At 43.0% G+C, this 72,089-nt stretch overlaps 1 protein-coding gene across 1 annotated transcript; it reads right to left on the reverse strand.

Moving 5' to 3' along the window:
• Window positions 1-1,363: 1,363 nt before the first annotated feature.
• On the reverse strand, window positions 1,364-44,234 carry LOC115139189 (visinin-like protein 1). The gene is made up of 4 exons (XM_029676322.2): window positions 43,962-44,234; window positions 38,116-38,282; window positions 4,357-4,572; window positions 1,364-3,744 (listed from the first exon to the last, which is right to left on the reverse strand). Exons 2-4 carry the CDS (start codon window positions 38,275-38,277, stop codon window positions 3,547-3,549), a joined length of 576 nt encoding a protein of 191 aa, XP_029532182.1. The 5' UTR covers window positions 38,278-38,282; window positions 43,962-44,234; the 3' UTR covers window positions 1,364-3,546.
• Between the last annotated feature and the right edge of the window lie 27,855 nt (window positions 44,235-72,089).

Consider the following 72,089-nt stretch of genomic DNA (forward strand, 5'->3'; position numbering starts at 1 on the left):
ATGCTGGCAGGCTGGCTAACAGCCTGCTGCCTGGCCTGCACCCTATTTCATTGTGGAGCTAGAGGAGTTAGAGCCCTGTCTATGTTGGTAGATAAGATGAGAGCACCCCTCCAGCTAGGATGGAGTCCATCACTCCTCAGCAGGTCAGGCTTGATCCTGTTTGTGGGTGAGTCCCAGAAAGAGGGCCAATTATCTACAAATTATATCTTTTGGGAGGGGCAGAAAACAGTTTTCAACCAGCGATTGAGTTGTGAGACTCTGCTGTAGAGCTCATCACTCCCCCTAACTGGGAGGGGGCCAGAGACAATTACTCGATGCCGACACATCTTTCGAGCTGATATGCACGCAGAAGCTATGTTGCGCTTGGTGATCTCTGACTGTTTCATCCTAACATCGTTGGTGCCGACGTGGATAACAATATCTCTATACTCTCTACACTCGCCAGTTTTAGCTTTAGCCAGCACCATCTTCAGATTAGCCTTAACGTCGGTAGCCCTGCCCCCGGGTAAACAGTGTATGATCGCTGGATGATTCGCTTTAAGTCTAATACTGCGGGTAATGGAGTCGCCAATGACTAGAGTTTTCAATTTGTCAGAGCTAATGGTGGGAAGCTTCGGCGTCTCAGACCCCGTAACGGGAGGAGTAGAGACCAGAGAATGGCCTCTGACACCGACCCGCTGCTTAATGGGGAAAACCGGTTGAAAGTTTCTGTCGGCTGAATGAGCGACACCGGTTGAGTATTCCTACAGCATTTCCTTCCAGAAACCGTGAGAAAGTTGTCCGGCTGCGGGGACTGTGCCAGGGGATTTATACTAATATCTGTACTTACTGGTGGCACAGACGCTGTTTCATCCTTTCCTACACTGAAATTACCCTTGCCTAACGATTGCGTCTGAAGCTGGGCTAGTAGCACAGCTATCCTCGCCGTAAGGCGAGTACAGCGGCTGCAATTAGAAGGCATCATGTTAATGTTACTACTTAGCTTCGGCTGTTGGAGGTCCTGACGAATCGTGTCCAGATAAAGCGTCCGGAGTGAAAAAGTTGAGGAAAAAATAAATATATGAACGGTAATTAAAAAGTGAAAACCGTAAAGTTGTCAGGTAGCAAAATAGGTTGGCAACAAAACGCACAGCAACTCGAAAACAAGCCTGCAAGTTGTGAGTGGAGATGTTCTGGATTGTGGTAGATCTATACCCAAGACATCCTCATGAAGATCATCTCTACCGTTGGTTTGCCTGCTTATTCTAATATGAACACAACTATACAGATTGGTTTTATATGCAGTACTGCATACTATCACAACCCCCCCTCAACTCAATCTAGTATAGTTTCATTTTGTGCAATCTAATTCACACCTTCAGAAAACAGCCCATAGTTATTTTATTAGTTTAAATCACAACACAAGGACTAGCGCAGCCATGTCATCAGGGACACAATACATGCTACATGTACAACATAATCATTTAGTTTACATGGTTGCCATTGTTTACATTTGGTATCTGATAGTTTTTTTCAGTACAAACATTTCTGGGCAAATATGTTCATGGAAAGTTTTAGATGACAGTCAGCCTAATCTCTTGAGGAATTGTGATGGATTTGGTCTTGGCATTGCAGGTCAATTTGAATATGATTAGCATAACTCCTCCCAAATATGGAGATGACATGTGAAACAAAATGGGTAGTTAGTTAGTTACTAAATTGTAATAGTGATTTATACAAGCAGGGTCTACTTTAAACTAATATGTACAGGGGAATTATTAAATATTATCCAGTCAGGCTGGGGTCTTACAGCCTGGTCCCAGATCTGTTTGTGCCATCTTGCCAACTCCTATGTTGTGCCGTTACAATAACCAATAGGAGTTGTAAGCCCGCACAAACCAATCTGGGACCAGGCTAGGTATCCGAGGCTATTTCCAAGCTGGTGTCTTGCGTGGATGATAGGATACACTGCACCTGAAAAGGAAGAAGCTACTGTACAGTTTGTATGCTTCAGTATGTGAGAGAGGAATAAAAAAGTAGAAAAATTCGAACAATAAAGAGCAGCGTATTGTTAGGTACACTTTGGGCAAACTGTATAGCCTACCAAAACACATGGCTTAAGGGGTTTAGTCCTCTTGGCTTGGTTCATTAGGAATGGCATTCACTAGTTTCTTTAAGACATTGTTTTTAAACACTCATTTTTTTAACTGAGAGAGACAAAACAGTATGAGGTTATACTGATCGATGTTTAACACAATGTTATACTGGCCTTAGTTATTTTTTTCTTTACACCTATGAGTGGTATTAATAAACTCATGACAGGAACTTCGTCGAATTCAGCACGTTGATATGCAACCTGTATCTTCATTGAAGAAATGGTGTGATGACATAGGACTAAAACTAATTGGACCAATAGTAGGTAGGATAAAATACACTTAAAACCTCTTCATTGTTAAAGGGCTGAGATTCATTTTCAGATAGCTTTTTATATTACAACCTCTCATTGGTTATGACTCACAGGGTATAATTCCCCTGACAATACTGATGCTTTTATTTCAATTTATTTCATTTCTTTTAGACAAATATTTTTGTTGACTATTGGTTTTGTCATTGTTAAATATGCCACATTCAATATCTCCTCATTCCTAAATAGAGATGCAACAGGGATTTCTTAGCATCATAACTATTATTATTATCTACAAGTTTCATGCTCCCACAGGTACGGCAGTCAAAAAGAATGTCATGACCAAACACAAAAAATACATCCCATACATCAATACTTGTAGAAGGATCTATACGGTAGTATGATTTTTCCTATTAAATTATTATTATATGTTATGTTTAACTAACTGCATTTCATTAATAAGGCTTTGTCTTCATTATTCTAATAGAATGCAAAATTAAGGAGATTATTTTTAAGGCGAAACCTAAAGGCATGCAAATGAACTACATTTATTTTCACCGACAGTACAAGCACGTTTGGAAGGAAAAGTGTTTGATGAATAGGCTACTAATCCATCTCTTCATCTATCCAAATCTAATCTTTTATAAGAATGGATACATGGTTTATCAGAAACAGTTACTTTACCATAGGAATTTGGTTTGGTTGACATTACTCAATATATGAAACACATAGCTAGTGTCAGTAAACTCAGAACAATAAGTAGTAGCATAATTCAACATAGCACATCACTGATGCTAAAGCGCCAGTGGATTCAGACGGTATCTATGGAAAATACATTGCACACTTTACATTTTGGCAGTTGATTTTAAATAATTTAAATAATATTTATATATCTCTAAATATATTTGTGCGTGGTGTGAATATGTAGTGAGTGTGTGGTGATGCGTGTGTATCTTCGTGGGGTGTGTCTCAGTAGGTGTGTGTGTATATGTAAATATTTTATAGCAAATTAACATTCTCATGCACACAAGTGTTTCAAACACAAGAAGCAAATCCATTGAAAGGTAGTCCAAGCAATATTTTTTTTCAGTGGAAATAGCTGCAAACTGAATGGAACATGAATCTTCTGTGCAGTCCGTGGTGGTTCTCAATCCTCCCTCTCTCTATTTCTGCAGGTCACACTGCAGGAGTAATACAATGGAAGGGTCGCTCTTTGCTGCCTCTTTGAACTCGTCCAGTGATATCTGGTCGTCGTTATTCTTGTCCATCTTGCTGAAGATCTTGTCCACTCGCTGCTGGGGCGTCAGGCCGTCCTCGTTCATCTTCATCATGATCACAGTCCCCACCATCTTGTAGATGGCCTTAACAGAGGGGGAGAAATGATAGTTCAGTCATTGTTTACTTAAGTAGAGACATTTATAGGTCAAACACACTCTCTGAAAAACCCAACCTGATTAGTATTCAAGGCACACAAGAGGGCATTTGGGAATAGAGGAGGAAATGTCAAACATTCAGAAGGTAAAGAGTAGGGCCGGGACGATACTCCTTAGTATCTTGGCAAGGAAACAAAACAGCCCAAATGTTGGACACAAACATCTTTATGTTGTTGTCATCCAGTCACATATATTTATTTTCTAAGCCATAGAAACACAATGTTTTACATACAGCAGGTTTTTAAAGGACCAAAGAGTTTGGTCTACTTCGTGTTTTTATTTTTGCCATGGAAAACATATTGTGATATTGGTATTGTCCCGGCCCTAGTAAAGAGTAAACCCTGGCCATAAATTGGAGAACAAAAATATATATTTTTGATACTAATTTCCATGACTAATATCTCAACACTAATATGACATGAATGGCCTAAATGGCACACTATTCCCTATAAAGTGCACTACTTTTACAGAATAGGGTGCCATTTGGCACTGAGCATATGATTCATGATTAATCTCTATAGGCTGAACTCTGAACTTTACCTCGATGATCTCCAGCATCTCCACCCGTGTGATCTTGCCGTCTCCGTCCAGGTCGTACATGTTGAAGGCCCAGTTGAGTTTCTGTTCGAAGCTGCCTCGTGATGTGATGGACAGGGCACAGATGAACTCTCTGAAGTCGATGGTGCCGTCTCCGTTCTTATCAAAGGTCCTGAACGCATGCTGGGCAAACTTTGATGCATCTCCGTACGGGAAAAACTGAAAGAGAGAATGAAAACAGAAGAGATCCCATTTGAATTAGTTAGAAGGTGAACCCTGGCTTATAGACAGCTTAATCAATCATTCAAGACAATATCACATGTAGCTGGCTATACCTTTGATACACAGGAGGCTGGTGGGAGGAGCTATAGGAGGATGGGTTCATTGTAAAGACTGGAATAGAATAGGTGGAATGGTACCGTGTGTGTGCATGCAACTCTGATTGTGTGTCTGATGCTCAGTGTGTATGATACTAGCCCTGCAGCATATTGTTGAGATCCAGCAGAGGACTGCAATGCAGACCTAAGCTTTGTAGTCAGTCTGAGAGAGAAAGAGGAGGAGGAGAGCTGAGGAGAGGAGAAAAGTGGAGAGGAGACAGGGAGAGGGAGAGAGAGGTGAGAGGCAAGGCAAATAGAAAAAGGATAAGAGGAGTGCGAGGAGAGGAGGGAGCAGGGAGAATCCTCCATTCATCAGAGGGAACACTGTGGTGTTTTAACATGATTAAGCTCTCAAAAGGGCTCGGGGCTCCAAAGAGGCGCAGCGGTCTAAGGTACTGCATGTCAGTGCTTCAGGCGTCACTACAGCCCCTGGTTTGATTCCAGGCTGCGCACAATTGGCCCAGCGTCGTCCGGGTTCGGGTTTGGCCGGGGTAGGCCGTCATTGTAAATAAGAATTTGTTCTTAACTGACTTGCCTAGTTAAATAAAGGTAAAAAAATATAATAAATAAAAGGCAGCCATTTCCAGCCATTAACTTTAAACAGAGTCTTTCTACTTTAGAGCAGTGGTCTGACTTTTCTTCAGGATATATTTTTTGTTTTTATTCTACTTTTTTCTCCAGAAAAAATAACTGTTGTGTCACGTTCTGAGCTTTATTTCCTTTGTTTTGTCTTTATTAAGTATGGTCAGGGCGTGAGTTGGGATGGGCAGTCTATGTTTGTGTTTCTATGTTTTTTCTATTTCTGTGTTTGGCCTGATATGGTTTCAATCAGAGGCAGCTGTTTATCATTGTCCCTGATTGAGAACCATATTTAGGTAGCATGGGTTTCACTGTTGGTTTGTGGGTGTTTGTTTCCTGTGTCAGTGTTTGTGCCACACAGGACTGTTTTGTTTATATTCACTTTGTTATTTTGTATTCTGTCGTGTTCAGTTTATACTATTAAAACATGGACACTTACCACGCTGCGTTTTGGTCCGATCCTTACTCCTCTTCAGACGAAGAAGAGGAAATCTGTCGTTACAGAAACACCCACCACAAAAGGACCAAGCGGCGTGGTAACAGGCAGCAGCAGCAGCGAACCCAAGACTCCTGGACTTGGGAGGAAATTCTAGACAGGGGAGGACCCTGGGCACAGCCAGGGGAATATCGCCGCCCCAAAGCAGAGCTGGAGGCAGCGAAGGCAGAAAGGCGCTGGTATGAGGAGGCAGCATGGCGGCGCGGTTGGAGGCCCGAGAGTCAGCCCCAAAAAAATATTGGGGGAGGGGCACACAGGGAGTGTGGCAAAGCCAAGTAGGAGACCTGCGCCAACTTCCTGTGCTTACCAGAGAGAGGGACCGGGCAGGCACCGTGTTATGCGGTGGGGCGCACAGTTTCCCCAGTGCATGTGCATAGCCTGGTGCGGTACATTCCAGCTCCTCATATCGGCCGGGCTAGAGTGGGCATTGAGCCGGCTTTACGCATCTGGTCTCCAGTGCGTCTCCTCGGCATACATGGCACCAGCCTTACGCATGGTGTCCCCGGTTCGCCAGCACAGCCCAGTGCGGGCTATTCTACCTCGCCGCACTGGCCTGGCTACGGGGAGCATATAACCAGGTAAGGTTAGGCAGGCTCGGTGCTCAAGAGCTCCAGTGCGCCTACACGGTCCGGTCTATCCAGTGCCATCTCCACGAACCAGCCCTCCGGTGGCAGCCCCCCGCACCAGGCTGTCTCTCCGTTTTCTGCCTACAGGGTCTCCCGTCTGTCCGGAGCTGCTAGAGTCTCCCGTCTGTCCGGAGCCGCTAGAGTCTCCCGTCTGTCCGGAGCCGCTAGAGTCTCCCGTCTGTCCGGAGCCGCTAGAGTCTCCCGTCTGTCCGGAGCCGCTAGAGTCTCCCGTCTGTCCGGAGCCGCTAGAGTCTCCCGTCTGTCCGGAGCTGCTAGAGTCTCCCGTCTGTCCGGAGCTGCTAGAGTCTCCCGTCTGTCCGGAGCTGCTAGAGTCTCCCGTCTGTCCGGAGCTGCTAGAGTCTCCCGTCTGTCCGGAGCTGCTAGAGTCTCCCGTCTGTCCGGAGCCGCTAGAGTCTCCCGTCTGTCCGGAGCCGCTAGAGTCTCCCGTCTGTCCGGAGCTGCTAGAGTCTCCCGTCTGTCCGGAGCCGCTAGAGTCTCCCGTCTGTCCGGAGCTGCTAGAGTCTCCCGTCTGTCCGGAGCTGCTAGAGTCTCCCGTCTGTCCGGAGCTGCTAGAGTCTCCCGTCTGTCCGGAGCTGCTAGAGTCTCCCGTCTGTCCGGAGCTGCTAGAGTCTCCCGTCTGTCCGGAGCTGCTAGAGTCTCCCGTCTGTCCGGAGCTGCTAGAGTCTCCCGTCTGTCCGGAGCTGCCAGCGCCGTCAGTCAGCCAGAATCTGCCAGAGCCGTCAGTCAGCCAGGCTATGCCAGAATAGCCCTTCACTCCTTAGCTGCTGGAGTCTCCCGCCTGTCAGGCGCTGCCGGAGGCGTCCTTCACTCCAGTGCTGCCTGAGTCTCCCGCCTATTCGGGACCCATTTCTAGGGTCCCCAGTCCAAGGTCGGTGGCGAGGGTCTCCGCTTTAAAGAGGCCACGGAGGCGGGCGACGAGGCGCACTAAAACTATGGTGAAGTGGGGTCCACGTCCCGCGCCAGAACCGCCACCGTGGACAGACGCCCAACCAGACCCTCCCCTATAGGTTCAGGTTTTGCGGCCGGAGTCCGCACCTTTGGGGGGGGGGGGGTACTGCCACGTTCTGACCTTTATTTCCTTTGTTTTGTCTTTATTTAGTATGGTCAGGGTGTGAGTTGGGGTGGGCAGTCTGTGTTTATATGTTTATTCTATTTCTGTGTTTGGCCTGATATGGTTCTCCAATCAGAGGCAGCTGTTTATCGTTGTCCCTGATTGAGAACCATATTTAGGTAGCCTGGGTTTCACTGTTGGTTTGTGGGTGTTTGTTTCCTGTGTCAGTGTTTGTGCCACATGGGACTGTTTAGTTTATATTCACTTTGTTATTTTGTATTCTGTCGTGTTCAGTTTATACTATTAAAACATGGACACTTACCACGCTGCGTTTTGGTCTGATCCTTGCTACACCTCTTCAGACGAAGATGAGAATCTACCACTCCGCGAATGGTAGTTTGGTGGTCCCCGGAACAAAAAAGGTTGGTCTGAAATGGCTACCCACTAGGTCTTGTCAAAAGTAGTGCACTTCAAAGGGAATAGGGTGCCAATTGAGATGCACACCTTGAGTGTTCCTCCCGCTAAGCTCACAGTCAGTGGTGTAGTGGAGGGTAAACAGTTTACCCACCTTTTGCAGAAAAATGAATTAAAAGTATTGGGAGTGTTACTTTTTTCACCGCAACCGGTGAGTTTACACACGTTTTTACCACTACATCACTGCGCTACCGACTCAGTGGTCTTGTGGTTAGAGCGTCCGCCCTGAGATTAGAAGGTTGTAAATTCAATCCCTGGCCTAGTCATACCAAAAATGGGACCTGATGCATCTCCGTTTGGCACTCCAAGCTATTGATAGATTGGGGGTTAAGCCCTGTGATAGGCTAGTGTCCTGTCCAGGGTGTGTACATCAAGCTGCCTCATGCTACAGAAACAGGAGATAGGCTCCTGCCCTATGGGCCTCTAAGGCTTGTGCAAGGCTATTTAGATCACTGCACCCAGTGATAAACAAAATACTTTATCAGTAATATAATTGATAATTCTGCCTAAATCTTAGCGCATATTTCCAGAATTGTTATTATCACGTCACATTTCAAGGACATCATCGTCAATACATCATTCATTTGTTCATCTGTTTTAGGGAGGATGATGTCCCTAAATTTAAAAGTTCTTTACTACACTGGGATCAGCAACAACAACAAAAATCCCAGGACAAAGACATCTGATATGGGCAGAAAGCTTAAATTATTTTTAATCTTTTATTTTATTTGTATTTTTACCTTTATTTAACCAGGCAAGTCAGTTAAGAACAAATTCTTATTTTCAATGACAGGCTAGGAACAGTGGGTTAACTGCCTGTTCAGGGGCAGAACGACAGATTTGTACCTTGTCAGCTCGGGGGTTTGAACTTGCAACTTTCCGGTAACTAGTCCAATGCTCTAACCACTAGGCTACCCTAACTGCACTGTCAAATTTGCAGTAGCTATTACAGTGAAAGAATGTCATGCTATTGTTTGAGGAGAGTGCACAATTATGAACTTGAAAATGTATTGATAGACTAATTAGGCACATTTGGGCAGTCTTGATACAACATTTTCAACATATATGCAATGGTTCATTGGATCAGTCTACAACTTTTGCATACACTGCTGCCATCTAGTGGCCAAAATCGAAATTGCATCTGGAATAATACATTGTGCTTTCTCTTGCATTTCAAAGTTGATGGTACAACAATGAAAAATACATTATTTTTTATTATCTTTTACCAGATCTAATGTGTTATAGTCGCCTACATTCATTTCACATTTCCACAAACTTCCACACATTTCCACAAACTTCAAAGTGTTTCCTTTCAAATGGTATCAAGAATATGCAGGCAGTTAGATTTGGGTATGTCATTTTAGGTGACAATTTAAAAAAAGGGTTGGATCCATAAGAGGATTTATTAACTTCTACATAGTTAACTGAAACCCTTCTTGTTGAGTGCTGTGTCCCTGTTCAGTATATGTTCCTGTTCAGTACCTTACCCTGTCCAGTATGTCCCTGTTCAGTATCTGTTCCGTTCAGCACCTGTCCAGTACCTTACCCTGTCCAGTACCTTACCCTGTCCAGTACATGTCCCTGTTCAGTATCTGTTCCTGTTCAGCACATGTCCAGTACCTTACCCTGTCCAGTACATGTCCCTGTTCAGTACCTGTCCCTGTCCATCACCTGTCCAGTACCTTACCCTGTCCAGTACCTGTCCCTGTTCAGTACCTGTCCCTGATCAGTACCTGTTCCTATTCATCACTTGTCCCTGCTCAGTACCTGTTCCTGTTCAGTACCTGTCCCTGTTCAGTACCTGTCCCTGTTCAGTATCTGTTCCTGTTCAGCACCTGTCTAGTACCTTACCCTGTCCAGTAAATGTCCCTGTTCAGTACCTGTCCCTGTTCAGCACCTGTCTCTGATCACTACCTGTCCCTGTTCAGTAACTGTTCCTGTTCAGTCAGGAGGGTCAGGACAGTAGAGAGGAAAATAAATACCTGCAGAAGTGGAGAGAGAGGGGCAGGGAGAGAGAGATAGAGAGAGCCAGAGATAGCAACACATAAATAGAGAGATGGAGAGGGTAAGATAGAGAGTAGAGGGAGAGAGAAAGAGAGGGAGAGGGAGAAGAGAGACTGCATCTCCTGCTGATTATTCCTCCCTGAGAATATATCCAGTTATGAAACACCTATGATTTTTTTAATTTTTTTAATTTAATAAATGACTTCTAAATGACTAAAACCTAAACGTAAAATGTGAAAGCTCTAGCTAGACGTGGGCCAGGACAATTGGACTGACTGACTGTGAAACGTCTCCTTTTAAGCCCTCATTTACCTGGTCCTTTCCCTTCCTGTCCTTATCTGATATGGAGGCTATGCATTGGTTAAAAACCAAGACAGAAAAAAGAGCATTACATGGAGAATTAGTAGTGGCAGGTACTGGTCATAGTAGCCTGGTAGTGGCAAGTACTGGTCATAGTAGCCTAGTAGTGGCATGTACTGGTCATAGTAGCCTGGTAGTGGCAGGTACTGGTCATAGTAGCCTGGAATTGAAACTGATATGCTCAGTTTCATAATTGTTAACAGAGCACATAGCACTGTGAATATTATAACAGCCCATTTTCGCTTAACAACGTGATGATGACCCAACACACACAACGTCTCTATGAATTACCAGTTAATATCCCCTGATAACGGACAGCTCATTAGAAAATAGCCATAACTTATATTTTATCACCACCATATTTTACAGTAGGTGTGGGTTTCTTTTCTGCTTCTGCTTACCCCTCTAGCACTGAGATGCAGTGCCTTAGACCGCTGAACCAGGGTTTGTAGTGACCCCTCTAGCACTGAGATGCAGTGCCTTAGACCGCTGCGCCACATCCAACAAATGTAAACACCTGGAATTTCCTAAACGGCACTGGCACTTGGATCGGAACCGATGCTTTGGTCAGATGACATGAAAAAATATATTTTTGGCCACGCACACCAGTGGTGGGTTTGGCATCGAAATGAGAATGCATGAGCAGAAAAGAAACCCATACCTACTTTTGGGGGGATTTTTGATGTTATGGGGCTATTTTGTTTCCACTGGTCGTGTGGCCCTTGTTATTAAGGTCAACAGCATCATGAACTATCCAGTATCAAGATAATTTGGTTGAAAACTTGGTTGCCTCTGCCAGAAGGCTGAAAACGCAAGTGGATCTTCCAGCAAGACAATAACCCCAAGCACTAATCAAAATCCACAAAGAAATGGTTAATTGGCCACATAATCAACATTTTGCAATGGCCATCTCAGTCTCTGGACTTGAAACCCATTGAAAACCTGTGGTTTGAATTGAAGAGGGCAATCCATAAGCACAGATGAAGGATATCAAGGATCTGGAAGGATTCTGTATGGAGTAACGATCTAAGATCCCTCCCAATGTGTTCTCCAATCTCATAAAACATTTGAGGAAAGGCTCAGTGTCGTTATCCTTGCAAGGTGAGGTATTGAAAGGCATTGAAAACAGGTATAAATCTTGACCTCTACCTTTTTGATAAAATAAATGTATTACTTGTTAGACTAAATATATTTCTCTGAGCAATTGTATTAGTATAAAATAATATAATCTCCCCAAAAATTTGAACAACATAGCTCAGTATTTGAATGATTTATTTTATAAAGTCTGGAGAGTTTGGAATCTGATTGATTGATTGCTTCTGTGGACAGGTGTCTTGTATACAGGTAACAAACTGAGATTAGGAGCACTCCCTTTAAGAGTGTGCTCCTAATCTCAGCTCGTTACCTGTATAAAAGACACCAGGGAGCCAGAAATCTTTCTGATTGAGAGGGGTTCAAATACTTATTTCCCTCATTAAAATGCAAATCAATTTATAACATTTTTGACATGCGTTTTTCTGGATTTTTGTTGTTGTTATTCTGTCTCTCACTGTTCAAATAAACCTACCATTAAAATTATAGACTGATCATTTCTTTGTCAGTGGGCGAACGTACAAAATAAGCAGGGGATCAAATACTTTTTTCCCTCACTGTATAGACCCAGGTTCAGGCAGACACAGCTGGCCTAGTAAACGCGGATGTCAGTGGGGTAGAGAGGAATAGAGCACAGGTGAACAACGCCACAAGCACAGCCAAGGGATGGAGAGAGATTGGAACAGGAAAGAGGGTGAGAGAGAGATGATCTACTTCCTTTGGCAATGTAAACATATGTTCCCCATGCCAATAAAGCCCTTTAAATTGAATTAAATTGAGAAAGTGATAGACAGATAGAGAGAGGGATAAAGAAAGAGAGAACTGCAGAGAGAGAGAGAGAGAGATGCAGAGACCTCGCTCGCTGTGGCCACATTAACTATGCAGTCACACTCATAATGGAGGCCATTTCACACTCTCATAACAGCAGTGGCCATGATCAGGCTCTGGATGGAACAAGGCTTATACAAGCAGAATGACAACAACCCTGTCTGTGGTAAATCACTCTACTCTCTGAGACATTATTTCTCTTAACAATGATAACAGGAGAACAAGTCAGAATGAAAGCTTTCACTGTAGCCTACATAATCTGAAACAGTTAGGATATCTTTCAAACAGCTATATTGTTATTTTAGTGACATGCTAACTGGAAGTGGATGAAAGGTAGAGACTGGTTGGATACCATCATAAGACCATGGCCATTACTATGCAACAACATAAACATCCATGGAGACTTCCCATAGGGAATAGGGTGCTATAACACAACAACATAAACATCCATGGAGACTTCCCATAGGGAATAGGATGCTATAACACAACAACATAAACATCCATGGAGACTTCCCATAGGGAATAGGGTGCTATTTGCGACGGAACCCTGGGCTGGATGGCCTGCCATCTCGCTAGTCTCTGCTCTAAACATGGCATGCTGAGTGACAACGCACATAGGACAACCAATAATGCCTGGGCCGGACGGGTGCTATGGTGACTCTCTCTGTCTCTGTGACACAACATTTTCCACTGGCAGTATGTCACATGGAGATATGGAGAGGAAGAGCATGTTTGTGCTAGAGGCTAGCCTTGGATGGGCCAGTGATATACAGCTAAATTAATGGAGTTGTAACCTGCATCTTTCATCAAAGAAACAGTTTTCCACATCACTTATTGATTTAAAAAAATATTTAAAAAATAAAGAAATCAAATCAAATCAACTTTTATTAGTCACACTCACATGGTTAGCAGATGTTAATGCGAGTGTAGCGAAATGCTTGTGCTTCTAGTTCCGACAATGCAGTAATAACCAACAAGTAATCTAACTAACTATTCCACAACTACTACCCAAGTGTAAAGGGATAAAGAATATGTACATAAACATATATGAATGAGTGATGGTGCAGAACGGCATAGGCAAGATGCAGTAGATGGTATAGAGTACAGTATATACAGTGCCTTGCGAAAGTATTCGCCCCCATTGAACTTTGCGACCTTTTGCCACATTTCAGGCTTCAAACATAAAGATATAAAACTGTATTTTTTTGTGAAGAATCAACAACAAGTGGGACACAATCATGAAGTGGAACGACATTTATTGGATATTAGCAGTGCGCGCTAAATAGCGTTTCAATCGGTGATGTCACTTTCTCTGAGACCTTGAAGTAGTAGTTCCCCTTGCTCTGCAAGGGCTGCGGCTTTTGTGGTGACTGTTGTTGATGTGTGCAGAGGGTCCCTGGTTCGCGCCTGGGTATGGGCGAGGGGACGGTCTAAAGTTATACTGTTACACATAAGCCTGCCACACACTATACAATACATTAATTAAACATAAGAATGAGCTTGAGTTTTTGTCACAACCCTCGTGGGAAGTGACAAAGAGCTCTTTTAGGACCAGAGCACAAGTAATAATAGAATAATAATCAATAATTTTGCTCTTTATTGAACCATCTTACATGTAAAACATCGAAAATAGTGAATAACTCACCACAGGTTAATGAGAAGGGTGTGCTTGAATGGATGCACATAACTCTGCAATGTTGTATTGGAGAGAGTCTCAGTCTTAAATCATTTTCCACACGCAGTCTGTGCCTGTATTTAGTTTTCATGCTATTGAGGGGCGAGAATCCACTCTCACATAGGTATGTGGTTGCAAAGGGCATCAGTGTCTTAACAGCCTGATTTGCCAAGGCAGGATACTCTGAGCGCAGCCCAATTCAGAAATCTGTCAGTGGCTTCTGATTAAATGACATTTTCCCAGAACCTCTTGTTGCAATTTTGATGATGCTCTCTTGTTCAGATATCGGTAAGTGGACTGCAGGCAGGGCATGAAGGGGATAACGAATTCAGTTGTTTGTGTTATCCGTTTTGGGAAAGTACCTGCGTAATTGCACACCCAACTCATTCAGGTGCTTCGCTATATCACATTTGACATTGTCCATAAGCTTGACTTCATTTGCACACAAAAAATCATGCAATGATGGAAAGACCTGTGTGTTGTCCTTGTTAATGGAAACAGAGAAGAGCTCCAACTTCTTAATCATAGCCTCAATTTTGTTCCGCACCATGAATGTAGTTGCAGAGAGTCCCTGTAATCCTAGATTCATATCATTCAGGCGAGAAAAAACATCACCCAGATAGGCCAGTCGTGTGAGAAACTCGTCATCATGCAAGCGGTCAGACAAGTGAAAATTATGGTCAGTAAAGAAAACTTTTAAGCTCTTCTCTCAATTAAAGAGAACGTGTCAATACTTTGCCCCTTGATAACCAGTGCACTATAGCCCCGTTGGAAAATATAATTGGACTGTTTGAAAATGTGAAGAAAAAATTATATCTTAAAAAAAAATGTGAATCACATTTTTATTTGGCGTACCCCCGACAGCATTGCACGTACCCCAGTTTGGGAATACCTGCAGGTGATTCATTCTATTGTAGTATGCCAGTAGGCTTATTTGGAAGGGACAAGGCATCTATTGATGACTCTGTACTTTCAGTGAAGGATTTGTTTTATGACAATCTCGACTTGTGTACTCTTCCCTGTAGACTCAATGTCAGGATTTTGTGTGACAGTTACCGATCTGTTCAGGAAACAGCAGAGGGAGCACCCCCCTATCCACATCAACGGGACAGTAGTGGAGAGGGTAGTGGGTTTTAAGTTCCTCGGCATACACATCACGGACAAACTGAATTGGTCCACCCACACAGACAGCGTGGTGAAGAAGGCGCAGCAGCACTTCTTCAACCTCAGGAGGCTAAAGAAATTCCGCATGTCACGAAAAGCACTCACAAACTTCTACAGATGCACAATCGAGAGCATCCTGTCGGGCTGTATCACCGCCTGGTACGGCAACTGCTCCACCCACAACCATAAGGCTCTCCAGAGGGTGGTGAGGTCTGCACAACGCATCACCGGGGGCAAACTACCTGCCCTCCAGGACACCTACACCACCTGATGTCACAGGAAGGCCATAAAGATCATCAAGGACAACAACCACCCGAGCCACTGCCTGTATACCCCGCTATCATCCAGAAGGCGAGGTCAGTACAGGTGCATCAAAGCAGGGACCGAGAGACTGAAAAACAGCTTCTATCTCAAGGCCATCAGACTGTTAAACAGTCACCACTAACATTGAGTGGCTGCTGCCAACATACTGACTCAACTCCAGCCACTTTAATAATGGAAATGGATGGAAATTAATGTAAAAAATGTATCACTAGCCACTTTAAAAAATGCCACTTAATATAATGTTTACATACCCTACATTACTCATCTCATATGTATATGTATATACTGTACTCTATATACTGTACTCTATATCATCTACTGCATCTTGCCATCTTTATGTAATACATGTTTCACTAGCCACTTTAAACTATGCCACTTTATGTTTATATACCCTACATTACTCATCTCATATGTACAGTGCCTTGCGAAAGTATTCGGCCCCCTTGAACTTTGCGACCTTTTGCCACATTTCAGGCTTCAAACATAAAGATATAAAACTGTATTTTTTTGTGAAGAATCAACAACAAGTGGGACACAATCATGAAGTGGAACGACATTTATTGGATATTTCAAACTTTTTTAACAAATCAAAAACTGAAAAATTGGCCGTGCAAAATTATTCAGCCCCCTTAAGTTAATACTTTGTAGCGCCACCTTTTGCTGCGATTACAGCTGTAAGTAGCTTGGGGTATGTCTCTATCAGTTTTGCACATCGAGAGACTGACATTTTTTCCCATTCCTCCTTGCAAAACAGCTCGAGCTCAGTGAGGTTGGATGGAGAGCATTTGTGAACAGAAGTTTTCAGTTCTTTCCACAGATTCTCGATTGGATTCAGGTCTGGACTTTGACTTGGCCATTCTAACACCTGGATATGTTTATTTTTGAACCATTCCATTGTAGATTTTGCTTTATGTTTTGGATCATTGTCTTGTTTGAAGACAAATCTCCGTCCCAGTCTCAGGTCTTTTGCAGACTCCATCAGGTTTCTTCCAGAATGGTCCTGTATTTGGCTCCATCCATCTTCCCATCAATTTTAACCATCTTCCGTGTCCCTGCTGAAGAAAAGCAGGCCCAAACCATGATGCTCCCTGCCTGTGCCATTAAACCCCTACAACTCATCCAGAACGCCACAGCCCGTCTGGTGTTCAACCTTCCCAAGTTCTCTCACGTCACCCCGCTCCTCCGCTCTCTCCACTGGCTTCCAGTTGAAGCTCGCATCCGCTACAAGACCATGGTGCTTGCCTACGGAGCTGTGAGGGGAACGGCACCGCAGTACCTCCAGGCTCTGATCAGGCCCTACACCCAAACAAGGGCACTGCGTTCATCCACCTCTGGCCTGCTCGCCTCCCTACCACTGAGGAAGTACAGTTCCCGCTCAGCCCAGTCAAAACTGTTCGCTGCTCTGGCCCCCCAATGGTGGAACAAACTCCCTCACGACGCCAGGACAGCGGAGTCAATCACCACCTTCCGGAGACACCTGAAACCCCACCTCTTTAAGGAATACCTAGGATAGGATAAAGTAATCCTTCTCACCCCCCTTAAAAGATTTAGATGCACTATTGTAAAGTGGCTGTTCCACTGGATGTCATAAGGTGAATGCACCAATTTGTAAGTCGCTCTGGATAAGAGCGTCTGCTAAATGACTTAAATGAAATGAAATGAAATGCTGCCACCACCATGTTTGACAGTGGGGATGGTGTGTTCAGGGTGATGAGCTGTGTTGCTTTTACGCCAAACATAACGTTTTGCATTGTTGCCAAAAAGTTCAATTTTGGTTTCATCTGACCAGAGCACCTTCTTCCACATGTTTGGTGTGTCTCCCAGGTGGCTTGTGGCAAACTTTAAACGACACTTTTTATGGATAGCTTTAAGAAATGGCTTTCTTCTTGCCACTCTTCCATAAAGGCCAGATTTGTGCAATATACAACTGATTGTTGTCCTATGGACAGAGTGTCCCACCTCAGCTGTAGATCTCTGCAGTTCATCCAGAGTGATCATGGGCCTCTTGGCTGCATCTCTGATCAGTCTTCTCCTTGTATGAGCTGAAAGTTTAGAGGGACGGCCAGGTCTTGGTAGATTTGCAGTGGTCTGATACTCCTTCCATTTCAATATTATCGCTTGCACAGTGCTCCTTGGGATGTTTAAAGCTTGGGAATTCTTTTTGTATCCAAATCCGGCTTTAAACTTCTTCACAACAGTATCTCGGACCTGCCTGGTGTGTTCCTTGTTCTTCATGATGCTCTCTGCGCTTTTAACGGACCTCTGAGACTATCACAGTGCAGGTGCATTTTTACGGAGACTTGATTACACACAGGTGGATTGTATTTATCATCATTAGTCATTTAGGTCAACATTGGATCATTCAGAGATCCTCACTGAACATCTGGAGAGAGTTTGCTGCACTGAAAGTAAAGGGGCTGAATAATTTTGCACGGCCAATTTTTCAGTTTTTGATTTGTTAAAAAAGTTTGAAATATCCAATAAATGTCGTTCCACTTCATGATTGTGTCCCACTTGTTGTTGATTCTTCACAAAAAAATACAGTTTTATATCTTTATGTTTGAAGCCTGAAATGTGGCAAAAGGTCGCAAAGTTCAAGGGGGCCGAATACTTTCGCAAGGCACTGTACATATGAGATGAGTAATGTAGGGTATATAAACATAAAGTGGCATAGTTTAAAGTGGCTAGTGATACATGTATTACATAAAGATGGCAAGATGCAGTAGATGATATAGAGTACAGTATATAGAGTACAGTATATACATATACATATGAGATGAGTAATGTAGGGTATGTAAACATTATATTAAGTGGCATTTTTTAAAGTGGCTAGTGATACATTTTTTACATTAATTTCCATCCATTTCCATTATTAAAGTGGCTGGAGTTGAGTCAGTATGTTGGCAGCAGCCACTCAATGTTAGTGGTGACTGTTTAACAGTCTGATGGCCTTGAGATAGAAGCTGTTTTTCAGTCTCTCGGTCCCTGCTTTGATGCACCTGTACTGACCTCGCCTTCTGGATGATAGCGGGGTATACAGGCAGTGGCTCGGGTGGTTGTTGTCCTTGATGATCTTTATGGCCTTCCTGTGACATCAGGTGGTGTAGGTGTCCTGGAGGGCAGGTAGTTTGCCCCCGGTGATGCGTTGTGCAGACCTCACCACCCTCTGGAGAGCCTTATGGTTGTGGGCGGAGCAGTTGCCGTACCAGGCGGTGATACAGCCCGACAGGATGCTCTCGATTGTGCATCTGTAGAAGTTTGTGAGTGCTTTTCGTGACATGCAGAATTTCTTTAGCCTCCTGAGGTTGAAGAAGTGCTGCTGCGCCTTCTTCACCACGCTGTCTGTGTGGGTGGACCAATTCAGTTTGTCCGTGATGTGTATGCCGAGGAACTTAAAACCCACTACCCTCTCCACTACTGTCCCGTTGATGTGGATAGGGGGGTGCTCCCTCTGCTGTTTCCTGAACAGATCGGTAACTGTCACACAAAATCCTGACATTGAGTCTACAGGGAAGAGTACACAAGTCGAGATTGTCATAAAACAAATCCTTCACTGAAAGTACAGAGTCATCAATAGATGCCTTGTCCCTTCCAAATAAGCCTACTGGCATACTACAATAGAATGAATCACCTGCAGGTATTCCCAAACTGGGGTACGTGCAATGCTGTCGGGGGTACGCCAAATAAAAATGTGATTCACATTTTTTTTTAAGATATAATTTTTTCTTCACATTTTCAAACAGTCCAATTATATTTTCCAACGGGGCTATAGTGCACTGGTTATCAAGGGGCAAAGTATTGACACGTTCTCTTTAATTGAGAGAAGAGCTTAAAAGTTTTCTTTACTGACCATAATTTTCACTTGTCTGACCGCTTGCATGATGACGAGTTTCTCACACGACTGGCCTATCTGGTTGATGTTTTTTCTCGCCTGAATGATATGAATCTAGGATTACAGGGACTCTCTGCAACTACATTCATGGTGCGGAACAAAATTGAGGCTATGATTAAGAAGTTGGAGCTCTTCTCTGTTTCCATTAACAAGGACAACACACAGGTCTTTCCATCATTGCATGATTTTTTGTGTGCAAATGAAGTCAAGCTTATGGACAATGTCAAATGTGATATAGCGAAGCACCTGAATGAGTTGGGTGTGCAATTACGCAGGTACTTTCCCAAAACGGATAACACAAACAACTGAATTCGTTATCCCCTTCATGCCCTGCCTGGAGTCCACTTACCGATATCTGAACAAGAGAGCATCATCAAAATTGCAACAAGAGGTTCTGGGAAAATGTAATTTAATCAGAAGCCACTGACAGATTTCTGAATTGGGCTGCGCTCAGAGTATCCTGCCTTGGCAAATCAGGCTGTTAAGACACTGATGCCCTTTGCAACCACATACCTATGTGAGAGTGGATTCTCGCCCCTCAATAGCATGAAAACTAAATACAGGCACAGACTGCGTGTGGAAAATGATTTAAGACTGAGACTCTCTCCAATACAACATTGCAGAGTTATGTGCATCCATTCAAGCACACCCTTCTCATTAACCTGTGGTGAGTTATTCACTATTTTCGATGTTTTACATGTAAGATGGTTCAATAAAGAGCAAAATTATTGATTATTATTCTATTATTACTTGTGCCCTGGTCCTAAAAGAGCTCTTTGTCACTTCCCACGAGGGTTGTGACAAAAACTCAAGCTCATTCTTATGTTTAATTAATGTATTGTATAGTGTGTGGCAGGCTTATGTGTAACAGTATAACTTTAGACCGTCCCCTCGCCCATACCCAGGCGCGAACCAGGGACCCTCTGCACACATCAACAACAGTCACCACAAAAGCCGCAGCCCTTGCAGAGCAAGGGGAACTACTACTTCAAGGTCTCAGAGAAAGTGACATCACCGATTGAAACGCTATTTAGCGCGCACTGCTAATATCCAATAAATGTCGTTCCACTTCATGATTGTGTCCCACTTGTTGTTGATTCTTCACAAAAAAATACAGTTTTATATCTTTATGTTTGAAGCCTGAAATGTGGCAAAAGGTCGCAAAGTTCAAGGGGGCCGAATACGTTCGCAAGGCACTGTATATACTGTACTCTATACCATCTACTGCATCTTGATTGAAACACTATTTAGCGCGCACTGCTGACTAAGATAGCCATTTCACATCCGTTACACTCACCCCCCCTTTTGACCTCCTCCTTTTCCGCAGCAACCAGTGATCCGGGTCACGGCACCAATGTAACAGTATAACTTTAGACCGTCCCCTCGCCCATACCCGGGCGCGAACCAGGGACCCTCTGCACACATCAACAACAGTCACCCACGAAGCATCGTTACCCATCGCTCCACAAAAGCCGCGGCCCTTGCAGAGCAAGGGGAACTACTACTTCAAGGTCTCAGAGAAAGTGACGTCACCGATTGAAACGCTATTTAGCGCGCACCGCTAACTAAGCTAGCCGTTTCACATCTGTTACATATGTAACAGTATAACTTTAGACCGTCCCCTCGCCCATACCCGGGCGCGAACCAGGGACCCTCTGCACACATCAACAACAATCACCCACGAAGCATCGTTACCCATCGCTCCACAAAAGCCGCGGCCCTTGCAGAGCAAGGGGAACTACTACTTCAAGGTCTCAGAGCAAGTGACGTCACCGATTGAAACGCTATTTAGCGCGAACACCGCTAACTAGCTAGCCATTTCACATCCGTTACACTCACCCCCCTTTTGACCTCCTCCTTTTCCGCAGCAACCAGTGATCCGGGTCACGGCACCAATGTAACAGTATAACTTTAGACCGTCCCCTCGCCCATACCCGGGCGCAAACCAGGGACCCTCTGCACACATCAACAACAGTCACCCACGAAGCATCGTTACCCATCGCTCCACAAAAGTCATGGCCCTTGCAGAGCAAGGGGAACTACTACTTCAAGGTCTCAGAGCAAGTGACGTCACCGATTGAAACGCTATTTAGCGCGAACACCGCTAACTAGCTAGCCATTTCACATCCGTTACACTTACAATGATGGCAAAAAACAACATTTGAGAGTGCGCTGACCCTGGTGCTCGAGGGGGTACGGTTGAATGTTTGAAGGGGTACGGGACTAAACACATTTTGGGAACCACTGATCTAATACATTACAAGTCGTTGCTATAAACCCATTGGCAGACTACGACAGCATTACAAGGCATTGACATAAGCCCAAGTTTAACTCTTACCACTGTTGCATTATGAGAACCGTGACACTAAACAAGACAGTGAGAGAAGGACTTTGTTTTTAATAAAGACATGAATCATGCATGAATAAGGATTTGTGTTTTATGCAAGTTCTCCAACTACAAAAGATACAGTTGGCCTATTTTCAGACCCTGACAGCACACAAGAAGCAGACCTTCAGTAGAAAAGCAGACAGAGATGGCAGGGAGAGGGAGCTGTTAGCATGTTACTGCATATGGCTGTTGGCAGGGAGCTGTTAGCATGTTACTGCATATGGCTGTTGGCAGGGAGAGGGAGTTGTCAGCATGTTACTGCATATAGCTGTTGGCAGGGACAGGGAGTTGTCAGCATGTTACTGCATATAGCTGTTGGCAGGGAGAGGGAGTTGTCAGCATGTTACTGCACATCTTTTGTCCTCGTCTTGTCGTGTCCTGTATATATATATATTTACAACTTTTTTCACATACATTTTATTTTTATTTTCCATCAACTCATCTTCAAAACACTCTCCTGCAACCCGCCTCACCAATTTATATTTATAAATAAGTATTATTTACCTCAAATCTGCAATCCTCCAAGAAGCTAGCCAGAAACTCCAAGAAGCTAGCCAGAAACTAGCCAGGAGCTAGCCAGAAGCTAGCCCAGAAGCTAATCCAGAAGCTAATCAGAAGCTAGTTCAGAAGCTAGTTAGCTTCTTTACTGGCAAATCGTTAGTATTCAGCTAACCACGGTTTGTGGTCATCAGCTATCCTTTAGCTCGAAAATCTATCGCCAGTTTTGTACGGCGCAACGCGGCTCGGAACGGAACATACCGGACCAATTTTTCTCTCCATGTCCCTGGATTTCAACTGCTCTCTGGACATTCATATCCCGGATCTCACAGCTAGCTAGTTGCTATCCGTGTGACTATCTGCTTTCGTCGATTCCGGAGCAAACATCAATTACTCCGGAGCTAGCCAGCTCCGTCAATCACTCCTGAGTTCCATCAATCACTCCTGGGCTGCAGTCACCTATCCGGACCCGTTTTACTGCCTACGCGGAGCCCCACCGGTCCTTCACAACTGGACTGCCGACGTTATCTACCCGAAGGAGATCCGGCTGGCTCCTCCGTCGCGACGTTACCTGGACGCCCATCTGCGGCCTGCTAACCGTTAGCTGTCTTACCGGCTGCTCTCAGAATAGACAATCGGACAATTTATTTATTTGTATTATTATTATGTTTCTTCTTGGGCCTCTATAACTATATCTAATGTTTATTTTATTTTTTATTTATTTATTTGTTGTTTATTTTATTTTATTTTTTGTGTGATTTGGATTAATCCCCTCTACCACACGGAACCTCACTAATCTACTGACGGAACGCAAGAGGTGGCTAACAACAGACCTCCATCCTATGCTAGCTTGCTACCGATGGCCTGGCTAGCTGTTTAAATCGCCGTGACCCCCAACCAACCTCTCCACTCACTGGACCCTTTTGATCACTCGACTAAGGATGCCTCTCCTTAATGTCAATATGTCTTGTCCATTGCTGTTCTGGTTAGTGTTTATTGGCTTATTTCACTGTAGAGCCTCTAGTCCTGCTCACTATACCTTATCCAATTTATTAGTTCCACCACCCACACATGCTATGACATCTCCTGGTTTCAATGATGTTTCTAGAGACAATATCTCTCTCTTCATCACTCAATACCTAGGTTTACCTCCACTGTATTCACATCCTACCATACCTTTGTCTGTACATTATACCTTGATGCTATTTTATCACCCCCAGAAACCTCCTTTTACTCTCTGTTCCAGACGTTCTAGACGACCAATTCTTATTGCTTTTAGCCGCACCCTTATTCTTCTCCTCCTATGTTCCTCTGGCGATGTAGAGGTGAATCCAGGCCCTGCAGTGCCTAGCTCCACTCCTATTCCCCAGGCGCTCTCTTTTGATGACTTCTGTAACCGTAATAGCCTTGGTTTCATGCATGTCAACAGTTTGTTCTATTCACTGCTTTAGCACACTCTGCCAACCCATGTTCTAGCTGTGTCTGAATCCTGGCTTAGGAAGACCACCAAAAATTCCGAAATTTTAATTCCAAACTACAACATTTTCAGGCAAGATAGAACTGCCAAAGGGGGCGGTGTTGCAATCTACTGCAAAGATAGCCTGCAGAGTTCTGTCCTACTATCCAGGTCTGTACCCAAACAATTTGAACTTCTACTTTTAAAAATCCACCTCTCTAAAAACAAGTCTCTCACCGTTGCCGCCTGCTATAGACTACCCTCTGCCCCCAGCTGTGCTCTGGACACCATATGTGAACTGATTGCCCCCCATCTATCTTCAGAGCTCGTGCTGCTAGGCGACCTAAACTGGAACATGCTTAACACCCCAGCCATCCTACAATCTAAACTTGATGCCCTCAATCTCACACAAATTATCAATGAACCTACCAGGTACCCCCAAAGCCTTGAACACGGGCACCCTCATAGATATCATCCTAACCAACTTCCCCTCTAAATACACCTCTGCTGTCTTCAACCAAGATCTCAGCGATCACTGCCTCATTGCCTGCATCCGTAATGGGTCAGCGGTCAAACGACCTCCACTCATCACTGTAAAACGCTCCCTGAAACACTTCAGCGAGCAGGCCTTTCTAATCGACCTGGCCGGGGTATCCTGGAAGGATATTGATCTCATCCCGTCAGTAGAGGATGCCTGGATATTTTTTTAAATGCCTTCCTAACCATCTTAAATAAACATGCCCCATTCAAGAAATTTAGAACCAGGAACAGATACAGCCCATGGTTCTCCCCAGACCTGACTGCCCTTAACCAACACAAAAACATCCTATGGCGTTCTGCATTAGCATCGAACAGCCCCCGTGATATGCAGCTGTTCAGGGAAGCTAGAAACCGTTATACACAGGCAGTTAGAAAAGCCAAGGCTAGCTTTTTCAAGCAGAAATTTGCTTCCTGCAACACTAACTCAAAAAGTTCTGGGACACTGTAAAGTCCATGGAGAATAAGAACACCTCCTCCCAGCTGCCCACTGCACTGAAGATAGGAAACACTGTCACCACTGATAAATCCACCATAATTGAGAATTTCAACAAGCATTTTTCTACGGCTGGCCATGCTTTCCACCTGGCTACTCCTACCCCGGTCAACAGCACTGCACCCCCAACAGCAACTCGCCCAAGCCTTCCCCATTTCTCCTTCTCCCAAATCCGTTCAGCTGATGTTCTGAAAGAGCTGAAAAATCTGGACCCCTACAAATCAGCCGGGCTAGACAATCTGGACCTTTTCTTTCTAAAATTATCTGCCGAAATTGTTGCCACCCCTATTACTAGCCTGTTCAACCTCTCTTTCGTGTCGTCTGAGATTCCCAAAGATTGGAAAGCAGCTGCGGTCATCCCCCTCTTCAAAGGGGGGGATACTCTTGACCCAAACTGCTATAGACCTATATCTATCCTACCATGCCTTTCTAAGGTCTTCGAAAGCCAAGTCAACAAACAGATTACCGACCATTTAGAATCTCACCATACCTTCTCTGCTATGCAATCTGGTTTCAGAGCTGGTCATGGGTGCACCTCAGCCACGCTCAAGGCCCTAAACGATATCTTAACCGCCATCGATAAGAAACATTACTGTGCAGCCGTATTCATTGATCTGGCCAAGGCTTTCGACTCTGTCAATCACCACATCCTCATCGGCAGACTCGACAGCCTTGGTTTCTCAAATGATTGCCTCGCCTGGTTCACCAACTACTTCTCTGATAGATTTCAGTGTGTCAAATCGGAGGGTCTGCTGTCCGGACCTCTGGCAGTCTCTATGGGGGTGCCACAGGGTTCAATTCTTGGACCGACTCTCTTCTCTATATACATCAATGAGGTCGCTCTTGCTGCTGGTGTGTCTCTGATCCACCTCTACGCAGACGACACCATTCTGTATACTTCCGGCCCTTCTTTGGACACTGTGTTAACAACCCTCCAGGCAAGCTTCAATGCCATACAACTCTCTTTCCGTGGCCTCCAATTGCTCTTAAATACAAGTAAAACTAAATGCATGCTCTTCAACCGATCGCTACCTGCACCTACCCACCTGTCCAACATCACTACTATGGACGGCTCTGACTTAGAATACGTGGACAACTACAAATACTTAGGTGTCTGGTTAGACTGTAAACTCTCCTTCCAGACCCATATCAATCATCTCCAATCCAAAATTAAATCTAGAATTGGCTTCCTATTTCGCAACAAAGCATCCTTCACTCATGCTGCCAAACATACCCTTGTAAAACTGACCATCCTACCAATCCTCGACTTTGGCGATGTCATTTACAAAATAGCCTCCAATACCCTACTCAACAAATTGGATGCAGTCTATCACAGTGCAATCCGTTTTGTTACCAAAGCCCCACCATTGCGACCTGTACGCTCTCGTTGGCTGGCCCTCGCTTCATACTCATCGCCAAACCCACTGGCTCCATGTCATCTACAAGACCCTGCTAGGTAAAGTCCCCCCTTATCTCAGCTCGCTGGTCACCATAGCATCTCCCACCTGTAGCACACGCTCCAGCAGGTATATCTCTCTAGTCACCCCCAAAACCAATTCTTTCTTTGGCCGCCTCTCCTTCCAGTTCTCTGCTGCCAATGACTGGAACGAACTACAAAAATCTCTTAAATTGGAAACACTTATCTCCCTCACTAGCTTTAAGCACCAACTGTCAGAGCATCTTACAGATTACTGCACCTGTACATAGCCCACCTATAATTTAGCCCAAACAACTACCTCTTTCCCAACTGTATTTAATTTATTTATTTATTTTGCTCCTTTGCACCCCATTATTTTTATTATTTATTTTGCTCCTTTGCACCCCATTATTTTTATTTCTACTTTGCACATTCCTCCATTGCAAAACTACCATTCCAGTGTTTTACTTGCTATATTGTATTTACTTTGCCACCATGGCCTTTTTTGCCTTTACCTCCCTTCTCTCCTCATTTGCTCACATTGTATATAGACTTGTTTATACTGTATTATTGACTGTATGTTTGTTTTACTCCATGTGTAACTCTGTGTCGTTGTATCTGTCGAACTGCTTTGCTTTATCTTGGCCAGGTCGCAATTGTAAATGAGAACTTGTTCTCAACTTGCCTACCTGGTTAAATAAAGGTAAAATAAAAAAATAAAAATAAAAATATGGCTGTTGGCAGGGAGCTGTTAGCATGTTACTGCATATAGCTGTTGGCAGGGAGAGGGAGCTGTTAGCATGTTACTGCATATGGCTGTTGGCAGGGAGAGGGAGTTGTCAGCATGTTACTGCATATAGCTGTTGGCAGGGAGAGGGAGTTGTTAGCATGTTACTGCATATGGCTGTTGGGAGGGAGAGGGAGTTGTCAGCATGTTACTGCATATAGCTGTTGGCAGGGAGAGGGAGTTGTCAGCATGTTACTGCATATAGCTGTTGGCAGGGAGAGGGAGTTGTCAGCATGTTACTGCATATGGCTGTTGGGAGGGAGAGGGAACTGTTAGCATGTTACTGCATATAGCTGTTGGCAGGGAGAGGGAGCTGTTAGCATATAACTGCATATAGCTGTTGGCAGGGAGAGGGAACTGTTAGCATGTTACTGCATATAGCTGTTGGCAGGGAGAGGGAACTGTTAGCATGTTACTGCATATAGCTGTTGGCAGGGAGAGGGAGCTGTTAGCATATAACTGCATATAGCTGTTGGCAGGGAGAGGGAACTGTTAGCATGTTAATGCATATAGCTGTTAACCTTGGTTATGTCTCAAACGGCACCATAAAGTGTGTCCCTATGGGCCCTGATCAAAAGTAGTGCACTATACAAGGACTAGAGTGCCATTTGAGACGCAACGCCTTGTCCTGCCAGCGCATCACTCACACAAAGACGCTGGCTTGTTCACAGAGCAGAAAGAGAGAGAGGGCTGCTGAGTACATGCATAATTCAGCATCCATCATTTGGATGTTTCAAGTTTTGTGTGACAGACTGACCGACCTACTGATGGGGGCTCTAAGATGCTTTCTGAATTCTTACATAAACGTCAGTGACATGCAAGGCAGAGAAAGGAGGGAGAGAGAAGAGAGAGAGAGAGAGCTAAACTCAGGCAGCATAGCCAGCAAGCACCCTTTGGGACCCCAGTCTCAGTTATAAAACTCACGCACACAACCACACAGAGAGAGAGAGAGAGAGAGAGAGAGAGAGAGAGAGAGAGAGAGTGAGGTGAGGCTACGGGGAAATAGTTCACAGCAGTGCACCCACTCCCCAGTATCCACCATAATGGAAACATGAGAAAATACCAAACTAATTATGACAGATTATAGAAAAAAAACTGTACACTATAGATATCCTCTAAAACAGCAGGGAGGATGGAAAGATAAGGATGGAATTCTAACCACATTATGGTGTCAACAAACTGACTCAAATTGCACGCTACTCCCTATATAGTTCACTACAGTATATAGTGAAGAGGGTTCAATTTGGATGCACTCTAAATGCCAGTATTATGCAAGTAACTTTTGTCCAAAGTCTCTTAGGATCATTCAGGTCTTGAAAAATGAGACACTGATTGTGAAAGCCTTCACAGGGGAAGTCACTAAATGAAATAACACAGCCTTGTCAGATTATTTTATCAGTAATATTGCTTGTCTCTGTATTAACCAGCTAGTAAGTGAAGGTGTTTGTTTGTTTCAGCATTATGAAACAAAAGTGTTCAGCATAGCCCATGGGAGTAGGGTGAAGTTGCCCCTAGACGCTGATCTTGGATCAGTTTGGCATTTTCACCACTAATGGTTAAATTTGGGGTTGATCAGTAACTAGGAGAAACTTCACCCTGGTCATCATCTCGGCACAATACTGTCAGTGTGTTTATCAGCCAGCAGAGGGGGGCAGTGAGAGAGGGAGCAGAGGAAGGAGGGCCATCCAAAATGCCGGCATCCCTCCCTCTGACTCAGCTTTTAGTGGCTGTTAGGTAGACCCGGGGACAGCCCTAGTTTCTTACCCTAACCCTTTTAGAGGCTGTCAGGTAGACCCGGGGACAGCCCTAGTTTCTTACCCTAACCCTTTTAGAGGCTGTCAGGTAGACCCGGGGACAGCCCTAGTTTCTTACCCTAACCCTTTTAGAGGCTGTCAGGTAGACCCGGGGACAGCCCTGGTTTTTAACCCTCACCCTTTTAGAGACTGTCAGGTAGACCCGGGGACAGCCCTAGTTTCTTACCCTAACCCTTTTAGAGGCTGTCAGGTAGACCCGGGGACAGCCCTAGTTTCTTACCCTAACCCTTTTAGAGTCTGTCAGGTAGACCCGGGGACAGCCCTAGTTTCTTACCCTAACCCTTTTAGAGGCTGTCAGGTAGACCCGGGGACAGCCCTAGTTTCTTACCCTAACCCTTTTCGAGACTGTCAGGTAGACCCGGGGACAGCCCTAGTTTCTTACCCTAACCCTTTTAGAGGCTGTCAGGTAGACCCGGGGACAGCCTAGTTTCTTACCCTAACCCTTTTAGAGCCTGTCAGGTAGACCCGGGGACAGCCCTGGTTTCTTACCCTAACCCTTTTAGAGGCTGTCAGGTAGACCCGGGGACAGCCCTGGTTTTTAACCCTAACCCTTTTAGAGGCTGTCAGGTAGACCCGGACCAGCCCTAGTTTTTAACCCTAACCCTTTTAGAGGCTGTCAGGTAGACCCGGGGACAGCCCTGGTTTTTAACCCTAACCCATTTAGAGGCTGTCAGGTAGACCCGGACCAGCCCTAGTTTTTAACCCTAACCCTTTTAGAGGCTGTCAGGTAGACCCGGGGACAGCCCTAGTTTCTTACCCTAACCCTTTTAGAGGCTGTCAGTTAGACCCGGGGACAGCCCTGGTTTTTAACCCTAACCCTTTTAGAGGCTGTCAGGTAGACCTGGGGACAGCCCTAGTTTCTTACCCTAACCCTTTTAGAGGCTGTCAGGTAGACCCGGGGACAGCCCTGGTTTTTAACCCTAACCCTTTTAGAGGCTGTCAGGTAGACCCGGGGACAGCCCTAGTTTCTTACCCTAACCCATTTAGAGGCTGTCAGGTAGACCCGGGGACAGCCCTGGTTTTTAACCCTCACCCTTTTAGAGGCTGTCAGGTAGACCCGGGGACAGCCCTAGTTTCTTACCCTAACCCTTTTAGAGGCTGTCAGGTAGACCCGGGGACAGCCCTGGTTTTTAACCCTCACCCTTGAAGTGGTTACCAGATACCTTCTTCATTTGCACAAGGGGCGACATTTAAGGCTGAGGAGTGAGTTTTACACCTCTCCATCTGCTACATATACATGTGAAGCATCTAGTCATAATTAAAATATATGCCATTTAGCAGTAGATTTTATGTGCATACATTTTTTACCTACGGTTTGTCCCGGGAATCAAACCCACTATCCTGGCATTGCAAGAACCATGCTCACAATATAGGCTTTACTTAACAAGCCACAAGTTAACCAGCTTCATGATGCATTATGTAACATAACATTGGATTTTTCTAACTAATGTCTCCTCACGTCTCCTACCATCGTTAAAATCACACCACATATATTTGTCACGTTCTGACCTTTATTTCCTTTGTTTTGTATTTATTTAGTATGGTCAGGGCGTGAGTTGGGTGGGCAGTCTATGTTTGTTTTTCTATGTTTTGGGGTATTTCTATGTTTCGGCCTAGTATGGTTCTCAATCAGAGGCAGGTGTCATTAGTTGTCTCTGATTGAGAATCATACTTAGGTAGCCTGGGTTTCACTGTGTTTGTGGGTGATTGTTCCTGTCTCTGTGTTTTGCACCAGATAGGGCTGTTTTTGGTTTTCCACGTTTATTATTTTGTAGTGTTCATGTTTATCTGTTTTTATTAAACATGAGTCAATATAACCACGCTGCGTTTTGGTCCTCTACTTCACCACAGGAAAACCCTGACAATATTTAGTGATTGGGAACACTAATTAAGAGAGCATTCAATTGTTATGAAGTTAATTTAAAAAAGAGTTCAGTTCACACCATCAACATATTTAGTGAAGCATCTAACTCTCTTTCTCTCCCTCACTCACCCTTCCTCCACCCTCTCACACCCCCTCCCCTCCCCTTCTCTCTCTCTCTCTCTCCCCCTTCTCTCTCTCTCTCTCTCTCTCTCTCTCTCCCCCTCTCTCTCTGTGTTTCTTTCTCTCTCTCCCACATCCTCTCTCCATTTCTATAGTCAGAGGAGCAGTGGATGGGTATGTTGCCCTTTCTCTAGTGATTGAATTAGATGTGCAGTTGGCCTGCAGGATAACAAGGCCTGGCTGGCACAACACAGCACAACCCCCCTCTACTCTACTGCTCCAGACCTGCACACACACATACAGTATGCCCCCACACGCACAACACATATGCACACACATTATTATATAAAGGCTTTTTAGCTTGTCTCAAGTGGCCATAGCTAAACAAACTCAGTACCCTCCCTCCCCTAGCCCAGCCCAGTACCCTCCCCTAGCCCAGTACCCTCCCCTCCCCCAGTACCATACCCTCCCCTCCCCTAGTACCCTCCCCTAGCCCAGCCCAGTATCCTCCCCTAGCCCAGTACCCTCCCCTCCCCTCCCCTAGCCCAGCCCAGTACCCTCCCCTAGCCCAGTACCCTCCCCTCCCCCAGTACTCTCCCCTCGCCTAGCCCAGTACCCTCACCTCCCCTCGTCCAGTAACCTCTCCTCCCAGAGAGAGAGAGAGATACGGGGGCACCCAGGCCGTCATATGATTTTCAGGCAAGGCTTTACAAACAATGTAGTAAAAAAGGTATATTCTGGGTAATAATGGAGTAATACTATTGTACTAATCTCATCAGGCATTTCTAAGTTATTTTCCTCAAGAATCAACTGATATAGGCTTCATCATTATTGAACAGCAGGTAATATTGCAGATTGCACCTTTAAGCCAGTGCCTGCTCTCCAGAACTCTAGTACCAGTGACAAAGACAGAGTGTAACATACAGCATCTGTCATGGTGGTCTTACGTCCTGTCTGTCAAACATCTGATCACATTATTACATCCCTCGTCATATTATGGATTGTTGCTGCCCTCGTCTCTGTCCGTCACTGACCACAGGACTGTTTCCATTTGTGGAAATTAAAGCATCCCACAGGGTCATTAATTCCAAACTTATGATAGTAATGCTGGGACTGTCTGGGAGAGGGGGTGGGTCACACACACACACACACACACACACACACACACACACACACACACACACACACACACACACACACACACACACACACACACACACACACACACACACACACACACACACACACACACACACACACACACACACAGCATCAAATGCCCTGCAGGTATTGAAGTGAGAATCGCCAAACCAGAATCTATCTATCCAGCCCATCAATCCAGGTCAGGGCACTGCACCGTGTGTCCTGGTGTGGTGCAGTGTTAGGGATAGGTTTCCATCAGAGTGTGTGTGTGTGGAAGGGGGGTGTTCGATCTGTGTGATTGCCTGCTGTGTAGAGAGAGACTAAGTTCCTGCATGGTGCTGTATGGGGTATTGGTGATGTCACTATAAAGGCTTCTGCATTGTGCTGTATGGGATATTGGGGATGTCACAATAAAGGCTTCTGCATGGTGCTGTATGGGGTATTGGTGATGTCACTATAAAGGCTTCTGCATTGTGCTGTATGGGTGGTTGGTGGTGTCACTATAAAGGCTTCTGTATGGTGCTGTATGGGGTGTTGGTGATGTCACTATAAAGGCTTCTGTATGGTGCTGTATGGGGTGTTGGTGATGTCACTATAAAGGCTTCTGCATGATGCTGTATAGGTGGTTGGTGATGTCACTATAAAGGCTTCTGCATGGTGCTGTATGGGTGGTTAATGATGTCACTATAAAGGCTTCTGCATGGTGCTGTATGGGGTGTTGGTGATGTCACTATAAAGGATTCTGCATGGTGCTGTATGGGTGGTTAATGATGTCACTATAAAGGCTTCTGCATGGTGCTGTATGGGGTGTTGGTGATGTCACTATAAAGGATTCTGCATGGTGCTGTATGGGTGGTTAATGATGTCACTATAAAGGCTTCTGCATGGTGCTGTACAACCCAGTGCATAAGCTCCCCTCAGGCCAATTACAGTCTGATAGCTGTATTCAGCAGGAACCATACATTAAGTATGTTACTCTGCAGCTTATCACTGATGACACAGCAACATCTATATCATCACAACAAGACCAAACACACACTGGGAGCCCAGTCACTTACCTGACACTAATGTCATCACCCCGGACCCTAGGCTCTCTCTCTCTGTGTGTGTGTGTGTGTGTGTGTGTGTGTGTGTGTGGAATGCCACAACATCTACTTAAAACTCAAAAGTAAAATGTCACTGGAAATGTAGTTCGACAGTATCTTCTGTACACTGGGATTACATAGAACTCATCTCCTTCAAAACTGAAATTCAGCTCTGAGCAACGTGTTTTCACTGTGTTTTGATGGAAGCCAATGACGTAATAATCACCAACCATAATGGCCTTTTTTAACGATACTACCACTGACATTTTGTCTACTGTTAAACCACAAGTCCAACATTCTAAATTGTACACTTTCTTACTTCAATGTATCCCATTCCAAACCCAGTCCAGACACCCCTTGCCGTCAACACTCATTAGCTTAAGTTGAAAACAAACATGCTAGCAGTTCATTGTGCTCACAATAGCGCAACTCAATCTATAAAGCCGATCGATTTCTGAGTTCAGTCTGGAAAACTATAATTGGAAATCATTGGTACGGAGCTACACACGTAGAATAGAAATTGAATCTACCACCAGAGGGGGGGAAAAAGCACCAGAGCCCTCAACATGCACTGATATTGTGCTCACTCAAAAAGCGTTCACTCCCTTGACGCGGACAAAATTATTGCCACTACAAACGCAGTTGAAATGAAAAGGAAGAGACTGAAAACAAAGATTTAACCCTGTTTTAACATTGCCTATTTGAGCACACTGGGACTCAATAGACGTATAATAATTCAGTATTTAGCACAGTGACAGAAATGGCATCTGGACAGTTGGCTCAGGTGGATGGAATGTGAACGAATCAAAGGCATGATGTCACGGTCGACTGCCCCTATCTCCCTTCTATCAATGTTTGTAGCATGTTCCTTAATTCCATTCTTTACATTTAGGTTGTGTGTATTATGTGTATTTTTGTCAATTGTTAGAAATTACTGCACTGTACAAGCATTTCACTACACTAGAGGTCGACCGATTAATCATGGCCGATTAATTAGGTCAGTTTTCAAGTTTTCATAACAATCGGTAATCTGCATTTTTGGACGCCGATTATGGCCGATTACATTGCACTACACAAGGAGACTGCGTGGCAGGCTGACCACCTGTTACGCGAGTGCAGTAAGGAGCCAAGGTAAGTTGCTAGCTAGCATTAAACTTGTCTTATAAAAAACTATCTATCTTCACATAATCACTAGTTAACTACACATGGTTGATGATATTACTAGGTTAATTTAACTAGCTTGTCCTGCGTTGCAAATAATCAATGCGGTGGCTGTTAATTTATCATCAAATCACAGCCTGCTTCGCCAAACAGGTGATGATTTAACAAAAGCGCATTCACAAAAAAGCACTGTCATTGCACCAATGTATCTAACCATAAACATCCATGCCTTTCTTAAAATCAATACACAAGTGTATATTTTTAAACCTGTATATTTAGTCAAAAGACATTCATGTTAGCAGGCAATATTAACTAGGGAATTGTGTCACTTCTCTTGCGTTCTGTGCAAGCAGTCAGGGTATATGCAGCAGATTGGGCCGCCTGGCTCTTTGCGAACTGTGTGAAGAAGACCATTTCTTCCTAACAAAGACCGTAATTAATTTGCCAGAATTTTACATAATTATGACATAACATTGAAGGTTGTGCAATGTAACAGCAATATTTAGACTTGGGGATGCCACCTGTTCGATAAAATACATAAAGGTTCCGTATTTCACTGAAAAAATACACGTTTTGTTTTTTAAATGATAGTTTCGGATTTGACCATATTAATGACATAAGGCTCGTATTTCTGTGTGCTATTATATTATAATTAAGTCTATGATTTGATATTTGATAGAGCATTCTGACTGAGCGGTGGTAGGCAGCAGCAGGCTCATAAGCATTAATTCAAACAGCACTTTCCTACGTTTGCCAGCAGCTCTTCGCAATGCTTGAAGCACAGCGATATTTATGACTTCAAGCCTATCAACTCCCGAGATTTGGCTGGCAATACTATAGTGCCTATAAGAACATCCAATAGTCAAAGTTATATGAAATACAAATTGTATAGAGAGATATAGTCCTATAATTCCTATAATAACTACAACCTAAAACTTCTTACCTGGGAATATTGAAGACTCATGTTAAAAGGAACCACCAGCTTTCTCATGTTCTGAGCAAGGAGCTTAAACGTTAGCTTTTTTACATGGCAAATATTGCACTTTTACTTTCTTCTCCAACACTGTGTTTTTGCATTATTTAAACCAAATATGTTTCATTATTTATTTGAGACTAAATTGATTTGTATTTCTGTATTATATTAAGTTAAAATAAGTGTTCATTCAGTATTGTTGTAATTGTCATTATTACAAATATATAAAAATCGACCGATTAATCGGTTTCTGCTTTTTTTTGGGTCTTCTAATAATCGGTATCGGTATCGGCGTTGAAAAATCATAATCGGTCGACCTCTACATTACACCGCAATAACATCTGCATGTGACAATAAAATTAGATTCGATTTTGCGCCCTCACTCACAGTCACTGAAATGACCTAAGTCACACAGAACATACTTTCACACACACACGCACATCATTGGGACACACACACACGTGAGGGCGCATGCACACACACACACGAGTGCACACACACACACACACACACACCCATTGGGACACACGAGTGAACGCGGGGACACACACACACACCATTCCTTTTCAGAGGAACAGTCTGTCCAGCTAATGTGAGGTAATCAATGATCTCACTATCAGAGCCTTTGGATTTAAATAAAACCCTTTCACTGATATCCTGTTGCCTGGAAACACAATAGGACGCCGTGATAAAAGGTTAACTCGCCAGCAGCCATCAGCCTCTGAAACCTCTTTGGAACACCACTCTGTATGGTACATCAGTTTCACCCACAGTGCACTCGATACATTGGTTGTCAATTATAGTAAGACGGTCTCCAGCATGTAGATGTTCATACACTCTGTCAGCCTGTCACAAAGAACCCCAAATGGGGTTACGAGGGTGTACATGTAGGTCTACACCACAGATATTTGAATGTGTGTTTTTGTCTTGTGGCGTTTTCTAAAGCCTCTTAGCTAATGCAGACTAGGTGTGCTTCCGAAAATGGCACCCTTTTCCCTTTATAGTGCACAACTTTTGACTTTGACCGATAGGGAATTAGGTGCCATTTGGGACACAGCCTAGAGCAGCATTGATATTTCTAGCCATGCCTTTAGATACTCTCTAACATGGTTTAACATCTTTCATTATGGGGCATTTCCTGAGAGGACCGACCAGGGTTAGGATGTCAGTAGCTATACAGTGCCTTCAAAAAGTATTCATACCCTTTGACTTATTTCAAATTTGCTTTTGTTACTGTAAGGTATGCGTAACTGGCTGCAGGGAAGTCAGCCACAGGAGAGCAGAACTGGGTAGCCAAACGGAGCCCCTTTATTACGGTGAACAGACACACGGCACTAAGAACAATAAACAAATACGGGTTGACATAACCCGGCGCAAACTAGTCTGACGTGCATATACACGTAACAACAAACAATTCCACACACAGACATGGGGGGAACAGAGGGTTAAATACACATCAAATAATGAGGGAATGTAAACCATGTGTGCAGGAAAACAAGACAAAACAAATGGAAAATGAAAAGTGGATCGGCGATGGCTAGAAGACCAGTGACGTCGACGGCCGAACGCCGCCCGAACAAGGAGCGGAACCGACTTCAGCGGATGTCGTGACAGTTACAGCCTGAATTCAAAATGTATTCAATACATACAACACACCATAATGTGTATTAAGGCGCTGCATCTAAGTGCTAGAGACGTCACTACCGACCCTGGTTCGATTCCAGGCTGTATCACAACCGGCCGTGATTGGGAGTCCCATAGGGCAGCACACAATTGGCCCAGCGTCGTCGGGGTTAGGGTTTGACCGGGGTAGGCCGTCATTGTAAATAACAATTTGCCTAGTTAAATAAAGGTTATATAAAAATAAATACAAATTATGTGACTTGTTAAAGCACATTTTTTATCATATTTAGGCTTGCAATAACATAGGGGTTGAATACTTATTGACTCAAGACATTTCAGCTTTTCATTTTTCATTAATTTGTACAAATTTCTAACAACATAATTCCACTTTGACATTATGGAGTATTGTGTAAAACAACAAAATGTGTGAATACAGGGGTGTGAATACATTCTGAAGGCACTGTCATCCACTAACAACAAATCTACACTCCAGGACGCATGATACTTCATTAATGGTCAATATTCATACATGGCTGTAGCTATAAGATCTTAACAATCTTATTTCAATTAATTAAATAGAAGATTATAAAGATTACATTTACCTATATAAAATTACCTGAAAGTTTCATTAAACCTCTGTATTTAGGACTAGAAATATAAAATTCTTCTCACCTCTCGCCTGTGAATAATAATTTCTCCCCGAGCTCCTCTACAGATGAGGAGATAAATATTAAAGGAGATTATAATCAAAGTGCTCTTGAGTTGTTCTTGAGTTGCTTCACCGTCGATTAGTTTCCTGCCCGGATACAGGAGGGAAAGAATAACATAACGGATACAGCTGAGGGAACGAATAAGACAGGAGAGTGATGTCACATACTGTAATGTACTCGTTACTAATTACAGTACTGTTATTGAGCTTGCCATAGGATCATGTTGTTTTGATTGCTTTTCCACTGCGATGACATATGCTTCTGTTATACTTACAAAGCTCAAAAACCTCTGCATTTCTGCTAGTTCTCAACATTTCTGTAGAGTATTGAGATGTATGGTTTTTGAACACATTCACTTGTGGAGAAATTGAAAGAATGTTGTACGACATCACTTCCTCAACTACCAAGCCTTGGGAGTCCTATATCTATCCTTGTGTATTTTCAATCCACTGCTAAACCAATTGGCCTATCGCACCAATAACGAGTGTACTATTCTACTCTACTCTACTCTACTCTACTCTACTATATGGAGATATTGCTGATAAAAGGGTCTGTGTCTGTGCATATGTTGGCAAAGTGACAGTGTGCATCCAAAATGGCACCCTTATTCCCTATATAGTGCACTACTTCTGATGAGATCCTGATGGGCTCTGGCCAAAAGTAGGGCACTTTATAGGGAATAGGGTGCATTTAGATGTTGGCAGAGTGACAGTGTTCTGTAGCTACCTTCACATAGAGTTGTTGGAACTCGTCCAGATTGAGTCGTCCACTGGGGCAGTCTTTGAGGAAGCCTTTGTACCACTGTTTCAGTTCGTGCTCGTTAAATTCTGTGCTCTTTACCAGATCCTCCATCACCTCTGGGGTCAGCTTGCTGTTTTTCGCTCCCATTTTATCTGTAAAAGAATGGCAGGAGAATTATTTTAGAATGTCAGAGGAAGGAAAAGTAATGGGACATTATTATTTGAGAATGTCTGGATGGAAAGAAAGAATGGTGCCTGATTACTTTGGAGAGTATGCAAAGAATGAATGGAACACATGATTTCTCTATCAGAACAGGTTAAATACCTATGGCAGTCTGGACTAACAGTGACAGAAATCTCTAAAAGGTATCAGCAAAGTCATTCATCAGGCTTGAATTAAAGAAAGGAGAATTTTCTAGCACAGGTAATTATATTCTAAACACCACCTCAACCCAGCTGTAGCTAAAAATAGCTGTAATGTATAAAAAATCACCTCAATCCAATGAATTATGTGATATTTAGGGCAAAGTAATAATGTTGAACACTATGTGTGGATTTATATACCATATCTCTATTTGGCTACACCAGGGACGATAAAACACAGATGATCGAAGAATATTCCTGGATAGCTTCGATGATTGTCTTATGTTTTAAGACGTTTGACACATTGATAGATCTTACGAGCACTAGGGAGTGGCCTACCTCTACTTAGCTGGCTGCTACACCAACTCATACTGTATAATTAAAACAAAAATAAAGCCATGGTTGTCTGGAAATAAAGTATATACAATCACTTCTGCTCTGCCTAAGTATCTACAATCACTCAACAACAAACATGCACCAGGTCAGACCACTGGAGATTGAACTAGCAAACGAGTCTGTATCCAACAGCAATTCCTTGAGGTTGTTAGGCTAAGTGTCCCAGGTTGTTTGTTTTATTGTGATCTGATGCCATAATTGTGACTTTGTGTCTAATTTCCCTTTCGGCCCACTTTGCTTAGCCTTAGGGCAAGGGAGATTGGGCTATCTCCTTTTCTTAGCCTTAGCCCTATCTCCTCTGCTTAGCCTTAGCCCTATCTCCTTTGCTTAGCCTTAGCCCTATATCCTTTGCTTAGCCTTAGCCCTATCTCCACAGCCTGCAGCTGTTTGCACCCCAGCCTCTGTATCCAGCCCAGCTCACACTGCTTCACACACACACACACACACACACACACACACACACACACACACACACACACACACACACACACACACACACTGCTTCTAATTCAGCCAGATTAGTTCATTAAGCACCCTGTCATTAGTATAATGAGCATGCCAAACGAACCAATGCTACAATGTGACTTTTACCATTTAGAAAATCTGGCCCCTCTCACTAGTCACCAATGCTCTCACTGAATCACAAAAGGTCCCGAGTAGAGAAAGCAGATCTGAAATCTGGAGATTTTATTCTCAATGTGTAATGGTTGTGTAATTCTTAGTACGCTAGATTCATGTAAAAGGGGGAAAGAGCTAAAAATGTATTCTGCTCGTATTAAACAATGAGAGATTATATGATACCATCAGAAAGGCCATATCAATTAATTAGGTGCATCCTATAGCAAACAAACGACTAGCACTTTAAAGGGTCAATTCTATTGTTTCTGATTGAATTATCACAGATATGACGAAGAGTATTCTCTATTAGATAATACATTGCAGATGATGATTTAATTACATGCAGCATTTTAACTTTGTCTTTGCTAAGGGGAAAACAACCACAGAAAAAATGATTATTCATCCAACACCGAACGCTTAATAACACAGAGTTCAGAACGAAAAATTATTTAATTTAATTTAATGGTTTAGAGGTAAAGCCCAATGCGAGACAATCACAATCACATTGCCATCACCAAAAACAATGATAGAGATTGCGAGCTAGCCACAGAACAAAACTGAATAACAATGGTGTGACATCACCAATAGAATACCTATCCTAGTGCAAGGCGAGGCCTCAGATTGCCTGATAAATTAACTGGATGTCAGCCTCTCTGATCTATGGAGTGCAGTAGATAGATGCTCTTTGTCCTTGGAGATTACCTCAGCGTACAATGGCCTATTCCCTTGAGATGTAGAGGGTACACTCACTATCACCTGCGCCTTGGCTCGCACTGACGAGCGGGGCGAAACAACCCTGATGTCAAGTCTCATACACTTTCATTGTAGTGAGTGAGGTAGCTATGATACAAATACTCTGTTCCATGTCCCATACTCTTTCATTGTACTGAGGAAGCAGCATGAGCCAGAACGAGAGAGTTAATTACACTGAACAAAAATATAAACGCGACATGTAAAGAGTTGGTCCCATGTTTCATGAGCTGAAATAAAAGATACAAGAAATGTTCCATAAGCACAAAAAGCTAACACTAGATACTAACTGGTTTTCTGATCCACGCCCCTACCTTTTTTAAAAAAGGTATCTGTGACTAACAGATGCATAAATGTATTCCAGGCATGTAAAATCCATAGATTAGGGTCTAATGAGTTTATTTAATATTGACTGATTTCCTTGTATCAACTGTAACTAATTAAAGTTGTTTTAATTGTTGCATGTTGCGTTAATATTTTTGTTCAGTGTGTATAATGTGAATTAATTACTGTAATATATTCTATTTAATGCTGACCCAAGTGATTCTTAGCCTCAACGGACAAGGCTTCAGTGAACGCCAAGGTAGCGATTGTTAGGCTACATCAAAGGACCATCACCAGACCCTTTGACATTTTTTATGTCATGGACACATTTGCAGTTCTGACAAGCACATACTGATTGCCTTCCCCAAAAACAACTCTATCATGTTCTTCTTGTGGTTCTTAGAATAACTGAAGAAGACATTCCACTTACTCTATTTCTGGAACTTTCATGTCATGGAATGAGATTGTACTCTAATGACAAATCATCAAAATGAACAGATATCAACTCTAAGTACACCTTCTGAGTACCCAAAGTAGGTAGTGGAGGTAGTTTGGAGAACTGTGTTCTCGTGATGAGTAACCATGGTTATGCTTTAGCTCAGTGGGCTATAAATCTGGCCATGGTTATCTCTGGATCCTTATTAACTAGGGCACAAGAGGACTGAACACACACACACACAGGACCACACTATGAACACACACACACAGGACCACACACACAAACACACACACAACACACACACACACACACACACACACACACACACACACACACACACACACACACACACACACACACACACACACAGAGGACCATGGTATGAACATGCAAAGGTAGTAGCCTAGCAGTGTAAGAAAACACAAGATGATCATTCTCCTGACCCAGCATTGCAGCAAACCAGTGAACATGTTGACAGTGATAGTCAAAGCACAACTCCAGAAGAAGCTGTGTTGTTGTTAGCATAGAGTTACCCATAAGACACACATCCAGGGATAGATGGTGCTGTATTCTTGAAGCAAGCAGTAGCCTATGTTCTGAGACATATAAACTGGTGACATTTTCCTTGTCACAATACGTGCCGTCACTCTCAATGAACTATGGGCCTCAAGACAGCAGCAGCAGCACCAGACATATCAGTCCCATGTGAGCAATGATGAGCATGTATAATCCACTACCGGGCTACTCCACTCAGAGGTGTGACACTTTAAAAAATCTTCCATTCACACAATGGTGGAGGAGCAGAGTACAGACTGCTCAAAGAGGTGCACCTGTATGCCCCAGTCTCATGTTTTGCATAGCACTCGAACACAGCACCGTTGTCAAGAGACTTAGGCAGCAGAGTAGGCTTTACGCTGATGATGAAAATGTCTGTATTGCTTCCCTACAGGTCCATTTCAGAGCAGCAGCATCATCATCAGATGCTCAAGGGCACATTGGCAGATTTCTTACCTAGTCAACTCAGGGATTCAAACCAGCAACCTTTTGGTTACTGGCTAAACTCCACTAACCAAAGTATATGGGTGTTAAATGCAATGTAAAGGTGAATGGAGGGAGGAGTAGAAGAGATGGGGCGGCAGGTAGCCTAGTGGTTAAGATCATTGAGCCAGTAACTGAAAGGTCGCTAGTTTGAATCCTCGACTAGGTGAAAAATCTGTCGATGTGCCCTTGAGCTCCTGTAAGTCTGCTAAATGACTCAAATTTAAATGTAATGATGTGAAGGAGAAGAGATCATGTGAAGAATAAAAAATGGAAATTGCAAGTCAGTTAACCTTAAGAACAAATTCTTATTTACAATGATGGCCTACCGAGGAACAGTGGGTTAACTGTCTTGTTCAGGGGCAGAACGACAGATTTTTAGCTTGTCAGCTCGAGGATTGGATCCAGCCACCTTTCGGTTACTGGCCCAAAGCTCAATCTCTAGGCTACCTGCCACCCCAAAAGGAAATGCTTTGACTTGACAATGACTAATTCCAGGAAAATCAGAGTCTGAATCTACTGCTGCAGTCATGTTAGTGATGACAAAAGACCCAGATAGTGCCACTCGGTCACAAAGAAGTCTGTCTGCAGTGCATTGCAGAGGGCAGCATGCTGTCATCCACTCAGTACACTGAGACAGGGCCAAATAGATACATACAGTACATGTTTCTAAGGATCTTGGGCAGCCTCTTGGTACATTTTGGTAATTTAGCAGACGCTCTTATCCAGAGAGACTTACAGGAGCAATTATGGTTAAGTGCCTTGCTCAAGGGCACATTGGCAGATTTCTTACCTAGTCAACTCAGGGATTCAAACCAGCAACTTTTTGGTTACTGGCTAAACTCCACTAACCAAAGTATAGTCATCAGCTGATTCTCTAATATGAACTAATAGTCCTCCTCTCTCTGTACACTGACCAGCCACATTATGTAACAGCATGTCCCTTTTCCATCATTTTCCAATAGAGAATGACCTTGAGAGTCAAAATCCAGCGAAGTACAACACCCACACATACATTAACACATGTTCAGATCTATACATACAAGCACTATCGATGACATGTTTAATATGCACTGCAAATCTTGCAATCATGATTTCTTAGCACTACCACAAAAAAAGAGCATGGTTTTAAGAAAATATATCAGTCTAAGATGAAAGGACATACGATATAAAACAAATCTACATTTAAAAGTCAGTTTTCAGTTTTGGGATTATTTCTATCATTATTTCACCATGCCACGCATGCATTTGTTTCTAAACTAGCATCGCCCGGCAAATCAAATGGTTCCATCCTTGCAGCCAAGCCAGCGCGAGCCCAGTCAGGGTGAGCGCATACAAACGTGCCAGAAGCGAGGCAGCATCCCCTAAGCACTACATCAGAACCACAACAGAGGAAAGAAAGCTCAGAGGAACAACTGCATTTTAAAATGTCATATATTGCATTTGGAAAATGAATGAAAACAACACCACACATTAACTGTATCTATTGACATGTAGACTTTTTCTAGTTGTAGGCTACTCTTGATACTTTTGTTTTTGAAAAATCCACCAGTGAAGTAGGCTAAACCACTCCCGCCCCATTCAGTACCAGGCTATTTGTTTGGGAAACAAAGGGCCATAACTGACATTATTGTTTTCTGTATTCTCTTAATAAATATATGATATGATTTGCAGTCCTGCTGTTGATCCATTATGATATAGCCTCTTAAGAAGATTGAGATATGCTTCCCCGATGTAAAATTACATCTAGCCTAACCTAATTAATTAATACAACTGTATTAGTCTGTAGTATAATGTATCTAGCAATGACGTATAAAGATTATCTTTACAAATCATAATTGAATAGAGGGAAAGTTTCACTATGCATTTTACTTTAATCCACAATAAATAAAAAACATATTTACCTTGCAAGAGTGCGAAGTTAACTGGTCTTTGCTCTCTTCTTCAGAGTAGGTTATATGTGCGGACAGAGACTATTAAGTCAAACGTCTTGTCGAGGGTTGTGGTGACGTTTTCTTGGGAAGAAATGAGCCTCGTCGAAAATCACTGATGCAGTTCCAAGGATTCTGCAAGTAAGTAGGACCGTCCACACGCACACACACGCTGAGGACACAATGAAGCGCAGCGTCAGACCGTGTGTATCACGACTCTCTCTCTCCCTGTCGCCCTCACACAGAGTGGTTGATGCCAGGCATGCAATGGACCACTGTTTTGGTGGGGTGTTTTTTGAGTTTGCGCATGAGGAAATGAATACGCCTTCTACTGCACCTATGCTATCTGTGAAGTAGAATGATTTTTATGTGGATTAAATGTGCAGTCTCACGAGGGTCGTTGTCAACATATATAGCCTATGATAGGAATATAAATTGAAAATATATATTAATATCAAAGTACATTCCCCAGATCCTGGTGGTAGGGGTAGGTCTACTACATGCTATCAATCTGTTATTATGCCTATTGATTATATTCTGCCATTACTATCAAATCAGTCCTACTTTCAATGGGAACAACAGCATTTGAACAGTCAAAAAATACCGACTGATAATGTAACAAAACATCTCTTTATGCTTATTTTTTTAAAGGCTGCCACTACCAAAAATTAGGCTGATTATCTATTCTTACAGCATATCTGGCGCCAAGGTTTTTACTTACCTTCGTTGCCTCACGCACGCACGCGCAAGTGGCATTTCGCGCCAAACAGCAACACAGCTGGTGGTGGCAGCAGCATCAGTACCGCATAGACCACAGCGTCCAGTTTCGCTACAAAATAAATGGCTAACTAGCTAACTGTAGCTAGTTACTTTGTTTTGAATCTGTAAAAGGTTTCTCTGGTAAGTCATCAAATAAGTGTCGGGTTGTGAAAACGCTATTATTGTAGGTAGCCACTTGTATTTTACAAACTATACACATCTACAATATTACGAGCTAGCTAGTTTGGTTGGTAGGGTAACTAAAGTTTGCTAGTTAGCTAGCTAGGCTTGTTAGCTATTATTTTCATAAAGTTCAGGGATGTCAATAATTACATTATTATCTGAATCCATCTAAAACGGCTCTTCATTTTGTATATATTTAGATTTTGAACCAATACAAAGCAGGGACTTTTGTTCAATAATAAAATGATGTGCTTGTGGTGGCAACCTATTCATATGGTTTTTAATTATATTCAGAAGGTACAGTCGTGGCCAAAGGTTTTGAGAATGACACAAATATACATTTTCACAAAGTCTGCTGCCTCAGTTTGTATGATGGCAATTTGCTTATACTCCAGAATGTTCTGAAGAGTGATCAGATGAATTGCAAAGTCCCTCTTTACCATGCAAATGAACTGAATTCCCCAAAAACATTTCCACTGCATTTCAGCCCTGCCACAAACGGACCAGCTGACATCATGTCAGTGATTCTCTCGTTAACACAGGTGTGGGTATTGACGAGGACAAGGCTGGAGATCACTCTGTCACGCTGATTGAGTTTGAATAACAGACTGGAAGCTTCAAAAGGAGGGTGGTGCTTGGAATCATTGTTCTTCCTCTGTCAACCATGGTTACCTGCAAGGAAACACGTGCCGTCATCATTGCTTTGCACTAAAAAGGCTTCACAGGCAAGGATATTGCTGCCAGTAAGATTGCACCTAAATCAACCATTTATCAGATCATCAAGAACTTCAAGGAGAGCGGTTCAATTGTTGTGAAGAAGGCTTCAGGGTGCCCAAGAAAGTCCAGCAAGCGCCAGGACCATTTCCTAAAGTTGATTCAGCTGCGGGATCGGGGCACCACCAGTACAGAACTTGCTCAGTAATGGCAGCAGGCAGGTGTGAGTGCATCTGCATGCACAGTGAGGCGAAGACTTTGAGGATGGCCTGGTGTCAAGAAGGGCAGCAAAGAAGCCACTTCTCTCCAGGAAAAACATCAGGGACAGACTGATATTCTGCAAAAGATACAGAGATTGGACTGCTGAGGACTGGGGTAAAGTCATTTTCTCTGTTGAATCCCCTTTCCGATTGTTTGGGGCATCCGGAAAAAGCTTGTCCGGAGAAGACAAAGTGAGCGCTACCATCAGTCCTGTGTCATGCCAACAGCAAAGCATCCTGAGACCATTCGTGTGTGGGGTTGCTTCTCAGCCAAGGGATTGGGCTCACTCACAATTTTGCCTAAGAGCACAGCCATGAATAAAGAATGGTACGAACACATCCTCCGAGAGCAACTTCTCCCAACCATCCAGGAACAGTTTGGTGACGAACAATGCCTTTTCCAGCATGATGGAGCTCCTTGCCATAAGGCAAAAGTGATAACTAAGTGGCTCGGGGAACAAAGCATCTATATTTTTTAACCCACAAATTCTGACAAACTCCAAGCATTGATTATGCAAGAATGGGCTGCCATCAGTCAGAATGTGGCCCAGAAGTTCATTGACAGCATGCCAGGGTGGATTGCAGAGGTCTTGAAATAGAAGTGTCAACACTACAAATATTGACTCTTTGCATCAACTTCATGTAATTGTCAATAAAAGCCTTTGACACTTATGAAATGCTTGTAATTATACTTCAGTATTCCATAGTAACATCTAATAAAAATATCTAAAGACACTGAATCAGCCAACTTTGTGGAAATGTATATTTGTGTCATTCTCAAAACATTTGGCCACGACTGTACAATAGCAAATGGAAATTAGTGATGGGCATTCCAAGTCTTTTCGGTGAGCCGGCTCCTTTGGCTCCCAAACAGCTCTTCGTTGAAAATGGTTCAAATCTAACTAGAACCATGAACAAATTGCAAATCTCCGATGTAAATACCATTATGTCAGATCATGAAATTCAAATACAATTTTACCTGGCCAAATTATTAGATGGTCAGCTATTGTTTATGTGTGGACCAGATTGACGCACTTTCCGCACAATTTATTGTTTCTGAAGTGAGGATAATTATTTTGTAACTTAGTTGCAGAAAAATGTTGTTTTGAGCTCAAAAAGTAGTAGCACTATGCAAATCAGGGAGCCAAATTAACGCCTCTTTCATCAATGCGATTCGGTTCCCGACATTCACCAAAATGATCCGTTCAAATAGAGCAGTTTGTTCACGAAAGACTCATCACTAATGGAAATCAGACACATACAATTTACATTGGTTACATATTCAAACCGTTTCTCACCTGCTGTAATGTTATGTAAACATATATTATGTATATGGACCATTTGTTTATTCAGTGCTACAGTATTAAAATCCAGTAACTGATGATTATATATTTTGCTTTGAAGGTTTTTGCTGAAGTACCTTTCATCTGTTGAGATTTGGTTTCACTGAAAGGTAAGTCATAGGAATAAACTACTGCTTTGATGTATTTTCAGGGTGCAAAGCTCAATTTTCAGCAGTTGGTTATAAATGCTGAAAGAAGTACAGTTGAAGTCGGAAGTTTACATACGCTTAGGTTGGACATATTAAAACTCGTTTTTCAACCACTCCACAAATTTCTTGTTAACAAACAATAGTTTTGGCAAGTCGGTTAGGACATCTACTTTGTGCATGACACAAGTAATTTTTCCAACAATTGTTTATAGACAGATTCCAGTGGGTGAGAAGTTTACATACACAAAGTTGATGTGCCTTTAAACAGCTTGGAAAATTCCAGAAAATGATGTCATGGCTTTAGAAGCTTCTGATATGCTAATTGACATAATTTGAGTCAATTGGAGGTGTACCTATGGATGTATTTCAAGGCCTACCTTCAAACTCAGTGCCTCTTTGCTTGACATTATGGGAAAATCTAAAGAAATCAGCCAAGACCTCCACAAGTCTGGTTCATCCTTGGGAGCAATTTCCAAACGCCTGAAGGTACCACGTTCATCTGTACAAACAATAGTACGCAAGTATAAACACCACGAAACCACTCAGCCGTCATACCGCTCAGGAAGGAGACACGTTCTGTCTCCTAGAGATGAAGGTACTTTGGTGAGAAAAGTGCAAATCAATCACAGAACAACAGCAAAGGACCTTGTGAAGATGCTGGAGGAAACGGGTACAAAAGTATCTATATCCACAGTAAAACAAGTTCTATATTGACAACCTGAAAGGCCGCTCAGCAATGAAGAAGCCACTGCTCCAAAACCGCCATAAAAAAGCCAGATTACGGTTTGCAACTGCACACGGGGACAAAGATCGCACTTTTTGGAGAAATGTCTGATGAAACAAAAATAGAACTGTTTGACCATAATGACCATTGTTATGTTTGGAGGAAAAGGGGGGAGGCTTGCAAGCTGAAGAACACATCCCAACCGTGAATCATGGGGGTGGCAGCATCATGTTGTAGGGGTGGTTTGCTGCAGGAGGGACTGGAGCACTTCACAAAATAGATGGCATCATGAGAACGGAAAATGATGTGGATATATTGAAGCAACATCTCAAGACATCAGTCAGGAAGTTAAAGCTTGGTCGCAAATGGGTCTTCCAAATGGACAATGACCCCAAGCATACTTACAAAGTTGTGACAAAATGGCTTAAGGAAAACAAAATCAAGGTATTGTGGAGTGGCCATCACAAAGCCCTGACCTCAATCCTATAGACAATTTGTAGGCAGAACTGAAAACGTGTGTGCGAGCAAGGAGGCCTACAAACCTGACTCAGTTACACCAGCTCTGTCAGGAGAATGGATCAAAATTCAAAACTTTTCCCGAAAAGTTTGACTCAAGTTAAACAATTTAAAGGCAATGCTACCAAATAGTAATTGAGTGTATGTAAACTTCTGACCCACTGGGAATTTGATGAAAGAAATTAAAGCTGAAATAAATCACTCTCCTATTATTGTATTATTTTACTAGAATTAAATGTCAGGAATTATGAAAAACTGAGTTTAAATGTATTTGGCTAAGGTGTATGTAAACTTCCGACTTCAGCTGTACAGTTACTATCAAATCATACAGTAATGTTGTATTCCATTTAGCTGGCCAAATGTATAGCACTTGCCGTAAGCCTATATGTAAATTATCAACCATATTGAAATAAGAAGCTACAAAAGATTTCCTTTGCTTTTAATTCTGTAATCATTAGCTCATCAGTCTATAAGTGTGTTTCTCAAATGAATTGCATCTTTGATATGCCATACACACTTTAGAAACAACATATCTTACTCAATGTGTTCTCTCTGGAATAAATATAGGTTGAAAGTAAATCTGTCTTTGTTTTAGGTGTAGTGGATAAAAAAAGGAATGGATCAACACACACAAGATGTCTGTTTTCCCATTGAGGAAGATACCGCTCCATTGTCTCCTAAACGACTAAGGACAGATTGCACAATAACAAACAAACACAGTTGCAAAACCCATTTCAAATTCCCAGAACCATTGAGTTTCCGGAACAACGATGGTGTCACATCACTGCAGAATATGCCTATTCTTCAGGAGGACAAAACACATAGAGTTGAATCTGACCATGAATATCTCAAATACACAGTGACAGGATTTCATTGTGAAGAAATGGGAAAAGAGGAGAGTACAGCTCTCGGAGATAATCAGACATGCGCAGGTTCATGTGTAATCAGTCCTCACAGTACAGATGGAGACTCTCAAGGTCTATGTCAAGGGCTAGATGAGCAACATGATCCACTTAGTGAAACAGGCACCTCTTCTTATAGCTTTCACTCTAGAAATGAAGCAGGGTGTGTGTCAGCAAAGTCTCACTCTTCTGATGACAGAACAACTGATACATCCTCAAGTCATGATTTCAATCAGCCTGGGAAATCACTCAAATGCAGTCTCACCGGTACTAGTCCCTCAGCAGATGAAGAAGCAGTGACTGAACAAAATGGTGAAAGCCGCCTCCCAGGAACCGACCACAGCTCAAGTGTGAGTGACGGTACTGAAGAATCTGATTACACCTGTGAAAGCCTGGCTCTGAATTCAGCCATTTACAGTATGGGCTTCATCAAAGGATCTACTGAAGGTGAAAATAATCACCAGATTCAGAATGAGGATAAACATGCATTCAATCAAAGTATCTGCTGTGAGAAAGAGGCCAGGCGTTACCCATTACCCAGTGATTACAGAGAGGGCTGCGAGTCATCTGGCTCTCATGCTGAAACTGAACCTTTTGGGAACTTTACAGGAGTGAAAAAAAATGAGGGAAATGTAGCCAGAGAAAATGCAGATGTCTGCGATAGAAAAGCAAAAGCCCAAGTTAACAAGGAGTACTTCATGCATAATGACAGCTCTGCCGCAGCTGAGACAGTAGTTGAATATGTAGATGGCTCCGTTGTCACTTGTTATACGGTATTAGACAGACCTGTACTGACTGATGGGGCTGAGATCAATATGGGTCTTAAGCTTGAGGATCTCCGTGAACAAACATTAGGGCACGCTGTTGGCACTGTGACAGCTGAAACTTTGTGTGAACTGGGTGTTGATCACAACACAACACAGAAGCTGTCGGTTTCAACACACCTCAGTCAAAAGCCAGCTGATGTTAATCGCAACAAGATAGCAAGTGTAACCGATCATTCAGTTTTCTCTGACATCAACGGAGTGGCTCTAGAAACTATGTCTCTTCTCCACCCACCACAACCAGAATATACCACGTCTCCTCTCCACCCACCACAACCAGAATATACCACGCCTCCTCTCCACCCACCACGACCAGAATATACCACGCCTCCTCTCCACCCACCACGACCAGAATATACCACGTCTCCTCTCCACCCACCACAACCAGAATATACCACGCCTCCTCTCCACCCACCACAACCAGAATATACCACGCCTCCTCTCCACCCACCGCAACCAGAATATACCACGTCTCCTCTCCACCCACCACAACCAGAATATACTATGTCTCCTCTTCATCCACCACAACCAGAATATACCACGCCTCCTCTTCATCCACCACAACCAGAATATACTATGTCTCCTCTCCACCCACCACAACCAGAATATACCACATCTCCTCTCCACCCACCACAACCAGAATATACCACGTCTCCTCTCCATCCACCACAACCAGAGGATACCACGTCTCCTCTCCACCCACCACAACCAGAATATACCACGTCTCCTCTCCATCCACCACAACCAGAGGATACCACGTCTCCTCTCCACCCACCACAACCAGAATATACCACATCTCCTCTCCACCCACCACAACCAGAATATACCACGTCTCCTCTCCATCCACCACAACCAGAGGATACCACGTCTCCTCTCCACCCACCACAACCAGAATATACCATGTCTCTTCATCCACCACAACCAGAATATACCACGTCTCCTCTCCATCCACCACAACCAGAATATACCACGTCTCCTCTTCATCCACCACAACCAGAATATACCACGTCTCCTCTCCACCCACCACAACCAGAATATACTATGTCTCCTCTCCACCCACCACAACCAGAATATACTATGTCTCCTCTCCACCCACCACAACCAGAATATACTATGTCTCCTCTCCACCCACCACAACCAGAATATACTATGTCTCCTCTCCACCCACCACAACCAGAATATACTATGTCTCCTCTCCACCCACCACAACCAGAATATACTATGTCTCCTCTCCACCCACCACAACCAGAATATACCACGTCTCCCCTCCACCCACCACAACCAGAATATACTATGTCTCCTCTCCACCCACCACAACCAGAATATACTATGTCTCCTCTCCACTCACCACAACCAGAATATACCACGTCTCCCCTCCACCCACCACAACCAGAATATACTATGTCTCCTCTCCACCCACCACAACCAGAATATACTATGTCTCCTCTCCACCCACCACAACCAGAATATACTATGTCTCCTCTCCACCCACCACAACCAGAATATACTATGTCTCCTCTCCACCCACCACAACCAGAATATACCACGTCTCCCCTCCACCCACCACAACCAGAATATACTATGTCTCCTCTCCACCCACCACAACCAGAAGATTTCCTCTTGAGGACTGCTGAATATGTCAGGAATGCTACTTTGGAGCTCTCTTTACATTTTGATGCTCAAAATGGAACCCAACTCAAAGGTGAATATGAAGACACCTGTCAGTTATTGGTGGAACAGTGCAGCTGCACAACCGAGGAACATGACACAAGCAGCCAGGGGATCCATCATTGGGAGCCACTTCTCAGCAGCACTCCTGGCCATGAAGAGAGTTATGATGCTGAAGAGGGAAGCAAAGTAAGTTCTGACACAGCAAAACACCTTTGTGAGGAATGGGACCCAGCTGGCCAGGTTTCTACCATTAAAGACTATCTAAAGACACTTGAGACTGGTAGTTTTCCATCTGAGTACGCAGTTCTGGATGGGATAATGGAGGAAAATGGTGACAGTGTTACAGAAACTGACCTGCATGTCGATTCAGTGAATCAGGAACTTGGAATGATACCTCGATGTGACATGCTAAGCACAGGGGTCATAGGTGTGGTGACTGGTGAGTGGATCAACAACTCGCCCAAAATTGCCAACCTACCAATACTCCACCTTCCTGCAGAAGCTACACCTGGAACTGTTCTCTTGCAGGCTGCCAAGGAGGATCCAGCAGTTGATCACACCGACGGAACTGAAGCACTACTCAAGATTGAAAATAATCATGTGGTCCCTTTCACCTCAGTACCCAACGATGCTGTCGTCCCAGGATCAGATTCTAACCCAGAGGATGACACAGTACGGGACCGAGAGGAGGACCGATCAGTCTCAGTCATGCCATCTGCGGCACACATTCTCTCTGACTGTGTGCCAGCTGGGTTTGACACATTTGAAAAGATCCAGCTCTGTCCCCTTGACACCAATGGCCTGGAGCACAGCCCTCTCCTCAGCAGCTCGCCCAGTCGAACGTTTAAAACTGAGTTCCAACACCACAGTGCTGGTGGCACTATGCACTCAGGAGAGAGTGATGAAGAGGACATAGCAGAGGAAGAAGAGGACCAGTGCCAAGAAGAAGCTGAGAAGGGATTTTTTCACTGTGAAAACACCACGTTTAATGAAGTTCCTGTCCCTGACTTTATCTCACCCCAAATCTCTCCATCGAGTCCAGAAATGCCTTGCCAGTCTTCTATTCTTTTCTGTGAAACTTCCCAGTTTGATTCTCCCCCTCAGGCAAAACTCCCAACTCTCACCTCTGACAAAAACATCCATCCGGTCTCTGAAACCCATGACTTCCCAGAGTTTGAAATAAAGGAGAGGTTCGACATGGTCATGGAAGAGCTCAGTTTGTATTTCGAGATCAGTGACGAGGCAGGTTATCAATCATCCAAAAGAGCAACGTCTGAACAGTGCAGCGTTAGGGACCCTGGGGCTGAGGAGGACAACACTGATTTAATGACGTGAGTGTTTCTATTGTTTTTATTATGGTTACTGTGTGACTAACTAATTTCCCTTTGGGGATTAAAGGGATACTTTTGGATTTTGGCAATTAAGCTTCTTATGTACTTCCCCAGAGTGAGGTGAACTCCAGGATACCATTTTTATGTACCTGCATCCAGTATGAAGAAAGATAGAGGTAGTTTTGCGAGCCAATTCTAACTAGCGTTAGCACAAAAACCGGAAGTCTTCGGGATCAGCTAGCGTTGGTACACGAAACTACCTCCTTATGAACTTCCTTCATATCCCGAACTATCCCTTTAATAGACGGAGCAGTGGTGACCGTCCAAGCAGCCAGGTTGCAGTGGAAGACGAACCACGTGGAGGCACATCAATGGGAGATGGTGACCACGGTCTGAAAACATATCAAGCAGAACCACAAACTACATGTACCACTGGGGGCCTTGACTGCGAGCAGGAGGTGCCTCTTGAATGCTGCCATCAGAGCACAGAGGGAGAGGACTCCATGTACTCTTCAGTCAAGCACAAAGGTTGGTGTGATTCGACATTGAACAAAAGGCCTTGGTCTGATACTTCACTCTCTAGATAAATGTCTTGCATAAAGATGTCTCAGGAAACAAGTTTTTTGATGTAACCCTAACAAGAATGTTAACTGAGTAGTTTGTATTTTTATTTTTATTGCATCAATCCGACACCTATCGGATGGTGTTTTGTTTCTTTCTTGTTGTCAATTTGCAGACTATCAATACTGTTTCCAGAATTATATGCAAAAATATAATTAAAACACAGCCATAGAAAAACTGTTTTGTTGTTGTTGTTGTTGTTGTGGGGACAGTGATAGCTTATCAAAACATGAACAGAGTAATCCTGCCTTAACATGACGGTATTATTATTGGATTGTGTCGACAGATCACTCCAGGGGGCAAGGAGCAGATGAGAAATGCAAGCTGTGGTCTCCTGCGTTCATGTTTCTCCCATGCCTGGACCAGTTAAACCAAAGTGGGTTACACACTCCCACTCTGAGGGGAGTATTTTGTTAAAAATCAGCAGGTTGTAAAAGCTTTTAGTTGAAGTAAGGTGTTTCAGTAATTGGAGTTATTTATTTATTCACTGAGGCCTTTTACAGCTCTTGGAGCATCATGCTATCGACAGCAGCTCTCTAACATATCTGGCCTGTTAATTGGAGGCCTAGATATTGTACACTACACTGTACTGTATGCAGCAGGTCTGTTCACACACATAAGTACAGTACTAAATAATGTATTTATTCTTGTCTCCTTGCCCCCAGGAAAGCCTGAGCAACCAAAAAGATTGGAGCCTCTGAAAACATGCACACGTCCCATCAGGGTTGGACTCTCCAAGAAGGCTAAGACTAAACAACTTCACCCCTACTCCAAGTGAGCACTGGATGAAATGTATTTATGCAGGATATGTTACCTTATTTTATTTTAACTTCATTTACACAGGGAAGTTCACCTTGAGACCCAGTTCTCTTTTACAAGTGAGCCCTTAACACATAAAATACCTTCGTCTTTATAGTATAGTATTTCTGGGTTTAACTCTAGCTCTATGCTATACTATTGAAAATATAAGAGATTATTACAAGCCTTACTTCATATGAGAAACTGAGTACTTCATGTAATGTATTTACAGTGCATTCGGATAGTATTCAGACCCCTTGACTTTTTCCACATTTTGTTACTTTACAGCCTTATTCTAAAATTGATTAAATAGTTATTTTGCCCTCATCAATCTACACAAAATGCTCCATAATGACAAAGCAAAAACAGGTTTTTAGAAATTTTTGGAAATGTATAAATACATTTTAAAAACGGAAACAGTACATTTACATAAGGATTCAGACCCTTTACTCAGTACTTTGTTGAACCAACGATTACGGTGATTACAGCCTCAAGTCTTCTTGGATATGACGCTACAAGCTTGGCACACCTGTATTTGGGGAGATTCTTCCATTCTTCTCTGCAGATCCTCTCAAGCTCTGTCAGTTTGGATGGGGAGTGTCGCTGCACAGCTATTTTCAGGTCTCCAGATATGTATGATTGGGTTCAAGTCTGGGCTCTGGCTGGGCCACTCAAGGACATTCAGAGACTTGCCCTGAAGCCACTCCTGCGTTGTCTTGGCTGTGTGCTTAGGGTTGTTGTCCTGTTGGAAGGTGAACTTTTCCCCCAGTCAGAGGTCCTGAGTGCTCTGGAACAAGTTTCCATCAAGGATCTCTGTTATTTCTCTGTTCAACTTTCCCTCGATCCTGACTAGTCTCCCAGTCCCTGCCGCTGAAAAACATCCCGATAGCATGATGCTGCCACCACCATGCTTCACCATAGGGACGGTGCCAGGTTTCCTCCAGAAGGGACGCTTGGCATTCAGGCCAAAGAGTTCAATCTTGGTTTCATCAGACCAGAGAATCTTGTTTCTCATGGTCTGAGAGTTCTTTATGTGCCTTTTGGCAAACTCCAAGCGGGCTGTCGTGTGCCTTTTACCGAGGAGTGGCTTCCGTCTGGCCACTCTACCATAAAGGCCTGATTGGTGGAGTGCTGCAGAGATGGTCGTCTTTCTGGAAGGTTTTCCCATCTCCACAGAGGAACTCTGGAGCTCTGTCAGAGTGACCTTCGGGTTCTTGGTCAGCTCCCTGACCAAGGCCCTTCTCCCCGATTGCTCAGTTTGGCCGGGCGGCCAGCTCTAGGAAGAGTCTTGTTGGTTCCAAACTTCTTCCATTTAAGAATGATGGAGGCAACTGTGTTCTTGGGGACCTTCAATGCTGCAGACATTTTTTGGTACCCTTCCCCAGATCTGTGCCTCGACACAATCCTGTCTCGGAACCTCTAGGGACAATCCCTTCGACTTCATGGCTTGGTTTTTGCTCTGACATGCACTGTCAACTGTGGGACCTTATATAGACAGGTGTGTGCCATTCCAAATCATGTCCAATCAATTGAATTTACCACAGGTGGACTCAGAGTTGTAGAAACATCTCGATGATGATCAACGGAAACAGGATGCACCTGAGCTCTCATAGCAAAGGGTCTGAATACTTATGTAAAGAAGGTATTTTTGTTATAAATTTTTAATACATTTGCAAAAATGTATAAAAACCTGTTTTCGCTTTGTCATTATGGTATATTGTGTGTAGATTGATGGGGAACATTTTTTGTTTAATCCATTTTTAGAATAAACGTAACAAAATGTAGAAAAAGTCAAGGGGTCTGAATACTTTCCGAATCCACTGTATCTTATGAATAATATGTTACCGCGTTCTAATTATTTAAATTTTCGGAGTATTTATTGATGGAAGTTATGTATTTCATATTGTTTTGCAAATGTACATTTGAATAGCCTTGCTACATTATTGTGGGAGGTTTGGAGATGTTGAAAAAACTTGTTCACCAGAGGATACATATGGTATACTTGATATATCGAGATAATTGATATATGCCTAGGCTAAACTCTTCTCTCTTACATACTTATTATCATTACACACTGACTTCTCATTCTGTTAACACTACCTTATGAACAAGTAAATCATTTAGAAAACAAGCCAGTCTCCAATAAATGTGTCAATTTGTCAGTTTTTCTATAATGCTCCACAGGCTCCACTAAAATCCTGATTTAGTATAATTTCCCTGGGACAGGTCCCCCAGGTGATGAGAGTGACAATTAATTTTTGCGGAAATGTAATGGTGGGGATGATAATAGTCTAGTATACCAAGAGAGACTGTGCGTGGCTTTGCAAAATAAGGCTGATATTAAATATTTCAACTTTTGTTGCTAAATCCATAATTTTTCATCATGATCAGACTAAACCGTCAGGGTACTGAACACGGGTGGACAAACTGGTGGATGTGACAAACTAAAACCCACAAATTCTGACAAACTCCAAGCATTGATTATGCAAGAATGGGCTGCCATCAGTCAGGATGTGGCCCAGAAGTTCATTGACAACATGCCAGGGCGGATTGCAGAGGTCTTGAAAAAGAAGGGTCAACAATGCAAATATTGACTCTTTGCATCAACTTCATGTAATTGTCAATAAAAGCCTTTGACACTTTTGAAATAATTATACTTCAGTATTCCATAGTAACATTGACAAAAATATCTGAAGACACTGAATGAAGCAGCAAACTTTGTGGAAATTAATATTTGTGTCATTCTCAAAACTTTTCGCCACGACTGTGTGTATTCTGCAAAATAATATATATATATATATATTCATACCCCTTGACTTATTTCAGTTCTCTGCCAGGTTTTCAGTTTTCTAATGCTTTTCTGATTACATTAATGGTCAGGTTTGTACTTCGTTGAAAGAGATATTGTCTCGATTGCAACTAACTGACAGACCTTCATGCAGTCCTACAGGTTACTGAAGGATTTCTTAAAACACTACTAGCAGGAAGTTACATGCACCTGCAATCTAAGCTAAGCTTGATTGCAACGAAAAACCCACAAGGATAAACCAGTAGATCACTTGAGCTCGCGTTATTTTAGCACGTATTGATGGTTTAACAACAGATCAGATGGCGATAATCTTGTGGCTTTCGGTGTTTGCAATTGGCCCATTAAGGCGCTTGATGGGATTGAGAAACACTTCAAAGCCTCACTCAGAGCCAGGAGGTATATTTATTTTTTGAAGATCTTAGAAAATTACTCCTCTCAATCCTTCGCAGATGCTCCCCCATGTAATTAATTTACCGCAATTATGAGCACCAATAATTATGTAACCCGGGATCCAAGATCTTAAATACTACTGACAATGAAAATGTGTTATTAGGGGGGAGGGTCCAAAAATGTGAGAATTAGGCACACTTAGATATGTTTGTTTTTATTAAAATGGACATGGCATATTCAAGGCACCAGGAGACTAGAAACTGCAACATTCAGCTAGAGACCTCGCATATACCATATACAGTGCCTTCGGAAAGTATTCAGCCTTATTCTAAAATGGATTAAATTGTTTTTCTTCCCCATCAATCATCACAGAATACCCCATATAGAGGTTTTTAGAAATGTTTGCAAATTTATTCAAAATAAAAAACAGAAATATTACATTTACATAAGTATTCATACCCTTTACTCAGTACTTTTTGAAGCACCTTTGGAAGCGATTACATTATTGAGTCTTCTTGGGTATGACGCTACAATCTTGGAAAACCTTTATTTGGGGAGTTTCTCCCATTGTTCTATGCAGATCCTCTCAAGCTCTGTCAGGTTGGATGGGGAGTGTATCTTGCACAGCTATTTACAGGTCTCTCCAGAGATGTTCGCCATTACATAAATATAATTGTACACTTGAAAGGGATCTCTTTTCCCTTCATACCCAGCCCCCCTGCAGATAGATGTCAACTGTATCAGAAAAATGTGACCAGATATTTTTAATGAGTATAGAAAGGCCCAGCGAAGACCGATATACCATATTTCACAGCATGTTTCTCCAACGGAAGACAAACTGTTACATCATCCACTTCATCTTTTATTTTGATTTACCAGATAAACAGCTACAGCATATATCACACACAAATCCAAAGCATCAGGTATCTGTCATCATGGCCATTGACAGTGTTATATACTGTACCTTTGTTTTACAGAAAACAGTACCTTAGTGAGGTTATTTTTGGCTGCGTTTAGACATGCAGCCCAATTCTGATATGTTTTCCACTAATTTGTCTTTTGACCAATCACATCAGATATTTTCACATCAGCTCTTTTTCAGGGCTGATGTGATTGGTCAAGTGGTGAGGTTAACAGTTAGTTTCTGACCCTGATGCCTCTTATTTAGCATATATTTAACTAAACAACAACTGTATCAGTAGACTATTACGCCATCATGACGTTTCTGCCAGAGCAGAATCATAGAATTCAGATGAATTCTGAATCACATATATGAAACATAACAGTAACATACTGTGGGGCAAAAAAGTATTTAGTCAGCCACCAATTGTACAAGTTCTCCCACTTAAAAAGAGGAGAGAGGCCTGTAATTTTCATCATAGGTACACTTCAACTATGACAGACAAAATGAGAGAGAAAAAATACAGAAAATCACATTGTAGGAATTTTAATGAATTTATTTGCAAATTATGGTGGAAAATAAGTATTTGGTCACCTACAAACAAGCAAGATTTGACTAAATACTTTTTTACACTGAGTGTACAAAACATTTGGAACACCTGCTCTTTCCACGACAGACTGATCAGGTGAATCCAGGTTAAAGTTATGATCTCTTGTTAAATCCACTTCAATCATTGTAGATGAAGGGGGGAGACAGGTTAAAGAAGGATTTTTAAGCCTTGAGACAATTGAGACATGGTTTCTGTATTTGTGCCATTAAGAGTGAATAGGCAAGATAAAATATTTAAGTGCCTTTGAACGGGGTATGGTAGTAGGTGCCAGGCGCACCGGTTTGAGTATGTCAAGAACTGCAACGCTGCTGGGTTTTTCACACTCAACAGTTTCCTGTGTGTATCAGGAATGGTCCACTACCCAAAGGGCATCCAGCCAACTTGACACAACTTTGGGAAGCATTGGAGTCAACATGGGCCAGCACCCCTGTGGAACGCTTTCAACACCTTGTAGAGTCCATGCCCCGACAAATTAATTGAGGCTGTTCTGAGGGCAAAAGGGCGTGCAACTCAATGTTTTGTACACTCTGTGTATATGTTTTATTGTCACATCCACCAGCAAGGATAACTTCCTCAAAAGGCCCAGTGCAGTGAAAATTACGTTTTCCTGTGTTTATACAACAGCTGATGAAACTAACACTAAAAGTGTGATAGAATGTATCAGTGTTATTTCCTGATAGTTGCTAGTTGAAAATACAATCTACACACAGTGGGGTAAAGCACTTAAGTAAAAATACTTTAAAGGACTACTTAAGAATTTTGGGAGGTATCTGTACTTTACTTCACTATTTATATTTTTGCAAACTTTAACTTTTATTTCACTATATTCCTAAAGAAAATAATAACACAAAACAAAAATATGAACGCAACATGTAAGGTGTTGGTCCCATGTTTCATGAACTGAAATAAAAAGTCCCAGAAATGTTCCATACGCACAAAAAGCGTATTTCTCTCAAATGTAAACAAATTCGTTTACATCCCTATTGGTGAGCATGTTTCTCCTTTGCCAAGATAATCCATCCACTTGACAGGTATGGCATATCAAGAAACTGATTAGAGCATAACCATTACACAGGTGCCCTTTGTTCTGGGGACAATAAAAGGCCACTTTAAAATGTGCAGTTTTATTACACAACACAATGCCACAGACGTCTCAAGTTTTGAAGGAGCGTGCAATTGGCATGCTGACTGCATGATTGTTTCCAGAGAATGTAAGGTTAATTTCTCTACCAAAAACGGCTTCCAATGTCGTTTTAGAGAATTTGGCAAAATTTCCAACCGGCGTCACAACCACAGACCTCCCATGGCTGCACCCCTGCACAGTCATGTAAAATCCATAGATTAGAGCCTAATGAATTTATTTCTATGAATTACTTCTATGAATTGTAACTCAGTAAAATTGTTGCATGTTACGTTTATATTTTTGTTCAGTATACTTTTTACTCCAAACATTTTCCCTGACACCCAAAAGTACTTGTTACATTTTGACAGGAAAATGGTCCAATTCACATTCTGTTCTTCCCTACTGCATCTGATCTCATGGAATTGGTAAACACAAATGCTTTGTTTGTAAATTATGTCTTGAGTGTTGGAGTGTGCCTGGCTATTTGTAAAAATTGTGCTGTCTTTTTTGCTTAATATAAGGAATTTGAAAATATTTTATACTTTTACGTTTGATACTTAAGCAATTCCATTTACTATTGATACTTAAATATAGTTAAAACAAAATACTTTTAGACTTTTACTCAAGTAGGATTTTACTGGATGACTCACTTTTACAGTGCATTCGGAAAGTATTCAGACCCCTTCCCTTTTCTACATTTTTTTACATTACAGCCTCGTTCTAAATTCCCTTTTTCCCCTCATCTATCTACACACAATACCCCATAATGACAAAGTGAAAACAGTTTTTTTGAATTATTTGCACATTTATTAAACATAAAAAACAAATACCTTATTTACATAAGTATTCAGATGCTTTGCTATGAGACTCGAAATTGAGCTCAGGTGCATCCTGTTCCCATTGATAATTTTTAGATGTTTGTACAACTTGATTGGAGTCCACCTGTGGTAAATTCAATTGGTTGGACATGATTTGGAAAGGCATACACCTATCTATATAAGGTCCCACAGTTGACAGTGCATGTCAGAGCAAAAAACAAGCCATGAGGTCGAAGGAAATGTCCGTAGAGCGCCGAGACAGGATTGTATCGAGGCACGGATCTGGGGAAGAGTACCAAAACATTTCTGCAGCTTTGAATTTCCCCAAGAACACAGTGGCCTCCATCATTCATTCCAAGACTCTTCCTAGAGCTGGCCGCCCGGCCAAACTGAGCAATCGGGGGAGAAGGGCCTTGGTCAGGAAGGTTACCAAGAACCCAATGGTCACTCTGACAGAGCTTCAGAATTCCTCTGTGCCGATGGGAGAACTTTTCAGAAGGACAACCATTTCTACAGCACTCCACCAATCAGGCCTTTATGGTAGATCGGCCAGACGGAAGCCACCCCTCAGTAAAAGGCAAATGACAGACGATTTGGAGTCTGCCAAAAGGCACCTATTGGACTCTCAGACCATGAGAAGCAAGATTCTGTGGTCTGATGAAACCAAGATTGAACGCTTTGGCCTGAATGCCGAGCGTCACATCTGGAGGAAACCTGGCACCATCCCTACGGTGAAGCATGGTGGTGGCAGCATCATGCTGTGTGGATGTTTTTCTGCGGCAGGGACTGAGAGACTAGTCAAGATCAAGGGAAAGATGAACGGAGCAAAGTATAGAGAGATCTTTGATGAAAACCTGCTCCAGAGCTCTCAGGAGGGGCAAAGGTTCACCTTCCAACAGGACAACAACCCTAAGCACACAGCCAAGACAATGCAGGGGTGGCTTCTGGACAAGTCTCTGAATGTCCTTGAGTGGCCCAGCCATAGCCCGGACTTGAACCTGATCGAACATCTCTGGAGAGACCTGAAAATAGCTGTGCAGCAACCCTCCCCATCCAACCTGACAGAGCTTGAGAGGATCTGCAGAGAAGAATGGGAGAAACTCCCCAAATACAGGTGTGCCAAGCTTGTAGCATCATACCCAAGATGACTCGGTGCTGTAATCGCTGCCAAAGGTGCTTCAGCACAGTACTGAGTAAATGGTCTGAATACTTATGTAAATTAACAAAAATTCTAAAAACCTGTTTTTGATGATGTCATTATGTAGGTTGATGAGGGAAAAAACAATGTAATCCATTTTAGAATAAGGCTGTAACGTAACAAAATGTGGAAAAAGTCAAGGGGTCTGAATACTTTCCGAATGCTCTGTATTTGCATCATTTTCTATTGAGGTATCTTTACTTTTACTCAAGTATTACAATTGAGTGGTTTTCCACCACTGTCTACACAGGACCTTAACTATTTTGGCTTTCCATGGTGACATGCCCATGCGTTAAATTGGTTAATAGACCAATAGCATAGAGAGTTCCAAACCTCTCTGCCAAAAACAGCTAGTTTTGAGTTTTTCCCCTCCCCTCTCAGACCACTCCCAGACAGTCTTAGCAAAATTCTTGCTTGGGAAATATTTTTTTTTGCCGATTTTAATGGAAATATAATACAGTACCGTATTTAATTGTTACACATAAATTAGTTGAAAACAGCTGCTTTGGGCCTTTAAAACTGTCACTGAATGTTTTAATAAGACTTAATAACACTAGCTTATTTCAGGTTAACTTTTTACAACTCCAGGCACAGATAGGACACATGGAAATTAATTTCCTTAGGCATTAGTCATGTAAATCATTATTGAGATTAAAACCTCTTCTGTTCTCTATCCATGGGATTCTCTATCCACTGCTAGCATGCCATGGAGCTATCATGCCAGGTTTTTTACACAAACAAAGCTGTTCATTTTAGTCTATTCAAACAGACCCCATTTCAAAGGAAAACAAGCCCTCATTAAGATCAGGTGTTGCCAATTAGTGGGTAAAGCCAACACACCTGAGCACACTTAACAAGAGAGGATAGAGAGTTTTGTTGATGCTGAGAATGGAAAGTATATGTTTTTAAATAACATTCTTAGAATGTTCTCTGAACATTACTAAAGTTTTTTTGTTGTTTTTATGGAAAGTTCTCTTAATGTTCTCAAAAATTACTATATAGAACCATGAGGAAACGTTATGCTGAAGTAATGAAATTCCCACAGAAGAACGTTGTGTCTCAACGTTCTCTGAACTATTTGAGAACATTCCCAATGTAAAACCAGTTGGAGAACGTTCCTAGAAAATTACCCAAATTTAAATTAAATGTAACCATATTTGAACTTTTAGGAAACGTTCTGTTAAAGTAATGAAATACCCCAAAAAGTATGCTTTTTTTGTCAAGTTCTTTAAATGTGTTGAGAATGTTCCAAAGCTAAGCAGCTATCCTGCACCATTCCCAGAGAGTTGTGGGAAGATTGTATGCAAATAACCATAGGACAACCACACTCTCACCAAAATCTAAGAACGTTGTGTGCTAGATGGGAATAGACACTCCTTTTTTGCAGACTGATGAAGCTCAGGGAATACTTTGCAACGTTAATTTGGGGGTTTTCCTTTGCTTTGATTAAAGTGGATTTTATTCAAACCATCGTTGCATATTAAGAAATTCAGTCAAATCAAATATGCTTGTTATTATGAATTTCACTACAGTATATATTTTTTATTAACCATTCAATATTCTCAAAATAGATATTCATATGAGCGGAACAATGCAGAAAACGCTTAAAAGATGAACAAATGTTCTAGTCCCTACAATGTCTGTACATATCTTTTTGTTATATAATGTACTCGCCTTTCTCAAGGGTAAACTGTTATCACAATTGTATTACTAGTCTGACACATTCTATATCCCCAGGAAGGTATTATCAAACCTCTGACCCAGGCCACACTTCCCTAGTCAACCATCTCCCACCAGGACTATTGGCATTGTTTGGGTCTGTCACAAATGACACCCTATCTGCTTTTGACCAGAGCCCTCCCTATGTAGTGCACTACTTTTAACCAGAGCTCTATGGGCACAGGTAAAAGTAGTGCACTATAAGAGAATAGGGTGCCATTTGGGACGAAAGCATCGACTGATTGCTGCAGAGAAAAGAAAGGGAGAGTCTATGTGTGTTGAACAATCAGCCATGGATTATTCTCTTCCCAACGAGTGAGAGGGTTTGGTGGGAATGAATATGCAATGCCGCAAAACAAATGGTGAGAATCAGTTAATTGGTCCTATTTGCCACAAGAGCTCTTGGTATGTTTCCAGTCTGACGAGCTGACTACCTCCAACTGAACACTAATTAATCAAGGTAAACTTTAAAGTTCCAATGCTGCTGTTTTTTACAGTACCAGTCAAAAGTTTGGACACCTACTCGTTCCCATGTTTTTCTTTATTTTTACTATTTTCTACATTGTAGAATAGTAGTGAAGACATCAAAACTATGAAATAACTCATATGAAGCTGTGTTAAGCAAATCAAAATATATGTTGTATTTGAAGGTTGAGGGTGATTGTAGAGGCCAGGTCATCTGATGCAGTACTACATCACGCTCCTTCTTGGTCAAATAGTCCTTACACAGTTCGAGGTGTGTTGGGTCATTGTCCTGTTGAAAAACAAATGATAGTCCCACTAAGCGCAAACCAGATGGGATGGCGTATCGCTGCAGAGTGCTGAGGTAGCCATGCTGCATAAGTGTGCCTTGAGTTCTAAATAAATCACAGACAGTGTCATCAGCAAAGCACCATCACACCTCCTCCTCCATGCTTTACGGTTGGAAATACACATGTATAGATCATCTGTTCACCTACTCTGCGTCTCACAAAGACACAGCAAACTGGATGTAGTCTATCACACTGCCATGCGTTTTGTCACCAAAGCCCTATATACTACCCACCACTGTGACCTGTATGCTCTCGTTGGCTGGCCCTCACTACATATTCGTCGCCAAACCCACTGGCTCCAGGTCATCTATAAGTCTATGCTAGGTAAAGCCCCGCCTTAGCTCACTGGTTACCATAGCAACACCCACCGGTAGCACGCACTCCAGCAGGTATATTTCACTGGTCACCCCCAAAGCCAACACTTACTTTGGCCGCCTTTCCTTCCAGTTCTCTGCTGCCAATGACTGGAACGAATTTCAAAAATCACTGAAGCTGGATTCTAATATCTCCCTCTCTAACTTTAAGCATCAGCTGTCAGAGCAGCTTACCGATCACTGTACCTGTACACAGCCAATCTGTAAATAGCACACCCAACTACCTCATCCCCATATTGTTACTTATCCTCTTGCTCTTTTGCACCCCAGTACCTCTACTTGCACATCTATCACTCCAGTGTTAATGCTAAATTGTAATTATTTAATCTACATGGCCTATTTATTGCCTGCCCTCCCTACTCTTCTACATTTGCACACACTGTACATAGCTTTTTCTTATCTCTTTAAAAAAAAAAATTGTACCCCCTTTTTTCTCCCCAATTTCATGGTATCCAATTGTTAGTAGCTACTATCTTGTCTCATCGCTACAACTCCCGTCCGTCTCAGGAGAGACGAAGGTTGAAAGTCACGCGTCCTCCGATACACAACCCAACCAAGCCGCACTGCTTCTTAACACAGCGCACATCCAACCCGGAAACCAGTCGCACCAATGTGTCCACAGGAGTCGCTGGTGCGCGATGAGACAAGGATATCCCCATCGGCCAAGCCCTCCCTAACACGGACGACGCAATGGACCGGGATCTCCCGGTCGCGGCCGTTTACGACAGAGCCTGGGTGCAAACCCAGAGTCTCTGGTGGCACAGCTGGCGCTGCAGGACAGCGCCCTTAACCCGGGAGGCCGTACATAGCTTTTTCTATTGTGTTATTGACTGTACGTTTGTTTATGTGTAACTCTGTATTGAATGATGGAGATCCATCATAGTGCACATGTTCAAAATTCATGATGCCACTTTGGAGCCTGGACTTAAAGGTGTTGTCATTAAACACTGGAGGTTACTCCAAATAGGGGTGCCTGGCGATATTAGTTTTTTCCACGTCATGAATTTATGTACATTTTCCCCAAATACAAATGGAATTGAGAATCATTGGATTGTCTGTCTTTTCTTTCAACACCTTGGACCCGAGGTAGTGAATACACTGAGTGTACAAAACATTAGGAACACACCCCCCTTTGACTCTACAAGGTGTCAAAAGCGTTCCACAGGGATGCTGGTCTATGGTGACTCCAATGCTTCCCACAGTTGTGTCAAGTTGGCTGGATGTCCTTTTGGAGGTGGACCATTTGTGATACACACAGGAAACTGTTGAGCATGAAAAACCCACCAGCGTTGCAGTTCTTGACACACTCAAACCGGTGCGCCTGGCACCTACTAACCAGTGCTTAATTTGAGCCAGATCCTGCCGGAACAGGATCTGGCCCCTCTCAGATTTGACTTTGTTCGTTCCGGCTCCTATTTTCCCGGATCCGGTACCTCTCGTGGCATGTTTTATTAATTGTATCACAGTTCACACTTTAAACATTCTAATAGTTATTTCTCCCGACCCCCAGCATGTCAATCATTTAAAACCGCAGTGATCCTTCTGTGTAATCATCCTATCCTGCCACACTGATTCCAGACATGCTGGCTTATTTGTACATAGAGGTTATGGGGTAAGGTCGTTGGGGTAAGGAACTGATCTTGACACAGGTCTTGGTAGTGGTGGTCAGCTAGTGAAGAGATCCATACTTAACCTCGTCACATAGCCAAGGCTTGTAGTCTCCTTACTGAATTTGAAACGTGTGAATGTCAAATAAAAATGGTGATTGGAGCAGGTGCAATTTGCAATTCAAGAACAAGCAAATGTATAACACCTGGCTTGTCATGCAGGCCCTCTACTCTTCTATTTTTACCAATGACCTGCCACTGGCATTAAACAAAGCATGTGTGTCCACAATAAGAACAATAATTCTGATGATTCAACCATATACGCATCAGCAACCACAGCTGAAGTCACTGAAACCCTTAACAAATCAAATCAAATTTTATTTGTCACATACACATGGTTAGCAGATGTTAATGCGAGTGTAGCGAAATGCTTGTGCTTCTAGTTCCGACAATGCAGTAATAACCAACGAGTAATCTAGCTAACAATTCCAAAACTACTACCTTATACACATAAGTGTAAAGGGATAAAGAATATGTACATAAAGATATATGAATGAGTGATGGTACAGAGCGGCATAGGCAAGATGCAGTAGATGGTTTCGAGTACAGTATATACATATGAGATGAGTATGTAAACAAAGTGGCATAGTTTAAAGTGGCTAGTGATACATGTAATACATAAAGATGCAGTAGATGATATAGAGTACAGTATATACGTATACATATGAGATGAATAATGTAGGGTGTGTAAACATTATATTAAGTAGCATTGTTTAAAGTGGCTAGTGATATATTTTACATCAATTCCCATTATTAAAGTGGCTGGAGTTGAGTCAGTGTGTTGGCAGCAGCCACTCAATGTTAGTGGTGGCTGTTTAACAGTCTGATGGCCTTGAGATAGAAGCTGTTTTTCAGTCTCTCGGTCCCAGCTTTGATGCACCTGTACTGACCTCGCCTTCTGGACGATAGCGGGGTGAACAGGCAGTGGCTCGGGTGGTTGTTGTCCTTGATGATCTTTATGGCCTTCCTGTGACATCGGGTGGTGTAGGTGTCCTGGAGGGCAGGTAGTTTGCCCCCGGTGATGCGTTGTGCAGACCTCACTACCCTCTGGAGAGCCTTACGGTTGTGGGCGGAGCAGTTGCCGTACCAGGCGGTGATAGAGCCCGACAGGATGCTCTCGATTGTGCATCTGTAGAAGTTTGTGAGTGCTTTTGGTGACAAGCCGAAGGAGGTTGAAGAGGCGCTGCTGCGCCTTCTTCACGATGCTGTCTGTGTGGGTGGACCAATTCAGTTTGTCTGTGATGTGTACGCTGAGGAACATAAAACTTACTACCCTCTCCACTACTGTTCCATCGATGTGGATAGGGGAGTGTTCCCTCTGCTGTTTCCTGAAGTCCACAATCATCTCCTTAGTTTTGTTGACGTTGAATGTGAGGTTATTTTCCTGACACCACACTCCGAGGGCCCTCACCTCCTCCCTGTAGGCCGTCTCGTCGTTGTTGGTAATCAAGCCTACCACTGTTGTGTCGTCCGCAAACTTGATGATTGAGTTGGAGGCGTGCGTGGCCACGCAGTCGTGGGTGAATAGGGAGTACAGGAGAGGGCTCAGAACGCACCCTTGTGGGGCCCCAGTGTTGAGGATCAGCGGATACCCTCACCACCTGGGGGCGGCCCGTCAGGAAGTCCAGTACCCAGTTGCACAGGGCGGGGTCGAGACCCAGGGTCTCGAGCTTGATGACGAGTTTGGAGGGTACTATGGTGTTAAATGCTGAGCTGTAGTCGATGAACAGCACTCTCACATAGGTATTCCTCTTGTCCAGATGGGTTAGGGCAGTGTGCAGTGTGGTTGAGATTGCATCGTCTGTGGACCTATTTGGGCGGTAAGCAAATTGGAGTGAGTCTAGGGTGTCAGGTAGGGTGGAGGTGATATGGTCCTTGACTAGTCTCTCAAAAGCACTTCATGATGACGGAAGTGAGTGCTACGGGGCGGTAGTCGTTTAGCTCAGTTACCTTAGCTTTCTTGGGAACAGGAACAATGATTGGCCCTCTTGAAGCATGTGGGAACAGCAGGGACTGGGATGGGATGCTCTGGGACTGGGATGCTCTGAGGGCGCGGCTGGGGATGCCGTCTGGGCCTGCAGCCTTGTGAGGGTTAACACGTTTAAATGTTTTACTCACATCGGCTGCAGTGAAGGAGAGTCCGCATGTTTTGGTTGCGGGCCGTGTCAGTGGCACTGTATTGTCCTCAAAGCGGGCAAAAAAGTTATTTAGTCTGCCTGGGGGCAAGGCATCCTGGTCCGTGACTGGGCTGGTTTTCTTTTTGTAATCCGTGATTGACTGTAGACCCTGCCACATACCTCTTGTGACTGAGCTATACTGACGCTTAGCTTGTTTGATTGCCTTGCGGAGGGAATAGCTACACTGTTTGTATTCGGTCATTTTACCGGTCACCTTGCCCTGATTAAAAGCAGTGGTTTGCGCTTTCAGTTTCACGCGAATGCTGCCATCAATCCACGGTTTCTGGTTTGGGAATGTTTTAATCGTTGCTATGGGAAAGACATCTTCAACGCACGTTCTCATGAACTCGCTCACCGAATCAGCGTATTCATCAATGTTGTTGTTTGACGCAATACGAAACATATCCCAGTCCACGTGATGGAAGCAGTCTTGGAGCGTGGAATCAGATTGGTCGGACCAGCGTTGAACAGACCTCAGCGTGGGAGCTTCTTGTTTTAGCTTTTGTCTGTAGGCAGGGAGCAACAAAATGGAGTCGTGGTCAGCTTTTCCGAAAGGAGTAGCAATCTGTTTTGGAATGGGTGGCAAGTAATAAACTGGTCCTGAACATCTCTAAAACTAAGAGCATTGTATTTGGTACAAATCATTCCCTAAGTTCTAGACCTCAGCTGACTCTGGTAATAAATGGTGTGGCAGTTGAACAAGTTGAAGAGACTAAATTACTTGGCGTTACCTTAGAATATAAACTGTCATGGTCAAAACATATAGATTCAATGGTTGTAAAGATGGGGAGAGGTCTGTCCATAATAAATAGATGCTCTGTTTTTGTGACACCACACTCCAAAAAGCAAGTTCTATAGGCTCTAGTTTAGTCTAATCTTGATTATTGTCCAGTCACGTGGTCCAGTGCTGCAAGGAAAGAACTAGTTAAGCTGCAGCTGGCCCAGAACAGAGTGGCACATATTGCTCTTCATTGTAATCAGAGGGCTGATATAAATACTATGCATGCCAGTCAAAAGAAGTAATGCAGTCAGTTTGTCCTCAACTCTTGGCTAAGAAACAAATTGTTTGCATAATCAACTTACACACAGCTCTGACACACACACACACCCCACCAGACATGCCACCAGGGGTCTTTTCAAAGTCCCCAAATCCAGAATATAGAGCCATTATTGCATGGAACTCTGTTCCATCTCATATTGCTCAAATAAACAGCAAACCTGGTTTTAAAACAGATAAAGAAACACCTCGCGGCACAACGCCTCCCCCTATTTGACCTAGATAGTTTATGGGTATGTATTGATATGTAGGCTACGTGTGCCTTTTAAAAAAACATATGTACTTCTGTCCTTGAGCTGTTCTTGTCTATTAATGTTCTGTTTCATGTCATGTTTTGTGTGGACCCCAGGAAGAGTAACTGCTGCTTTTGCAACAGCTAATGCAACATGCAAAAAGGTAGGGAGCTTGGGTCTCGAAACGACTGGAGGGATTGAACTAGCAAAAGAGTGGGTGGAATGCGCAGTACGTTAACAGCCTCAGCCTTAAGAAAAAAACAACAAAGAGCCCTCAGAAAAAAGGTTTTCGAACATACCTGAACCAAGGCGCATTTGATGTCAGCAGACTAAAGAGGACACCCGGGTTATAGTTAACTCAAAATGAAAAAAATAGCCTCTACAGACAGTCTTCCGAACAGCCTTAGAAGGAGGCTAAACTTAACAGCCATAGGCCCACTCATGGCTTTGAGTAAGAAATTGACTGTCAGGAGTTAAACGGTCTTGACACAAGAAGAGTCATTGTGACAGGTTTTGAAAACTAAGGGAGGATTTATTTTTTTACAAATGTTCTATACTGTGAAATGTATCTTAATATGTGCATCATATTATCACATAGGAAGGATACCTATATATTATCATACAATATGTGTGTTCTGCTGTAGCCTACACTCTAAAAAGAAACGGTTCCTGGTGTATCCTTTAGGGGCTCTTCAAATTGAAACTGTGGGGGAACACCTATATGTTATGGCTTCGATACTCCTCTATGCACAAGGATAGTCTACTGTCCATTGTTTACGTAAACGCAGTTGTGCAGCCCAGTAATACACCTTCATATGACGTAGTCCAAGACCTGCTTTATAGGGGAAGTGTAAAACTGTCAATTTGACTCTTGAGGTCTTTCCATTCAAAATGAAGTTGTCACAGTGTCAGCTTTGAAAATACCTCCACATCACTGAGGATCTGAGGTGTTTTCTTATACACACACAAAGAAGAACTATACAAAGCACCCACAGACCAGATGAAAAAATACCACTCTGACAGAAACAAATGACAATGGGTTTATCTTCACAGTTTAAACCCAGAATAAACTGCTTTTCATGGTTGCTAATGATTTGACACCAAAAAAATGAAGATGCTTTATTGTCACATACTGTAGAACAGATAGGTGCAGTAAAATGTGTGAAAGAGCCTGATATTTCAGGTCATGGCTAGAAGGGATACAGCTTTTGTCAAATTAACGTCAAAAGTATAATTTCTTTGCATTTTAACTATCCCTAACTAACCATTTTCCTAACCTTAACCAAGTTCTCCTAACTTGCTATGTTAATTCTCCTGACCTGCGGGTTCATTTTCCCTAACCTGCTACGAAAAGTTAAATCTGACAAATGGATCCCTTCTAGCCATGACTTGGCGTTTGCCAAGAATGTTTTCATTAA

The sequence above is a fragment of the Oncorhynchus nerka genome, linkage group LG13 (genome assembly GCF_034236695.1).
Source record: "Oncorhynchus nerka isolate Pitt River linkage group LG13, Oner_Uvic_2.0, whole genome shotgun sequence".
Taxonomy (NCBI): domain Eukaryota; kingdom Metazoa; phylum Chordata; class Actinopteri; order Salmoniformes; family Salmonidae; genus Oncorhynchus; species Oncorhynchus nerka.

Coding starts and splice junctions, on each gene's coding strand:
- LOC115139189 (XM_029676322.2), bottom strand. CDS start 38,277: ATGGGAGCGAAAAACAGCAAGCTGACCCCAGAGGTGATGGAGGATCTG. Junction 4,573..38,115: donor TCCAACAACTCTATGTGAAG/GTAGCTACAGAA, acceptor TCTCTCTTTCAG/TTTTTCCCGTACGGAGATGC. Junction 3,745..4,356: donor AGATGCTGGAGATCATCGAG/GTAAAGTTCAGA, acceptor CCCTCTGTTAAG/GCCATCTACAAGATGGTGGG.